The sequence below is a fragment of the Gossypium raimondii genome, chromosome 7 (assembly GCF_025698545.1).
Source record: "Gossypium raimondii isolate GPD5lz chromosome 7, ASM2569854v1, whole genome shotgun sequence".
In the NCBI taxonomy this organism is placed as follows: domain Eukaryota; kingdom Viridiplantae; phylum Streptophyta; class Magnoliopsida; order Malvales; family Malvaceae; genus Gossypium; species Gossypium raimondii.
The window spans coordinates 9,880,924-9,953,012 of NC_068571.1; the positions used below are offsets into that span (position 1 = coordinate 9,880,924).

Sequence of the window (72,089 nt, forward strand, 5' to 3'; positions counted from 1 at the left end):
AACCATAGATACAAGCTAGTGCATTTAAACATATACCTTTTTCGAATTAATCACATGATAACTCATTTTATAAGAAATTGCATAACTTAAAACTTACCACTCTTTCATGAGCACAAGTATATTTTCATTTGAGCACTTACCCTTTCAACACATCATATAATAAACATATTACCATTTAACCAGTAACTTGGCACTCGTCTAAGCGTTAACAACAACACTTGTTAGCATACTTGAACATATTTCATATAAATTCAACATTGATAAACTTATTTTATCAACATATCACACTTGAGTTTATTACTCATCACAACTTACATAATTTTCATATATCAACATATCAAGATATTGATATATATACATATTATGACACATATTATTCTCTTACTGTTTCTTCATATACATATATCATCTAAAAACAAGTCTTGTTATTTTACTATTCGAAGAACGACTTACGGATATGAGTACATTATTTTCAGAAGCCCGAAGGCTAAATAGAAGCTCATGAAAGCTAAAAAAAAAATAAACACGAAAGTTCGCAACAAATGATGAACCTCAGTTTACTTGGGTAATTTGCCGTCAATTTATCCTTTACATTTTCCTTCAATTCATCATTTACATTCGTAGTTCCATAACCCAGTTATGGTCTTATCATCAGAATGCCATAGCCCAGTTATGGTCTTACATATAAACACTGCCATGGTCCAACCATGGTCTTACGTTCATAGTGCCATAACCATAACTCAGTTATGGTCTTATCATCAAAATGCCATAGCCCAGCTATGGTCTTACATATAAAAACTGCCATGGTCCAACCATGGTCTTACGTTCATAGTGTCATAACCCAGTTATGGTCTTATTCGTCAATTCATCCTTTGCCACAGAATTTAAATATAAAACTGTTTTGTATAACAACAGTTGGGCAAATTTGAAAAAATCACCATAGATGGTGGAAAATGAATTAGAGGCTGAATAATATATGAAATTGAATCTGAGTGAGTCTATTTTCATATGAAAGAAACAGAACAAGCAAAGGAATTTTATATTTGGGGATATTTAAATTTTATTAAGACAGGGTTGGATTGATTTCGAAATCCCCTGTTCTAACTTTGTAAAATCACAAAAAATTGTACAAAAATAATTATGGCTTGAAATTTACATTATTGAAATCCATATTGAGTCTATTTTTAAGAGAAATAAACGAGAACATTGTTTTAATTTTTTACAGGGAGATAAGTAAATTTTAGTAAGGAGAGGTCAGGACTGTTGGGCAGTGAAATAGAGGAAAGTTTAATGAATAAACTGTACTAATTTGCTGAACTAAAAATTCTAAAACATTTATGGTGGAAAGGTATATGAGTCTATTTTCGGGGAAAATTTACGGAATTCAATTTGGAGACCTATAACTCCAGATAAAAATAAATTAGTGATCATGACACAGAAAATCAGCTTGCTGGAAAATTGAATTGGAAGATTAAATTGAGTAGAACGCAGGAATGAGTACTTTCGGTAAGTGATATGTGATTACATGTAAGACCATAGTTATGATTACATGTAAGACCATAGTTCGACTATGGCATTGAGAAAACGAGGTACTCAATTCCGTAAGACGTTCTCTAATTTGACAAATTGTGGTAAGTGTTAAGCAAATTTTATGTGATAAACCATATTGAACTGTGAAATTGAGCTCAATTATGTGATCTCATCATCCAGAGGTTGTGTTTGACCGGTTATGTTAATAAATTATGTGTATGTGAATTTAAGTAACAGAAATTAAATAGCTAATGATTTTGAGCTCATTTACATGAATCTGTCATTTAAAATTGTGACAGGAAGAATAGTGAATTGCATGTTTATGTTTAGATATATGTATTTATCTTAAATACAAGAAAATGATGGTTATTGGTATGGCTATGAAATGAACAAATGGTGAAAACTATAAGGCTTAGTTGAATATCTCAAATTGGTACTTGAATGTATTAAAATATTGGTGAAGGTAAAAGATCAAATAAGTGAGGAATAAGGCTTGAGGAAAAAAATTTAATTAAAATAGCCTGATTTTTATCCACACGAGTATGCACACGGGTGTGTGACCCCTATATGTGATAAAATATATGAATGAACTATGTGGTTTTGATGGAATTACATTGATGGTGAAAGTTAAGTTATATATATATATATGTATTTATGAGAGTAAGTTAGAGGCTTTACGACCTCACCATCACCCCCTTATCAGTATTGTTTTATGATGAAATTTAGTAAGGCAAACAGAGTTGAGCCTAGTGCAATAAATGAACTCAGTTTTTAAAGAAATATCAGATTGTTAGTGAAAGTATTTCATGAAGTTGGAAGTAACTTCTTCTGGTAAGATTTTCGAGGACGAAAATCCCTAAAGGGGGAGAGTTGTAACAGCCCGATTTTGGGGCTAGATGGAACAGTGGTTTCGGGACCACAAATCTGACAAGGAAAAAATTATTTTAAAATTATGACATGGGTTGCATTATGATAGGAAGGTTGCATGGAAATACTGATATGGTAAAATAAGGAAATAAAGTGATAAAAAGGGTAATTGAGTTATGTCAACATTGGAAAGTATATTATGACATATTAATTCAAGAAAAGGATTAAATTGCAAAAGTGAGAAAAATTTTGTTACCCAAGAGTAAATACTCAAAAATTAAGGGGTTAAAGTGTAAATATGAAAAAGTTGAAGGACCAATAGTGTAAATATTTTAAGGGTGGAATAATCTAGAAACTAAGGAAGATGGATGAATTGGGACCAAATTGAATAGATGAAGGAATTATGAGGGACTAAATTATAATTTTACCAAATTAAGTGATGACTCAATGATGGAATTTTAAAAGAACATAAAGGGCAAAATGGTCAATTAGAAGAGAGAGAAATCTAGAAGGCAATGATGATGTTGGCGATATTTTAGATTAATTAATTAAATAAATATTAGTTTATTAATATTTTAATTTGATTCCACTTGTTTTGAACATTTAATTCAATTTCATAATTTAACAATAATTTTGTAACAACCCTATACCTGGTCTAATCGTACTGACCCAGTATAAGGCTATTACATTTGGTGCCAAAACGGTTATAGCTAGATATTGTTTAATTAAAACATTTATACATAGCATTTTAAGTTACCAACCATATTTGCAAACATACATATAGTTTTACTAATTCATTTCATATATATATATACCAAAATACGTAAAGTACCTAAAAATAGATAGAAGTTCAAGAGTTTACATTTTAGTTCCTAACACATGGAAGCATAACTGACTGTCTATGTACATGCCATTTTAATTCAAAATATGGTACCTACTTTTGAAGCTCTTGAGGATATGATGAGATGAGAGATCTTCTATCCTGACTTTACCTCCTCGAGTCAAACTGTACCTACGCGTTAAAATTAAACGCGTTAAGCCAGTGAAGGCTTAGTAAGCACTACAAGAATAAACAGATAAATAAATCAAAACAAAATATTTCAAACTCATTCTGTTATTACATATTTACGTACGTATAAGCTTCATAAAACTTACCTTAGCATTTTAATGATTCGCTTTTATCCACAAATCATAATCTTAGCCCAAAGTAGATTTTATAGAACACACCGGATATACGGAACAAATGCAGAGGTGCATTATTACGTGCTAAATATCAGAGAGCACCAACGTGCTAATAGTCAGAGAGCACTAACGTGCTAAAACTCAGAGAGCGCGCTAAAGTTCCTTAATGGCATGCCACTAATATCTTGGTAGTTCTAAAATAGTTCTAAAATCCATCTACTTGGGCATTAGAACTGAATCTCATTCATTTAAATACTTTATAGAATTATTTCGAAAAAGACTTCTCATTTCTCCATCATAACAATTTAGTGCTTATTTCACAATTCACAATTATCACACCATTTTCACATATTTATACTTTTGTCACAACATTAACTTAATGTTCAAACAATATACCACCCTATATTTTCCATCTATAATTTTCTTTACTGAATTTCTTAATTCCATAATCTTTTATTTTACTTTATTTTATTTTATTTCTAAATAATTCTATACTATAATATAAGCATTTAAATAAAAAATTTAAAGTAAAATAATCTTGTAGTACTTACAACAAAAAGGTTGAGATGATGTCTTCCTTCACTCCTTAGCCTTCATTTTCCTTTTCTTCAATTAGATCCTTTCCTTTCTTTCTCTTCAATTTCATATAAAACACATAACATTTATATATTAGAAAAAAAATCAAATTACTTTCCCATATTATTTAATAAAAATAAACATATATGATATAATAATTTCATAATTTCTTACCTTAGCTAACATTTTAATTTAATTCATAACTAAAATTATTTCTATTTCTATCACAATCTATACCTTATTTTTACTTAAATTCTACTTACAACTTAACTCTCAAATTTTCACTAATAAACCTAAATTTCAATTTCTTATAATTTTACATTAAACTTATAATTTATTCCTCAATTTAATCCTTTTCCCAATCCTAGTTTGAATTTCCATCAATTCAATCTAATTCATCCACTAATTCAATATAAACTACATAAAAAAATTCTACTAACTTTCAAAATTTCAACATATACCTACTAGTATTTTAATCTAGAATCATAAAACTCAAAATTTCAAGAAAAGACTTAATTTGACTTACCAATTTGAAATTCAACCTTAAAACTCTAATTTTCTTTTCTTTACTTTTCTTTCTTTCTCCCTATTCCGTTTCAAATTCATTCTGTTTCTTTCTTTTCATTTCTCTTCTTTTGTTTTATATATAATAATATAATATAATATAATATAATATTATAATAATATAATATAACAACTTACTTATTAATTAAATAATATAATATATAATATATATTTTAAATAAAAATATCTTAGATATTTCATTTGTTATGTCCTCAATTTTAGAAAAAGGCATAATTGCCTATTTGGTCCTTTTAACTTTCTTTAATTTATAATTAAACTTTCACACTTATTTCAATCTAATCCCTTTTCCTAATTTCTTCTAATTACATCAAATTATCCTAGTCAAAACATAATTAGACACACAACTAACTTAGTAAATATTTATAATAAATATTTACGAATCGATTTACTGAACAAAGTCCCTAAATGTATTTTTTATTTAATCTATTTAAATAAATTTTACCATATAATCAATAAAATTTTATTATCAAAATTTTCATGCAACCTTCCTATCATAATATAGACCATACCACAATATTAAAATAAATTTTCTTTCTAGCTCGGTTTGTGGTTACGAAACCACTATTCGATTCTTCAAGATGGGTCATTACAAATTTTGTTTTCAGTAATAGGTATGAATAAATACATAATACCATTCATCAATTTAATGAATAAAATTAAATTTTAATCATACAAACTTACGAGTTGAATTGTAATAATTGCAAGAGTTCAAGCACTATTCGCTATTTTTCCTTTTTCACGAGTATCTCGAAATCTTGATCTAAACTATAAAATTACTCATTCATTAGCATATATTTCAGTTCCAATTCATTTCACTATTCATACCCTTCAATTTTTTCAAATTTACATAATTACCCCCAACATTTACAACTTTTACAATTTAGTCCCTTAACTAATTAATCTATCAAATCAACTAATTTTCCTCAATTATTAATTCATCCAAATATTCTAGGCTATCAAAAGCCCTTAATAAAATAGAAATTTAATACCAAACACTAATATTTTAACCATTTTCACAATTTGATCCTAACATCAATATTTAACAAAATCACTTTATAATATCATCATACAACAAAATTAAAGCTCTAAACCCACTTGATATTAATAATTTCTTTCAATATATTAATTTAGACAATAAAAATTCATTTCATGCAATTTGATCATTTTTGACATTTTACAAAATTACCCTTAAAAGTTTACTTTTATTCAATTTAGTCCCTAGTCTAAAACATGCAAATTGGCCATTTTAATGAAAACCCATGCTAGTTGAACATTCATATATTTTCCTCCTCCTCTCCATTCCACATCCTTAATGTATATAACATGCTTATATGTAATATTATCTATAATTCTACTATTTACTTATGTTCATATCAAAGTCATCCACTTGAGTCATAATCAATAAATTATTTATATATTGAGCTATAGAATTCTAAATTAAGATTCACTTGATGTTTTTAAGACTCAAATATATTTTTACCATGAAATTTTCAGAATTTATAGTTTAGCCAATAAGTACAGTAAAATCTTCAAATTTATCCATGTTCTGCTATTTGACAACTTTGACCTTTGCTTACTAACAATTAACTATCTCTTAGTACAGGGTTTGGATGATGTTTTCGTTTGTTTCTCTTGAAAATAGACTCATCAATAATTTAAAATATAAATTTAATCCCCTAATTATTTTTTTAAAATGTTTTATGATTTTGCAAAGTCAGAATAGGGGAACCCGAAATCAATTTGATATTGTCTCACAAAATTCATATATCTCATAATATGAAATTCTTTTGCTTACACCATTTCTTCTATGTAAAACTAGACTTAATAGGCTTTAATTTAATACTTTAATTAACCTCTAATTCAATTTCTACAATTTTTGGTGAATTTTCAAAATCATAATACTACTCTTTGTTTAAAACTATTTTAGTGTAAAATGTTGATAACCAAATTTATAACACCCTCCTTTCCTTTCTCTACAATATTTCCCATCACTTTCTCTTATTTCGCTTCACTAACATATCAAGAACATAGAACCTTATATAATAAAACTCTACTTTAACATCATTTTCATACTTTTCAATAATATCAAACTCAAAATATATTGAAATCTTGATATTTTTACCTTGTCCTCTTGATTTCAATCTTTAACTTAATTTTCTCTCCTCCAGCTTCTATTTCTTAAATCTAACTTGATATTCTAGCTCCCCATTGTCTCCTTATTATTTTTCTCTTTGTAGCTATGAAAATTCTTTTGATTTCTAAGTGAAAATAGTAAATTTTTTGTAAAGGACCCAATTGTAAAGAAAGGAAAATTTCTTTCTTCTTTTCTCTTCCCACGTGGGTGCATGGTAAGATAATGAAAATTCTTCATCTTTCTTTCCTTTTATACTAAATAAAATAATAATAAAATATCTCATTAAAATGTTAATAAAATAATATTTATCTAATTAAATAATTATAAAATATCATCAAAATATCCCTAATATCATTATTGCCTTCTAGAGTTCTCTCTCATTCTAATTGACCATTTTATCCTTTTATGATCTTTTAAAATTTCATCCTTGAGTCATCACTTAATTTGGTAAATTGCGATTTAGTCCCTCATAATTCTTCACCTATTCAATTTGGTCCTAATTCATCCATTTTCCTTAGTTTCTAGATCATTCCACCCTTAAAATATTTGCACTATTGGTCCTTCAAATTTTTCATTTACACTTTAACCCCTCAAATTTTGAGTATTTACTCTTGGGCAACAAAACTTCTCACTTTTGCGATTTAATCCTTTCTTGAATTAATATGTCATAATATACTTCCCAATGTAGACATAACTCAAAATTTCCTTTTTTGTCACTTTATTTCCTTATTTTACTATATCGAGGATACTATCTTACTTTCTTACTGTAGTAATTTTCGGGGTATTACATGCTTTATGATATATATATCATAATAATAATTTTTTCCTAAAATATACCTATGCTTTGAGCAAGATGGATCCTTATCATTCTCGGCTTTTAACCAAACGGTCTTCTCCACTATTCTCATATCATGAACTGCTTCCAGTATGGGCTTCACTAATTCCAAATCAAACACAAAACCAAAAATATTTTTTGTTACTTTCAATAATAAAGTAAATCTCTCTCTTATAAAAATCGGTAGAATTGTTATTCCAGGAAATAGAATTTATACTTAGAAATAAATTCTCACTATTTTCGGGAAGAATAACAATATCTCAAAAGTTGTGTGTAACTTATTATATTTTTAGCCCTATTAGTGTCAGCTATTTATAGAGAGAGAAAGTAAAACCCTATTTGAATTAGTAGAATGCATTTAATGCCTATTTAATAGAAAAAATCAATCCCCTAATTGAACAAGGAGAGAAGGGTAGCTAATAGGGTGTGTTTCCTCTCATATGTATTATGATGTGGATTCAGACATTTCTTATATTGGGTCTAATTATAAGTGTTTCCTAAACTTTTAACCCAACACTTTGTAACTCAATCCAACCTAATACATGTTTTTCCATTTTCCAAAACAAACATCATAAATTAATTTTATTTATTTATTTATTTTTCCAATTAAATAATTTTCTCAACCTGATTCTTATGCCGTTAAATTCATGGCAATTTTACCACAAAAGAATTCATGAGAAACTATATTTAATTTTCTATATTCAACGGATTCACAATGACCGGTTAATTTAATTCCATTTTCGAACTTCAATTATTTTATTTAATTAATGAAATATTAATTCAAAAACTATAAATTAATTTTCAGGTTATTTCCATCCTTCATGAGAAAACCAAATTCATTTCCAAATTTTTCTCATTTCTCTAACTTTATCATTTCTATCCATTTCTGATCATTTAATTCAACATGTAATTCATTTATGGTTTTAATGAGCTAGTAGAAGGCTCAAATGATTTATACTTAAGTTCTAGCTTTTCACATATTAATTATAAACTCATTTAATCACAAAGTCATTCCACTATAGTATCGTGACTAAGCTCTCCCTAATGGCATACCATTACGAAATCTACTCGATCAGTACTCGTCTATTGACCTTGTCATAAGTGTGTTACCCTTATAAGACATCCTTAATTTCTTTGGGAAAAATCTGTTCTCCCAATATGGTCCTATTTTATCTCATGGTAACAATTACATCTTCCTTCATGAAAAGTCAATTACTATCATATATTAATTAAATCATTCATCACAAAGACAAACGACTCGTGACCACATTTACTTTTCATCTATCATGTAATGTCAATGAGAGATATCATTTAACCATGTATTGGGCTATGAATTTCACTATTGTGAATGATGCTACATGCTACAGAAGTCGTATACTCAATGCACCAGCTTTCGATTCCTTATCTATTTGAACTTAGGTTTTTACTTACATCAAAGTATACGAGTCATGCATACATAATCCATCATCCACTCAGGATTAATGTATGTCACACTATGAACGTCACAAGTGAATAGTTCCATAAACAAATTCAGGATCTAGTCTACTTGTGTCCTGTTCAATGTACTGTAAGTCCAGTCTGTCACATCTATGTCTCTATTTTCTGGGAGTCATTTGCTCTGATGCCCAAGACAAAGAATCTCCCTAATTGGACTTGATAGACGACATATTAGTCTTCAATCGGTTTGCTCATTTTCTATTAGACTAAGGACATGTTTAGGTTCGTTTACTAATATAAGTTGTCTTTCCGTATTACGATCCTACCACGTAATACCTATTAGTATTAGTTAAATATTAGACAACTAGTGAGCTAATATTTTCTTCCATTTTTCTTTGCATGCAAAAACCATTAGGACAATATAAAAAGGTTATTAATGTAATTAATGAATAATTTATTAACCAATCTATTTGAAAAAAATTACAAGTATACAAACAAATATATTACACTTAGGGTACCAAATCCAACAGTTAAGAGGGTTCAGTTTAATCAATTGAGCTCTTTAGGCTACTTTATGTACATTGTTCATGAGCTTTGATGTGTGGTCCGTGACAATTGCAAGTTGTAATTCTTGAATGGTTGCTACGTGCAAGTTTGTACAATTTGAGCTCGTCCAGGTACTAATGATTCACTGTGATGTCCCTGCAAAAAAAACTAAAGTTAGATGTGTACCCTAATTTTCAAAATTTTTTATACAACCTCAATTTTGACCCTTAATTAGGTTTACAATCCCAAGGGTACATGTACGAAGTAATTCTAAATAGGTGCAATTTCTAAAATGAACTAATGCACAACTAGAAAGGGTTGTCAACATGATGCACAAATGGCAAAGGCAATGGGACACAAAAAGTATAATAGGCTTAACCAAAAAGAAATTTCACTTAAAGGTTTCAAACGTGATTAAACAATATGGTTATTTTAGATATTCAGATACAAACCCAAGGCTATCATTATATAAATGGTCTTTTTCACAAACTTGTATAATCAATACATTTGATGTCTTCCATGGTAGATAGGGATAAAAAATTTCTCATGCCATTTAAGAGATAGTTTTATTCTACAGAAGACGTATTAAATCTATAATGCCCAAGTGTGTTGGGGTCTAGTGCCCTTAGTGTAGGAATATTGTCAATGTACTTGTAATTTTTTAAACAAATTGATTTAATAAAATTCCATAATTCTCATTAATATCTTTTGTATAATGTCCTCAACAGTTTTTTGCACGCAAAGCAAATAGAAAGAAAATATTAGTTCAATGTTTATCTAACATTTAACTAATATTAAGTTGTATTATGAGATTGGATCATAATGCAAGAATACAGACAACTTATATTAGTAGTTAATCTAAATGATCCATGATCTAATTAAAATTGAGCAAGTCTATTAAAATACTATTATGTCATCTATCAAATCCAATTAGGGATATACCTTGTCTTGGGTATTAGAGCGGATGACTCCCAAAAGATAGAAACATAGACTTGACTATCTAGACTGACAATCCATCAGGCAGGACTCAAGTAGAATAAATCCTTGCTCTGCTTATGAATTATTGACTTGTAACATTCATAGTGCAACTTACCTCAATCTTGAGTAAATGTCTGACTATATGTGCATGACTCGTATACTCTGATGTATTAAAAGCCTAAGGTCAATTGGTAATAGAACCGAAAGCTGGTACATTAGGTGTATGACTTTTGCATGACATAGTTTTACTTACAATAATGAAATTCATAGTCAAATAAAGGGTAAATGATGTCCTCTCATCGGCATTACATGATAGATGAAAAAGTAATGTCGCCATGGGTCATTTATCTAAAGATGAATGATTTAATTATCATGTATTAGTAACTAACTTTTTTCATAAATGATGATGTAATGGTAACCATGAGATAAAATAGAATCAATTTTGCAGAATAACTCCAAGACTAAATAATGTTGTAATTAGTATACGAGTAACCATAACTTAATTATAAATTATTTGAGTCCTAATTATATATGTCCAGTCAATCCCTCCGCTAGCTCGATATATCTTTGATGGTTTGCAGTTTTGAGTTGATTATGTAGAAATATGAAACAGCGAAATAAAAAAATTGATCACATGAATCACTATTCGTAATGAATGCATTTTCTCGCCATGAACAAGAGATGACCTAGAGATTAAATTAATTTGTTCAAATTATTATTTAATTGTTGGTAATTAAATAATTGAAGTTTGAAGTTGAAATTAAATTAACTGGTCATTACAATTTCATAAGAACAAGTTAATTAAATTTATTTACTCATAGATTCTAATACAAGATGACTTTAATAGAATCAAAATTGGATTGAGAAAATAATTTAATTAAGTTAATTAAACAATTTAATAATTGAATAGATAATATTTGGGGTATAGCAAAAAAAATTATTGAGTTGGATAAATTATGTGAGTTAGTTAAAGATTGGATGACACATATAATTGTACGCAATACATGAAAAGTTCTAACTAGGCCCGATACATATAAGTGGGGAGCAAACCCTATCTCAAAAGAGGGTATTATTGCCACCCATCTATATTACTCCTAGTATGAGTGCATTTTTCCTATTAAAATATTAGTATTCGATTAACACCTTATTCAATTGAGACTCTTGTTATTTACTCTATAAATAGAGATTATGGGCTAGGACAAATTACACTATTCACCTATAAGACCACTCTGTTAGAAAACCACGAAATTATTCCACGCGAAATGAATCTATTTTAATTGAGTAATCAGTTTCTAGTCCTAGAAAGTTTTCATTTCTTCAAGAATAAAGTTCATACTCTAGCAAAGTGAGGTCAAAATTAGCGAATAAGATCAAGAGGTTGAAAGTCGGGAATGACCTAATATGCCTATTTAGAAAACATGAGTATAATTTGGGTAAGAAGGTTAATTTCCATAAATAACACAATGACTCGGTTTTTAGAAAAATTTTAAATTTTCACTGTGCTTCAAACATGATTTCTAAGCTGTATTTTTCCAACTAAGTGTCCCTTTAACATATGGATCAGCAAATCTTGAAATTTTTATATCCAATCAATTACCATAAAAACAAATTACATGGTGAAAATGTAAGAAACCAAATTTAAAGCTGACCATTTAAATTTGAAGGTTTCATATCAAACCCTTGAATGACTTCAACTTGGGCATGAACAATAAGTTGCTTCTCATTTACAAAACTAGTTTTCTCATCTGGGGTACATAATCAATGAAAAAGTGAATTAGAAAAACTGAACTCACAATGGGGGTGTTTGGTAAATAGAGTTTTGGGTCTTTTTTAGCTTATTTGGGCACAAATGGATCAAACCCTCTAATTGTAGTGTTTGGTGAATAGAAGTTTATAAGATTCTGTTAAGCTAAAACCTCCAAGATAAAAAAACACAAGGATGAGCAATGTTTTTCACAGCTGATTGAGAATGAGATATGTGAAATGACATATCTTACCATACATGCTAAAAAATTACTCTCTTTGTCACATGCTCTCAAACCTAATAGGGGTGCCAAGATATCATTAGTCTCCATTCACTCATTTTCACTTTCACCTCCAAAGTCCAAAATAAATCTAAAAAAAAAAACTTCACCATTAATCTACAAAATTCAACTATGGAGATTCATTTGGAAGATGATTTCATCCATTAAGGTTAGTTCTTTATATGTTTTTAAGTTGATGTACTTTTTTTTACCTTTATTTGTCGAAATTGTTGCCCTATAAATTGATTTTTTTCTCCCTGTTAGTCCATTTTTTCCATGTATTTCATCTTTTTTTTGTCCATGTAATTTAAATTTTTGGTCCCTATAATTCTAATTTTTTTTGTCATTTTTTTACGTGTATGTCATTTTTTTTCCTCCATGTAAGTCAAATTTTCTTCTCCCTGTAATTCAACTTTCTTTTTCGTCCCTATAATCCAAAATTTTTAGTTTATGTAGTTTTTTTCCCCTGTAAGTCGAACTTTTTTGTTTTTCCCATCAATTATGGTTCATTTTGTTTCCTACCAAAATCTTATTTTTACATCAAAAATAGTTTGCATTATATTTTCTATTTTTGCATCATACTTGTTTTGAAAACCTTTTTTTTTTCCCATCCATCTCTACCTCTTATCATTAATATTTTCCTTTTTTTCTTTATTTTGTTAAGTGATTTTTCATAGGAAATATTTGCATGATAAGGGAAGAGAAGCCCCTCCAAACTGAGATTACAGTTGAGAATTTAAGGTTAGTTTACAATGTCTCTATTTCATTAGCTACCTACTTGTTCAAATGTTTGTTTTTGATGTCATAAGTTTCACTGTATTGTCATTTGTGTCTAATATCTACACAAAATTACATCCTCTAAAATGCTTTGTTGTCTCACAGAAGCTAACCAAATTACATTATGTGCTACTTGGTATTTATTATTATTAGTTGTATTGGATTGTCTTGTTATTAGATTATAATGGTTATTGGACATGCTAAATGTTTTTGCTTCAAATTTTTTAGAGGTATATAATAAAAATAAGTGAATTTAATTATATTATATAATACTTAGATGGCACCAAAAAAGAAAATGGACAATGAAGAAAGTGAATGTGGGGGGAAAGATGTAAGTCGAGCTAGTTGGTTGAAGGTAAATGTATACATATTTTGTGATTTGTGTATCCAATATGTTGAAATAAGTAAGGGAAAATGTGGTACAACAATCTCACAAAGAATGCTATGGAAGACCATAGAAGTACAGTTTCAAAAAAAGACGAGCTTGGTATATGACAAGGCTAAGCTTAAAAACAAGTGGGGTTGGATGAGAAATAGATGGAGCCTTTGGAAAGCCTTGAAAAGAAAGGAAACGGGATTAGGTTGGGATCATGAAAAGGGAACAATAACCGTTAGTGAGGAGTGGTAGATAAAAAAAATTGAGGTTAGATTGTTTATCTACATTTGTTTTACTACTTTATTGTCAAAAAATTTACACAAACTAAGTTGATTTAAATTCTTAGAATTGATTTAATTTATCTTGCTATATAGGAAAATATGCATTTTAAAGCATTTCAAGGTGAAGGAATTGAACCTGAACTAAAATATCAAATGGAACAATTGTTTGGAGTTTTAGTTGCACAAGAGGTTCTTCAGTTTACCCTTGGTGAGCATGACAAGGAAACAAGTTATATCTCTTCTCCCCTAAATTATAATGTTGGTAATGCACCTTATGATTATGATGATGTAATAAGTGAGAATAATGTTTTTAACCATAACCAAGCTAATATGGGATGGCAAGAAGTTCGGAATAATTGTAGCCTAATTCCTTCCCCCTCTCATTCTCCACAGTTTAATAAACAAGGAGTTGGAAGAAGATGAAGCAAACAAGGCTTTGAGAATGATGCTTCTAGGAGTAATAAGAGTTCTAAGACTGAATCCTTTGGAAGGGTTGGAGGATCGACAATGTTGATAGAGAAACTTGATGCTATGGTTTAAGTTGCTACTGAGAGTAGCATTAAAGATATGGAGTTAATGAATCTTGAAGCACGCACACTTGTTGATTCTCTAGCGAAGTTAGTATCGTTGCCTGGCTTAATACCTAGTACTCCAAAATTTTGTTTTGCTTACACCTTGATTGAGGATCCCCAAAAAAGGACAATTCTTAATAGTCTACCAAATGATGATGCTAGACTTCATTGGATTAAATACTTGTATGAGAAGGGAAAATGAACATCATACTAACATTAATGTAGTTTTTATCTTCTAGTTAGTTCTATTATCGAATTGTAAACATATTTTGAAGCCAACTTTCAGTTAGTATTTAGCAAATGTATACTTGCTTAGATTTTATTGTTTGATGCAATATGTGATGACATTTTAAAGTGAAAGTTGGTGCTACATATACATTTTGTAATGGGTCTTATTTGTAATGTGAAAGTGGTTTATCTAAAGTTTGGTTGTTACTTTTGATTTTTTTTTTTTTGATAACAATGTTTATTCTCCTAATTTTTTTGATGGTGGAGGCATTTGAAGCAATTATAGTTTGTTTATATAAATATATATATATATATATATATATATATATATTTGTAGGCATGGATTTGCATGTAATACGCAATAGAATACGTAAGAGGCGCATAAATAGTGAATTTTAGGACTTGGTAGCTTTTGCATTTGGTTATGTATCTCCTTAGTATGTAAAGTACATGCACAATGAGCTATGCATGACTTCTTTTCAAACGGAAGAAAAATGGATGTAAATTGTTAAATGGTCATGAAAAGCGTTGTTTTAACTAGGGGTGAGCAAAATTCGATTCGACTCGAAAAAATCGAAAAAAAAATCGAATTTCGAGTTAAACGAATCGAGTTATTCGAGTTATTCGAATCAACTCGAATTTTTTTTTCAAATTTCGAGTTCGAATCGAGTTGGGTTTTCGAATTCAAATAACTCGAATAATTCGAATATCAAACTATAATATTTTACATTTTTACCCCAAACTCCCAAACCTTTTTACTTTTCCCTCAAAACTTTTACTCTTTCCCACTTTTCCCCCAAAGCTTTTACTTCCCTCCCCTCCCAACCCCCCAATCTACCCAAAATTCATTTCCCACCAAAATTTTACTCTCCCATTTACTTTTTCTCAAAATTTTACTCCCCAAACCCCTCAAAACATTTTATTTTTCCCCAAAATTTTTACTCCCTCCCACTTTTTCCCTAAATCTTTTATTCCCTTCCCATCTACCCCAAACCTTCCCCCCTCCAATTTTTTTTTTAATATTTTCCCTCCAAAATTTTACTCCTCCTATTTACATTCCCTCAAACTTTTATTCCCCAAAACTTTTTAATTTTCCCCCTAAACTTTTACTTCTCACTCTTTACTCTCAAATAAAAAATCAAATTTATCCAAAAAAAAATCACTAAACATAAATAGTAATAATTTTATTTATATCTACTATTTATATTATTAAATTAAATTTCACATTTTATATTATTTATATTATTGATTTGTTTAGTCATATTGAATATTTATATTAAAATTGAATTATTAATTATGCCATAAAATATTCGTGTTAAAATTTTATATTTGTATCAATTTCACATTTTATTTTTAAAATAACTTTTATTAAAAATCATATTTTTACATTTAATATATTTTTAATTCCAAAATACATAGTTACAAGAATCAAGATAATTGAAACAACTAAGCAAGCAAAAAGCTAACCAAGTATATAAAAATTAATAAATAAATTATGATGTGATGAAAGTTAATAAAAAATTTGATTAAGGTGGACAAATTTTATTACGATGGGTGATAGTGGTTATAAGGACCAAAAATTAATTTTTAAAATTTAACTCGAACAAATATATTCGATTCGATTCGATTCGAATTCCATCTTACTCGATTCGATTCGAGAAAACTTGAAATAAAGTTAGGATGATAAAATGAGATTCGAAAACTCGATTAACTCGAAAATTTTCGATTCGATTCGATCGAATGCTCACCCCTAGTTTTAACATGTTTAGAATGACACAAAGCACATTTCGCTAATTGTGCATGGAATTAGAATGTAAGTATGGGTTGTTTCCTTCATATAGAATATCAACTTTGGAGAATGTGGGTTTATTTGTCTTTATGATTAGTTAGAGAGCTTCCAATCGGGATGTCCAAGAGCAATTTCAACATTCTGGTGAAACTCTAAGTAGATTTTTTAAAGAGGTTTTAGATGTCATGGATGGCTTGTCAAGAGACATAATACGACCAAGAAATCCTGAATTCAAGGAAATTCCTTCACAATTTGCCAAGATACCAAATATATACCATATTTTAAGGTAATTATTTATGGATATTGTTGTTCCTTATATTCTATTCTATAGTAATAATTTGCAATCTTATCAATATCTCATATCATAATAAATTCTTTCATTTTAGGATTGCATTTGAGCAATTGCTGATACTCATATAGATGTTATAATTTGTGAGGAAAATTAATTGTGTTATAGAGGAAGGAAGGGACACCCACCGTTAATGTATTGGCAGCATGCGATTTTGATTTGCTTTTTACATATGTGCTAAATGGTGGGAGGGATCAGCTCATTGTTCTCATATTTTCCTAGATACAATTAGGAATCCAAGTCTAAATTTTCCAAAACCTCCTCTGAGTAAATTTCTCCATTTTAGTTAATATTTTATTCTTATTTGTTTGTGCATAGTCATTTTAATTTTAAAATAAAGGCTTTTTAATTTTGTGGCTCTTTTTGGTCAAGCTTAGGCAAATATTACTTAGTAGACAAAGAGTACCTTAAAAGACAGTGCTACTTGACACCTTATCATAAGATAAGGTATCACCCATCAGAGTTTCATGGTGCAAATTTAAGAGGGTTGCAAGAAATTTTTAATCGAATTCATTCATCATTAAAAAGTAGTATTGAGAGGGCATTTGGCATTTTAAAGGCGCAGTGGAGGATTTTAGCGAAAATGCCAATATATTCGTCTTAAGATCAAAATATAAAAATTTGTGTTGCATTTGCATTGCATAACTACACAGATTAAGTAAAGTTCTTGACCCAGCATTTAGAGTCATAGATGCAAATCCAAATTTTATTCTTCCCAAAGCATTTTCGGATGCCGAATGCATTTCCACTCAAGAAGTTAAGCCTATGAGTACTAATTAAATGACAAAAGTTCGTAATGACTTCACTACTAGTTTGATGGCAGCTAGACAACAACGTCGTGTTTCTTAAATATTTGTTTTTACTTGTTTGGATATGTATTTATTTCTTGAATATTTATGTACTCTTAATTTATTTTCAATTTACTTGTGTAAAATGGTTTCTTATGCAACTTTATATTAATTGAAATATGCTACTCGGCAAATTTATTCAGAGCGTGACATAATTATCACTAATTTACATACTAAGAGAATGACATAATTATCACTAAGAATATAGTTTACAATTATGTTGATATACTATTAATATCTATCAATTTCCACAAGGTTAATATTTGCAAATAAATAACTTAAGAAAATTGTTTATTTAAATTTTCAAAAATATTCACTAATTAATATCTATAACCGATGTTTTAATTCTTTGGTAATAGTATTTTATTTCAATAATTTTACCCAATAAAATGAAAGTATTATAAACAAATAAATACTTAACAATAAAATGTGGCATGCCCTTATTTGTCATTTACACATATCAGCTTTAAGCTAAGTTTTAACAAATACTTTTAAAATAAACGGTTAATAGAATCAGTTGGTCAAATTAGCCACTGCAATCAGCTATTAGCCAATAATAATATTAACTCGTGCAAATTGTTGAACTGGTAATAAGTTATGACCCTGAAATGAGCTATAAGTAAAATGTGGTAGCAAACAAGTTATAACCCTTAAAGTAAAATATGAGAGCAAACAAGGAAATTGACGTGAATTCGGTTACAAGTTGATTCACGATTTTATGTGCCTGATCATCCAAATAGGTACTTGCTTGGATATTGGTAGAATTATGAAGAAAATAGTGCTAAAGTAAATTTGGATATAAATCTCAAATGTAAACGAACCAGAAAAGAATTGGTGTTATATAACAACACGACTCGAATTCTATAAGGTTGTTTAAAGTCGAAAAGTTTAGGGATGAAAAGAACCTTGACTCGCTATCTATAATTAGATAGGAACCAAATGTAAAAGGTTGATCGCCACACTTTAGGATGGTGAACAAAATAATAAGATCGGTTTGGTAAATGCCACAAGAAAGGAATTCTTGATAAGTTCAGTAAGTTCTTAAAGAACAAAGAGATCAACTCAAATGTAGTTTATAATCAGAAAAGTCTATATTGTCTAACCTTTACATGTTTACAAGCCAACTATTTATATTAAAACTAGGACATGAATAGCCAATTTTGGCCATTAATAAGTAACATGAATCAGCCCATGAACCGATTTTAATGATATATGTTTATCCATTGAATGACATTTAAGTCACATTCTTCCCCCTTGCCATCCATACATGCATCCTTAGTCATGAAGCAAATGTTTGTTCATCTTGGGTAATAAATTTGACTTCTAGAATCTGCCATTCATCCCTTCAATTTGGATAGTACATTTAAGGCTCCTTTGTGTTGACCGAATGGTCGCTTTCTAGCCCACATGAACAACCATCTTTACAAGTGAACATAATTGATGCTTTTGCAAAACTGAATAGCCACATGGTCTGAAAACTCTTGATTCCTTTTGACAAAAACTAGCAGCCCTTTGAAACTTTAAATAGGTCGGTCATTAGACTCTCCTAGGAACATTAAATCACACATTAAACATGATATTAGGACACCTTAAAATGAAACAATAAAGCTATAATGAAATAGACATATTAGATAGCTAGTTTTAAGACACATTTAAATTGCAATAAAACTAACTAATTAAACTATCAACCAATTTAACTAAAAACTACCATATTTAAAAAACATGCTTTTAAGACACATTAAAAATGTAACAACATAAATTTAAACTAGGATTAAAAAGGTTGTGTAATAAAAATAATGTGGACAAAATTTTAGGCCTTAATAGCCCACCTGCACACGTTGCATGGATTTGAACGTTCTTGTCTTACATTTAGGCCCTTCAAACTTGGCCCAATCTCGGGTCCGTTTAATCGAATCACATGACGTGACCGATATCACGTCAAAAATAAGAGAAAATAATGAACAAATTACCTGGAATAGAAAATAATGAACAAATTACCTGGAATAGGTGATGCAAACTTCTCAACATCCACAACCAACATATTTTGCTGTAAAACTAACAAATATTTAGAGCTAAAGTTTGACATAGAAGCAAATTGCTAGTAACTTAAAACCTGTAAATGAATCTTAAAACTACAATATGCATTTGTAGAATATAAGATGGGGTTTTTGCCATGGTAGAGCAACAGAGTTGGTGTCTACTCAAATGCCACCGGGAGAAGCTTGTCCTACCCAAGCAAAAGAGGATGCACGACAAGATTAAGAAGGTAGAGAAGATAAATAGAAGTTGAAGATTTATTCCGAAAAAAAAGAGTTAGTTCAAATAGTTAATATCATTAATTTTTTTGATTAAAATATTATATGGTTTTATATAATTTGATGTCATAAGAATCTTAGAAACAAATACCTAGTTTTTTTTATTTCATTTAGGTTTGCCTTGCTTCTTTTATATATATATATATATATATATATATATATATATATAATAAGCAATGATCAAACATTTACTTTTTTATATCTATCACTACACTAAAACAGATTTTTAGCGGCGTTTTTTTAGGCCTTTAGCGGCGCTTTTTAGCGCTACTAAAGGTATTTGCGGCGCTTGTGGAAGCGCCGCAAAAAATGTCGCTATCGACAACGTCACTAACGTTTGTAGCATTTACAGAAATAAATACCGCTAAAGGTCTTGTTCTTTAGCGGCGCTTAAAAAAAACGCCGCTAAAGATCATGTTCTTTAGCGGCGCATAAAAAAAACGCCGCTAAAGGTCATGTTCTTTAGCGGCACTTTCTCGAAAACGCCGCTAAAGGTCATGTTCTTTAGCGGTGCTTTTGTAACAAACGCCGCTAAAGAACATGACCTATAGCGGCACCTACCAACAAACGCCGCTAAAGCTCATGTTCTTTAGCGGCACTTTTATAAAAACACCACTAATTTTAGGACTTTTGTAAAGGGTCTGTTTGATTGAAGGAATTGATTTTCCGGAAAATCATTTCCAACTTTTCCAGCGTTTGATTGGCGGAAAACATTTTCCATTTGGAAAATGAACTCCAAAACAAAGGAAAATGGGTTACATTTTAGGGAAAATGTCTTACCCTTTCAATTTCCGTAAGACATTTTCCGTGCTCTCCTCTCTATCGCCTCCTTCATTCCTTCCTTCATTTCCGGTGAAAAGCGCTTACATTTATCGATTTTCCAAGAACTTGTTTTTTAATTATTCAATACTTGTTTTTTAACACAATTACAAATAATTTATTTGATATTAATTTTTCAATTTATAACGATTAATATTGTAGCTTAATAATTGAGTATTATTATAAATAAATCATTGCAATATATGTAAAAATAATTTAAAATATAAAATTTATTAATATATAACAATATATGTAAAAACAATTTTTTGAAAAATATTTCCAAGAAATCACCAAACAAATAGAAAATATTTTACAGATTCAATCAAACACCGAAAATATTTTCCAAGAAATCATTTTACAGAAAAGTAAAACATTTTCCCGAAATCATTTTACGGAAAATATTTTACTGGCAATCAAACAGACCCAAAATAAAATTTTCCATTTTTTCAGCCCTCCTGTAGCAACAAATCAAAAGCAACCAAATCTAAACCAGCCAAAAGCAATAAATTTATATAATATTTCAAATTAAACGAATAAAATAATATTAATATCAATAAATAAAATAGAATTCATATTATTTTTACAAAAATGTTAAAAGTTAAAATGATAAAAATATTTATGCAATACACTATGACAGCGGAAGTTGCGACTGCTGAAACATCTTCATCATACTCTGAAGCTGCTGTTGGAGTTTGCGTACTTTCTGCTTTGTTCTACTTCTCTCGATGCCGTATCTACTTTAAGTTGTAGCTGGAGTTCTTCATATTTCTTTTGAACCTCTGCTTCTCTCGCTACAGCCTCTGCTTCCCTCGCTGCTACCTCTGCTTTAAGTTGTAGCTGGAGTTCTTCATATTTCCTTTGAACTTCAATTGTGGTCACTTGCATCTGAGCCATCTGGTCTTTTAACCTCTGAACTTCAGCTTGAGCCTGACTCCCCGAAGGCATGTATTGCTGCGAGATGGATCCAAAATATTGGGTTGGGATAACAAAAGATCCTTGAAATCGAACCCAATCATACCTTTCAGGACCCAAAACTTCAATAATAATCCAATTATCAATGTCTTCAAGATGAACAGAACTATCATTAGAAGCAATCGCTTCGTATTTCGCCTTTTTATCCTTTAGTTTTTCCTAATAAATAAGTCACATAGTTAGGAACGCAATGTATATTAAAAAAACAAATGCAACATAACAATAGTCGCATTACAAGAAATGAATTAAACCATTAGAAAATAAACACTATAAATAACTAAAACAAGTCAAATATTATTAAGTAAACATACCATAATTTCACTAGCTTCAAGAGTAATAGGAGATCCATCTTTCTTCCTATGTGTAATTTCAAAAAGTTGAAGGCGTCCAACTTTTTGACCGGATGACAGTTCCTACAATATAGTAGTAAAAATATTATTTAATGGAAAGTTATACATATTTGACAGTATTAAAAAATTAAAATACCTCGTCTCAGCTACACATGCAAAATGTTTCGACCCGGCTGTGTGAGTGAATTTTTGTTTCTGCCTGCTGCTTTTTCCAACTCGTTCACGATCCTACCTTATGAAATTTTTAGTACGTAAATACTATAAACCAAAATAATTACAAGAGTTTAGAAGTACGCCATACCTCGCCTTTCTTCGAATGCCAAAATCTAACCGCATCTTCTCATTGGTACCTCAGCATACCCAGCGGGACATTTTGCAATTTCTCATCAAGGGTTGTTTTTGTCTTATAATAATATTTCTTCAAAGTACTTTTATGGTCTCTCCATCTTTTTTCCAATGCCTTCTTTACATAAGTATCCGAGACCTCTAAAGCAAACCTCGCCTACAAAAAACACAAGTTAAGAAAGTAAATATAAATGAAACTAATTCCCAAGTATTACAGATGACATTAACATTTTGTTACCTTAATATTATCGAGGGCTTGGTTTTTGTTACTATCGGGCATTTGATGCCATGACTCGTAGTTGATAGGCAACATATTCGCATTTCATGCTAAAATGCCCATGTATCCTGCTAAAAGTCGAGCTTCTGATCCAACAGGCTGACCAAAACTATTTTTGCATACCTTGACATGCTCGACTGGATCTAACTCGTATAAATCTCTATGTAGCGTACGTCCTCGACCTCTACGCGTCCCACCATTTTTAGCTGAAAAATGGTATATTATAATATAAGAATTTGAAAAATAAATCAATTATAAGTCAACACGCATGTAATTAAATGTAAAATTACTTTGAACTTCTGTAGGATCCTCAGGTGTAATCGGAACATTCGAAGATCCAATTACTGTCTATTGTTCACTATTTGTTTCTGCAGAGTTTGGAGCATCTTGAACAATGCTTAGAACTCGCATTTTTCTTCTAGGCATTTTATCTGCAATACACATAAAATAGTTGAAAACTTAATAACTAATTACAACAATAATAGCACATATAAAATAGTTGAAATATATAATAAGACCAAGATTTAAATTATGATATTACATATAATTAAAAAATCGTAAAATCTTACTACATCATTAATCGTAAATATCTTCATCCGTATCCTGACGAACCCATTGAAATTGTGTACTAGTACTAGGGATATTATCGTTTAAGTTTTGTTCTGGAAAGGGAAAAGTTTCTGATCTGTCGTCGATGTTATCTCTACTTCCACTGCCCATGCCAAACAAGTCTCTAGGGATGTTACGGAGTACAACGTACCAACCCTCATCAATTGGATCTTTTGAGTAAAAAACTTGTTTGACTTAAATGAGAATACATACGGCTCATCTATCAGTTGTTGTCCTGTGTGAATCAATCGAGCGAAGTTCAACATTGTAAAACCAAATTGATCTTGCTTAATTCCACGAGCAGTATTAACATCGGCCCAATCACCTCGAAATAAGACAAGTAATCGAACTCAATTATGTCAGTAAGAAGTCCGAAATATTCCACATTTCCCTCGACAGGATTATTGTCCCTAGCACTAGCATAACTTGTAATTGAGGAATTAACAAGTATTCCACAATTTTGCGTTCTCCTCAACCGCTCGCGATATTTTGTATGAAATCTGAATCCACTGATGAAGAATGCACTATATCTTTTAACCACTCGATTTGGACCTTGGGAGAGCCATTTAACTTCGTCGTTTACATTCTTCCCACTCCAAACCTATTGAATGGAAAGTAAACTGAGTAATTAAAAATGTTATGAGAAAACATTATTATTTGTCGATGAAAGCTCCAACTGCATACCGTTTGGCTTAACCATTCATGAAAAGATTCTGTGAAGAACTTATTGATATCTCGATGTTGTGTTCTTCGGGAGCGCGAACGAGATCTCAATATTTGTTTGTACTCACTATGTTAAAAAAATGTTCACTTTGTTAGAAGATAAACAATTTTTAATTTGATAAATATTTATCAAATTTGTAGAACTTACTTCCGTAAAGGTTCCATTGATTCGTAGTGAAACAGAACATATCGATGTGCTTGTACCCACGATAAATGATCTAATTCTGCAATTTCAACTTTGTTGATTGGTTCTCCAAAACTTTGGAACAAATAAGTATCGGCGAAGTTATGGTTCTTGAGTCCAGCATTTCTATTTGGTCTGTTCAACCTTGTTTCAACATCTTCTAAATATCTTGAACAGAAGGTCATACATTCCTCTGCCAAGTAGCCTTCAGCAACCGATCCTTCTGGATAACGCTTGTTGCGGCAGTAAGACTTTAATTTGGATAGGAACCTAAACACGATATACAACATTATCAAAAGTTGTAACTAAAGGCATAGAGGTGAATGAAGGAAAATTTTAAAAATTTTAATTTACACCTTTCTATGAGATACATCCATCGATAGAAAACGGGTCCGCCAAGAATTGCTTCATGCGGGAGATGGATTATCAAGTGAACCATAATGGTGAAAAATGAAGGTGGGAAGATTTTCTCCATGTTGCATAAAGTCAAAGCGGCTCGATCCTGTACCTTCTGAAGTTCTTGAACATCCAAAACTTTACCACAAATGGCTTTCATTATATTGGATAGTTCAATTATACAAGACGTCACATTCTTGGACATACAACATCGTAGAGCAACTGGCAGTAAATCTTGCATCAAGATGTGATAGTCATGTGATTTTAGCAAATATAATCTTCGATCTTTAACACTAACACATCGAGATATATTTGATGCATACGAATCTGGAACCTTTATATCCTTCAACACTGTGCAGAACACTTCTTTCTCCGTCTTCGACATTGAAAAATAGAAGGCGGCAACCGATATTTCCCATTCGAAAGTGCATTGGGATGAAGATCAGGCCTAATTCCCATGTGGACTAAATCAAGTCGACTCTGAAGATTGTCTTTTGATTTTTCGTTGACATTCAAAATTGTACCGACAATATTCTCGCAAACATTTTTCTCAATGTGCATAACATCAAGATTGTGTCGTAAAAGGTGATGCCCCCAATAAGGTGATTTAATCGCCCATAATTTATTCAATTATTCAAATATAAAAGGTGATTTAAGAATTATAATCTGATTTTTAATAATAAGAAGTGTTGTCATTGCATGTGCTTCCAACATAGAGCAAAGTTATATATTGCAACGTATACTAGACAAAAGTAGCTTTGATTTAAATGCATTTTGAACAATTGGCTATGAAGTCAAAAGTTTAAAGCAAAGTCAATTTTAAACCCCCAAATCAGTAACTTACCCTTGCAGAAGATCAACAACTCCCCAAGCCTTAATCCTCCAATAGATTAGTTGCTCTTTGACATTCACCAAAATAATCCATAAGATTAATGCAAAAAATAAACATTGCAGGGTTCATTCAGCAGAACTGCTAAAAAAACTTCATTCAGAAAATTCATTCAGCAATTTGCATGTTCAAGTATTCACTGTATATTACAAAAATCCCTCATACAGTATGTCGTTTAACATTGCAGGGTTAGGACAATACAACTGCTAAATAAACTTAAAATCTCAAAGCTAGCACATAAACTGAAGTTATGTAAAATGCATTGTAGTCATGCTAATTACTGTTTTTAAGTCCCGTCAGTATATTAACTTGTAATCCCGTCAGTTTCATTTTTTCATTATTTGCCCCTAGTAATCGACAGAGGCAACGTAATCGATAGAGGCAAACCCTAGAAATTATAAAAATTCCCAAATTCCCAAACAAAGTGATTCAAGCTTGGTGATTGAACCTAAACCATAAACCCCAAAATCCCAAATTTGGTTTCTAGACCCCAAATTCCCAAATTACACTAAAGACAAAAAACCCTAAATTAAGATATAGTGTTTCGAACAAAACATTAAACGCTTACCTTTTAACCACAAATTCCGCAGCTTTGATAGAATCCTGTCAAGATTGACGCAATCCTTGCTTCCTCTGTGATGATTTCTGAGTCCTCTCTCTTTTTTTGTTTGATTTTTTTATTGCGTTTTTTTCCCTTCTGATTCGCGGCACACAAGTTAAATTGCTTCTATTTCTGTTTTTGACTTTAGATATAGAGTAAATGATAAGTTAAAAATCGTATGGAAAAACGGCATCGTTCAGCCAAAATTTTAAGACACGTTTGCGACGTTTCTTGAACAAACGCCGCTATTGCTCCTACAATTGCGGTGTTTTCCAACAAAACGCCACTAAAATTTAAAGTTCTAATGAAAAACGGTGCCGTTTTATTAAGCAAAATTTGCATAGTACAAAAACGCCACTAAAATTTAATTTACTTAAACCAAACAGTGACGTTTTAAATAAATTTTGTCTTAAAATTTTTATAAGTTAAAAATCGTGTAGAGAAACGGCGTCGGTTAGCCATTATTTTAAGACCCTTTTGCGGCGTTTGTTCAAAAAACGCCGCTAATATTTACAATTTCTTTTAAATTAGAGAGAAAATATTAACTAATAAAAAAGGAGAGTGATGCATTTTTAAAAAATAATTACACATTTTAAAAAAATAAATACATCAATATATTTTTATATTGAATAAATTTAAATATTAATGTATGCAATATAAATAAAAGATTATTTTAATTATATCAATAATTATGTTACTATTTTACAATATCTGGATCAAACTAATTAAAAGTTAATGTATACAATTGAACAATAAAACATTGTTCATGTGTGCTTTTGGGATTTAACCCATTTTGATATATTTTTTTAAATCTTAATTTATATTTATATTATTTACATTTATATTCTTTTAAATATCCAAGATTAAACACAAAGCCCCAAACCCCAAAGTAGAAACCCTAAAACCATCAACCATATAAAATACCAAACCATCAAACCCCAAAATCCAGTCCCCACTATACTGTAAGCCTTAACCGTAAATTATAAACCCCAAACTATAAACCCTAAATGACAAATCCCAAACTGTAAACCTTAAACCCTAAACCCTAAATAATTAACCATAAAACACCAAACCGCCAAACCCCAAAATCTAATCCACACTATATCATAAACATTAATTGTAAATCTTAAACCCTAAACCATAAACATTAAACCCTTAAACCACAAACAACAAACACCAAATCATAAACTCTAAACCTTAAAACTAGCCAAACCCTAAAGTCCAAACCGTAAATCATAAACCATAATACTAAACCATATCTTTGGGAATTCGGGTGGCCAATGTTAGTTTAGTACAAAACATATATTTTATATTCTTAGTTATATTAAATAATATAAGTGTGCTACAAAGTGGCATGAATCCCAATAAAATTCAAATGTTATTCTTTAATTAGTTTTCAAATAGTATCTTTAAACCTTGAACATCAAACCTTCAATCCCTAGCACAAAATAAAAAATAGTATACCATAAACCCTAAAACTCTATACCATTAACATTAATTCTTAAATTCTACAGCCTAAAATGGAAAAATAAATTAATTTTATTGCGGCGTTTTTACCTAAAACACCACTGAAGTACTAAAAACTGCACCGTTTTGGTTAACAATTTTGCGGCGCTTTCTCTAAAGCGCCACTAAAAGTTGCTATATAGCGATGTTTTCAAATAAACGCCGCTAATGCATCTATAGGTCAAGCCGGAACGATGCGTTTTGGTCAAAATTTTTGCGGCACTTCAGTAGAAGCGCCACTAAAAGCTGATATATAGCAGCGTTTTCTAGTAAGCGCCAGTAACGACGCTACAGCTCAAGATGAAAACGTTGCGTTTCGATTTAAAATTTTTCGGCGTTTTGTAGTTAAGCACCGCTAATTGCGGGAAATAGCGGTGTTTTTTAAAACTGCCGCTATTGGCTCTGTACCTGAAAACCAAACGCTGCGTTTCAGTTAAGATATTTTGCGACGCTTTTTTTATTACGCCGCTAATATTGTGCTTTAGCGGTGATTTTCATAAGCGCCACTAATTCTAATATGCCTGAAGACCAAACGCTGCGTTCTGGTTAAGAAATTTTGCGGCGCTTTTTTACATAGTGCCGCTAATACTGTGCTTTAGCGGCGTTTTCTATAAGCGCCACTAATTCTGATTTACCTCAATACCAAAACGTTGCGTTTTTGGTTAAGATATTTGGCGGTGCTTCTTATATTGCACCGCAAATACTGTGTCTAGCGGCGTTTTTTCATAAGCGCCACTAATTCTAATACACCTCAAGACCAAACGCTACGTTTTGGTTAAGATAGTTTGCGGCGGTCTGTATGATGCGCCGCTAATACTATGCTTTAGCAGCGTTTTTGCATAAGCGCCACTAATCCTAATATACCTCAAGCTCGTATGCTGCGTTTTGTTTAACATTTTCTGCGGCGCTTACGGATAAACGCCGCTAATTGTACTCTTTAACGACGTTTTATGCTAAGCGCCGCTAATGCTAGATTTGTAGCGGCGTTTGTTGTCCAAACGCCACAAATGATGCCGCTAAAAGCCTGTTTTGGTGTAGTGTATATATCTAATTTTTGACATACTTTGATTATTTTACTTTTATAATGTCATTACTTAGCCTAAATATTAATATTGTTAACTATTTTAATCAAAATATTAACGTCATTTTTTCTTAGAAACATTATTTCAACCAAAAAAAAATATTTTATCATGACACATTCAAATGAATATTTTTTTTAAATCTATATAAACATTTTCAATGTTATTTTTATTTTAGATGACTACCAAGTGATTTTTTAAAATTTTCAGCACAAGTGAATTTAATATAAGAATTTTAATTGTGATAACAATAAAATCTAAATTTTTAAATGTAAAGGATTTGAATTTCTAAAATAAAAATATAATTAAAATATATTTTAACCTTCAAATTTATACTTTATAATTTAACATAAATTAATAATTTAACACAAATAAATAATTAATCCATTTATTAAAAAATTGCAAAACTAATGATGACTTGGTATAGTGAAGTAGAACGGTGAACAACTAATTACCATTGCAAATATATAACAATAAATGCAGAAATGAGAGGAATAACAGAGTGAAGACAAGGTGGAAAAACTAATCTGCTAAAGCACAAAAGATACTAATGGATTAAAGTTCCTAGTAAGTGCATGAATTATAGGGATTAAATTAAATAAATTAAAATTGTAAATATTTATCATATAAAGAATATTTTAAAATATTTTTAATTGTAGTTCAATTATAAACAAAAATTTTATTTACAAAATTATAAAAATTTAAATATATTAACCCTATTAAACAGTTAATAATAAATATATTAACCCAATTCCTAAATTTTTTGTAAAATTTAAATTACTTAAAAACAATAAATTTACTTAAAAGCTAAATATCAAAATATAATTAAATATGATACCAGTTTAATTAAATATGTATTTTATTTTCACAAAATAAAGTATTATTAATCGTAAAAAATTAAAATCTATATTATTTTGACATAAATAATTTAACAAAATAATATTTGATAAATTCAAATAACCAACGATTAATCTTATTCAAATCTTCAAATAATCGAATAAAAAAAAATACTGACTCTGAAAACAGAGATAGTTGAGAAAATAGGAGAAAGAAAAGCAAATCGCTGCCTTCCCCACCCCGATCTCACATCATGCTCTCATAATTCTCCGAACCTCTTAATTTCTCCTCAATTTCACTCTCAAACCATAAAATGGCCAATGTTTCAGTAGCTGCAGAATGGCAGCTCCTCTATAACCGCTACTACCGTAAGCCCGAGCTCTACCCTTTGAGATGGAAAAACATTGACTTATCCCGCAACAAGGTCGCCTGTGCTCCCTTCGGTGGCCCGATCGCCGTCATCCGCGACGATTCCAAGATCGTCCAGCTCTATTCCGAATCAGCTCTCCGGAAGCTTCGCATCTTCACTTCCTCCGGCGTCCTGATCTCCGATACCGTATGGAAAAACCCCGGCGGTCGTCTCATCGGCATGTCCTGGACCGAAGACCAAACCCTAATCTGCATCGTCCAAGACGGCACCGTTTACCGCTACAACATCCACGCCGAGCTGATCGAACCCAACGTAACGCTCGGAAAAGAGTGTTTCGAGCAAAACGTCGTGGAATGCATCTTTTGGGGAAACGGCGTTGTGTGCTTGACCGAAGGAGGGTTGTTGTTTTGCATCCCCGATTTTAAGGTGATGCGTCCCTGCCAGCTGGCGGAGACGGGGGCGGAGGATTTGCCCAATTGCATGGCGGTTATCGAGCCAAAATACACGGTTTCGGGGAATGTGGAAGTGTTGGTCGGCGTTGGTGATGGTATTTTGATTGTGGATGAAGATGGAGTACAGAGAGTGGATGGGGAAGCGGTTCAGGGTCCGGTTCAGAAAATGGTTGTTTCTTGGGATGGCAAATATTTGGCCATTTTTACGCATGATGGGCGGATTTTGGTGACGGATATTAATTTCAAGGGAGTTTTGTTGGAGTATAATTGTGAGGTTAGTTCGATATGTTTCTTTCCTCGCTTTTTTGTTTTTTAATTGGGTCATGTAATTACTTATGGTTATATCTTGATTGTAGAGAACAACTTATAAAAACACAATTTTCTAGAAGTTTTTTGATTTGTTGAAATGATGAAAGTAGAAATGTTCAAGATGGTAGTATTAATGTTGCTTAAAACTTCAATAACATTCATAAAAATGTTTGTGAAATCATTAAAATTCTATAGGGACAATAAATCTGATTGCGTTTGATCAGTTTTATTTGGTTTGGTGCCACTTGCTGTGGCTTTTGCTGATTGCCTTCATACATAGAACAAAATATATGAATAGTTTTGAATTCTTTCAGAGAACAAAATATATGATCATAGTTTTATGTAGAACAATTTTGTTAGAATTTGAAGTTATACTATTCATTTGATCATTTTTAATTAATTGCTAGCTGCTTTTGCTTTAAATGAAGTTTTTAAGAGATAAAAACAAGAACAGAAGTAAGAGATAAATGGAGCTTTAGAAATTCATATTTTAATGCGTGGAAAATGAGTGATGCTATAGATATTATAGATGTTTCATAACTTTGTGAACTTTAGTGCTTTGATGGAAATGTTGTGAATCCATTTAATTTCTGTGGAGGAATCTGAATGCTACTAATTGTTTCCTTCATTCAGAATTTTAACCTCTGTTTTTCAGTTTTTACTTTTGCTTGTTATTGATTAATTGTGCATATACAGTCAGCTCTTCCTCCAGAGCAGTTAGCTTGGTGTGGACTGGATAGTGTACTTCTATATTGGGATGATACACCATTGTTGATGGTGGGCCCTCGGGGAGATCCAGTGCATTACTTTTATGATGAGCCACTGCTTTTGATCCCAGAGTGCGATGGAGTGAGGATTTTATCGAACACAAGTTTGGAGTTTCTGCAACGGGTTCCAGATTCTACTGTATCTATATTCAAAATTGGTAGCACATCACCAGCTGCATTGCTTTATGATGCCTTGGATCATTTTGACAGGAGAAGTGCCAAGGTACCAATGCCTTCTTTTACTGAGAGAAATATTTGATTTCGAGTTTAGTTTGGTAAATGTTGTCAACTTCGCTGATTTCTTTGCTGCAAGATAAAGCTAGCTGTATTGCTACTTGATATATGTTTAAATTTTGCTGATGTATGTTGGTGTATATGCACAGAATATGTTAAGTGCTATTGGCGGGCTTCTTATCCTTACTATCCTAATAATCATGATTTTACCCCTTCTCATTCTCCTCTAAAATAACCACAGTTCAGGGAAGAAACGATAAAGAAATGAGTTTGTTGTTGAGACGGAATGATTTTTTCTTGGCATAATTTCTTAAAGATATTTTTGTTGCCTATTTATTATCAGGCAGATGAAAATTTGAGATTGATTCAGTCATCCTTGCCTGAGGCTGTTGAAGCCTGCATTGATGCTGCTGGTCATGAATTTGATGTTTCACGTCAAAGAACTCTATTACGAGCTGCAAGCTATGGACAAGCCTTCTGCAGGTTAGTTGGAATTCTTGTTTGATTGATATGATGCTAGAACAAGCTGCTTGTTTTGAAAATGAAAGCATCTTGAAATTTGATTTGAGTTGCTTTGATTGCATGTTTAGCACTAAACTAGACACTTGTCATTGTTCTGTGACTGATAATCTCCAGATGTAAAACCATGGATTCAGTGCATTTAAATAGAATGGTTATGCTTTTGTTGAAGTATTGGGATGCATATAGAACATAAAGTTTTAGGAATCTAACATTTTATGCTGGTGGTGTTACTAAAAAAAAATGAGAATGGAGGTTAAGATAAGATGATGCTGGAAACTTATTTAGATGTAATTCATATGCGTACCTTTTGTAGTTGTATGGAGTTCTGATGAATATCATCAAACTGATTGCAACTACCGAGTTCAGTTTTCTTTGCTTATATAGATTTAAATATCATAAGCAGACAATGCATTGCAGGTATCCGTTAATTCCTTAACTGAAACCTATGAAAATGCAAAAATTTAATCGTAAGACATCAAATATGTTTCGTGGTTATATGCTGTGTTATAAAAGTGAACTTTTTGTATTTGAAATCAAAATTTGAATTATTACTGTTAGTTTTAAATGCTTTTAAGATTGAAGTCACACAAATGAATCTACACCTTATGTATTTAAAAGTGAAGAACTGAACTTGGTTAATTTGTTTGGGAACTGCATATATTGAATTTTGGAAACCCATTTATCCAAAGCTATCCTTAATAACTTTCAATTTGCACATAAAAAATTGTATAGTGCAGTGACAGGTAATAAAGTAACACGGTAGGGAACATTGGACAGTATCAAGCGCTGTATGGTGTATGAGAAACAAACTTTGAAACATGTTTGGGGTGATGTGTTCTACGTTCAGCAATAATTAGGTTTTCTTTGCTGACTGTTTTAGTTGTTTATATGGTTGTCAAACAAGATTGAAATTTGCTTAGTTTAAGTCTGTAATTTTACCAATTTATGTTGTTATTGAGCAACACCTATCTGAAAATGAGCCTTACTGTTCTTATTTTGATTTGGAATCTTTAGTTGAAAGATCATCAAGCTGTTGCCCACACATTTATTATTCTTTGTCCAGTTTTCATAGTTCTAAAGTTCTCCATGTGCCTCTTTACATTCCCTGCATTTTGGAAGGCATGTGGTAAGCCAACTACGCCTTGTAGGCTGTATTTACAAGAAGTGTAAATGGCTTTAGGAAGCCAGCATAGTTTTCTTCACTTTTAGGTTTTCTTTGGCTACTGCAATCTCCAGTTTTCCTATACTAGCTATGGTGCATTTTTTTTATTATCGTGATGATAATTTACTAATTCTGTAGCTACCTTCTACTGTGGATATTTTGTTTCCCTTATGATTTATGCCCCTGATAATGATATCCAGTTGGCTTTGGCAGCACTTTTCAACGTGATCGCATTCAGGAGATGTGTAAAACCTTGCGGGTCTTAAATGCTGTGCGTGATCCTGAGATTGGCATCCCTCTCAGTATTAATCAATATAAGGTCTTAAAGATTTAATGATTTGCATTTTAAATTTGATTCTGAATTTTTATTTTTATTTTTTAACTTTCCCTACTGAATAATGTGCTTCTCTTAGTTGCTTACACCATCTGTGCTGATTGCTCGTTTGATTAATGCCCATCGCCACCTTCTTGCACTACGGATATCAGAGTATGTTGGAATGAATCAAGTAAGTTTGAATCATTGATTTTGCCTATATTAAATTTCCACAAATTTTGCCTTATACATAGAAGTAGAGTTAAACCATAAGACTGCACCCAAACTTCATTTGTTTGATGGGAATTAGGTTAGACCTTCATTAATTATTATGTATTCATAACTTGAACTAATTGCTGCATTTTATTGGGCAAGTAGAAAGTATAAAATGATATACATAAGATTTGATTTTCCACTGATTGGTTTCATTCAGGAGGTGGTGATAATGCATTGGGCATGCTCGAAGATAACAGCTTCATTAGCAATTCCAGATGCCACTCTCTTAGAAATTCTCCTTGATAAGGTAGCCAAAGAATGTTGGTTTATTTTTTAATTTGATTTCGTGCAAATTCATTACCTGAATTAATGTGCTTTTTGAGTTTCAGCTAAAATTATGCAGAGGCATATCATATGCAGCAGTTGCTGCTCATGCAGATAAGAATGGCCGGCGAAAGTTAGCTGCTATGCTTGTTGAGCATGAACCTCGCTCCTCTAAACAGGTTAAATTACTTATATGATTACATTTTGTTTACAAGGTACTGTTTGGGATCTTACCATATTATGCATGTTGATTATGATCATTTCACTTCAGGTGCCACTTCTGTTAAGCATAGGAGAAGAAGATACTGCTTTGATGAAGGCAACAGAAAGCGGTGACAGTGACCTTGTCTATCTTGTTCTCTTCCATATCTGGCAAAAGGTACTGCTTTGATAGAACAAGGAACTTTGTTACACAAACCATAAAATTAAGTTAATATATGTTGAGGTTAGAGATGGTTTCACTTTCCTTGTTGAATGTCTTTTGCTAATTACCTGTCATGAGTAGCCTGGTGGTACTTGAAATTTGAAGGGTTTCCACCATCTATGTAAAAGGACTTGGTTTGACTTTCCTCACTGAATTCTTTCTAATTAGTCATGAGGAGCCTGGGGATACTAGACATGGAGTTGCCAATAATTTTTTTTTGAACTGGTTACATTTCTGTTCATGCAGAGGCCACCTTTGGAGTTCTTTGGAATGATTCAGGCTAGACCCCTACCACGTGATTTGTTTATATCTTATGCAAGGTAGGTACTCAAGGAATACTATTATTACTATTATTCCTAAATATTTTATTTTTAATAGCACTTGAGTTTGCAAATAAATGTCCAAATTAAAATTATGAAAGGCTACATGTAATCATGATCTAGTTAGACGTGATACGTTATCTGAGAGGCTGAAGAGATCATACAAGGGGCAAGACATGGTGCATCACTTAGATGTTTGTTATACTTTTATAGTATTAAGTAGTGGAAGTTATTGAATAATGATAAAATTGTATTTATATCATTTTAGGAGGTATGCTTTTATCGTCAATTTTGGATTGTTTCCTTGAGTATGTGTTTGCTCTGGTTCTGCTGGCCATTGAGCTATTAGTGGTCATTTATTTGATAATGGTGGTCAAAATGAAGCTTTTATCAAGTATTTTGTAATTTTCAGATTCTTTGATTGTATGGGTCAATGTTTATTGTTGATTATTTTTGTGTTTCAGGTGCTATAAACATGAATTTTTGAAAGATTTCTTTCTTTCGACTGGACAACTTCAAGTAAGTTTTAGCTTTGGGTGCTTTTGTTGCTATACTAATCATTCTTAGAATTATTGTTGATGTTATTGGTGTTATTATCATTATTGTTATTTCTATTCTTGCTGATTCTTATTATGGTTTATAAGAAATAGATTCAACTGCCGAAAGGGATATTGTCTGTTGTTGAATGATATCTGGCATTGGAAAGGTATCCAGCTTTGAAGTCATTAGATTGCTTGGGTTTCTGATAATAAGAGTATCGAGTATGCTAATTTTTCAGATGATATAATATACAAGGTTTACTGATTATCAAAGACTTGTGGATTATTTCAATCAGTTATCAGTTTTATGAGTTCTTAATTTTCAGCTATGGCTGAACTTGTTGACCTCTATTACTCTGTCAACTACCCATTTCATGGATCAAAGAAGTTTACTGGTGTAGGCTCTCCTTACGGATCAAATATTTTAATTCGTATTTGTTATCAAATGCTGCTTGACGTGACCACTAACAACCCTGCAATATTTGAATTTGCCAATCTAATTGATCTATGAGGCACCTTCAGGGAATTTTTCAAGGAGATAAGTAGGTAACTATGCATAAAATTTAGGCATGAAACCAGGTGCCTCTTGTCCTATGTAAATGATCAAGTGCTATGATGAATGAATAAATAATTAAATATCTAATATTAAGCAATGAAGATGTCCTAGGCATTGCTTGCCATCAGAACAGTAGATAAGAGATGGGGAAGTTAAAGGTTGAGGGTAAATTCATAAATGGCTAGGAAAACAAAAGGATGAATTTCTTTCTCTTCCTTGCTCATTCAGTCTATCATTCTGTTGTAAGTTGAAACTTTGTTGATCTTTAAGCTTTTGACTGGTCAAAGCTTAAATATGCATCAAAGACCTACCAAGTTACAATTCTATAGTTGGTTGGATATGTGATAAATGATTGTCCATTTTGTTTTGATGTGAAGTTTGTTGTATTTTAGGAAGTTGCATTTCTTTTGTGGAAGGAGTCATGGGAACTTGGAAAAAATCCAATGGCAAGCAAAGGATCCCCGCTTCATGGTCCCCGCATAAAACTAATCGACAAGGCCCAGCATCTTTTTGCAGAAACCAAGGAACATACCTTTGAGTCCAAGGCTGCTGAGGAGCATGCAAAGTTGTTGAGGTGAGGGATATCAATTTATTGTTTTTTGTTTTTCAAGGCATCAAACTCCAAACTAAATTGCAATTGGAGTGGCCTAAACTAATTAGCAAATAACTACAAATGCCTAACATAGTTGATGAGATGCATAAACTACATGATAATGTCTATGTAAAAGCCAAAACTTAGGTTAGTGGCAAAGTATTTTTGAAGTTTCCCATCTGTGCTTGATGCTAATTTGGTTTTATGTTGGATGCTTAATATTGTATTATTAAAGAAAAGCTACAAGACTGTCACCTCATTTTTGTAGTCCAGTTGGTGGTTTGTTCTCAGCTCTCTTAAAGATAAGCCCGTGGTCTATGCTTCCCACTTTCAGAGTCGACATTATAGGTTCATACGTTTCTGTTGGTCTATTATGCTTAATATGTGGGAAGAATGAAGTGATGGTGTATCTATATATCAGTTTAAGTTTGACCTCCAACAAAAAAAAAAAAAAAAAACCTCCAATATGGGAAAAGTGGGATTATAAAGCCAAGGATGGATTCTCCATGCTCATAAGCAAGATGTAGACTATATTAGAAAAAGGAAATGTTATGTCATAATTGAAGATTATAGTTTGTCAATTGTCCGTCCTAGTTTCCAACCATTATAAGCAAATCGCACGTTTTTTTTCTTTCAATATTCTTTTTATTTTTATTCTAAAATGAGTTGCCTACTAATATGGTTACCTATTTGTGTACTTTTTCAAATACTTCCAAATGTTACAGAATACAACATGAGTTAGAAGTAAGTACAAAGCAGGCCATATTTGTTGATTCAAGTATCAGTGATACTATACGTACATGTATTGTTCTGGGGAATCATCGTGCTGCAATGAAAGTGAAGACCGAGTTCAAGGTTCATAAAGTGCCCCTACTTTCCATTTAGCCACACATAAAAATCTTCCCCTATATTCTATCTTGCTGAAAGAATTTCCCTTGGTGGCACACAAGATATAACATTTATTCTTCAGCATCTTTGACAATTTAGGCATCATCCTTTTAGATTGCTCAAATTACTTATTGAATCATAACTGTTGCTTTCTTGCTTTCTTGTCTCAGGTTTCTGAGAAGAGGTGGTATTGGCTTAAAGTTTTTGCTTTGGCTACAATTAGAGATTGGGAGGCTCTTGAGAAGTTCTCAAAAGAGAAGAGACCACCAATTGGTAAGCTATCAACATTCTTGTTCAATTACAGGGTGCAAGATAGGTGACATAAGCAAGCATTATCTGCAGGTGATCTAGGCTACCTGCTATTATGAAAAATATTATAATTGCATTGTCTGCAAGTGATCTTTGTTACTTGATATTACCTGATCTTGGATTCTAAATTAACATCACAAGATGAAGTGATACAGGCTGGATTTTCTTAAGGTTTACGTTCTTCCCAATTTTTGTACCTTATTGTTGATTTGGCTGGGATAAAAGAATTATACAAAAGGAAGAAACAAAGTAAAATTGGAAAAGTAAAGAAATTTGTTTACATTAAAATTTAACTTGATGATTTATTAGAAAGAAGAATTCAGTTAGTTGTTTCTTAAGTAGGTTTAGCCTAAATTATTTTTGTGAAGTAAACATATGGTACTTTTGTGTATTAGCTAATTCATATGCGAAATGCTTGTCTCCCTTTGACTTCTTTATTGTTTCAGAAGAGTATGTATGCAGAAATAGTTCATGCTGTAAAATATGTTGAGTTTGTTTGAATACATGAATTAAATTAGCTTTTTCACAACAATAAGTGTTTCTGCGCCTACTTTTCTGCAAGGCCTGTTAGTTTTTTACAGTATCTCTTTTTTTTTTTTTTTTGTACGTGTCTGCATCAAACAGGTTATAGGCCATTTGTTGAGGCATGCGTTGATGCTGATGAGAAAGGTGAAGCTCTAAAATATATACCCAAGCTTGCTGATCTCCGTGAAAGGGCAGAGGTAACAATACATGTCTAATTTGATCTTTTAGTTCTCTCACTTTCATGGGAATTATCATTGGTTTTGACTTTTCTATTTAATCGATCTGCAAGTGATACTGTTTCTGATTAGAGTAGATGTAATAAAATTTTATCATTATATCCTTGCTCAAGATCTGTCTATGGTTATGACTGACAGGCATATGCTCGGATTGGCATGGCCAAAGAAGCTGCTGATGCAGCTTCTCAAGCAAAAGATGGTGAATTGCTGGGTAGATTGAAATTAACATTTGCACAAAATGCAGCAGCTTCCTCACTTTTTGACACTCTTCGGGATCGATTGTCATTCCAAGGTGTTTCATAGTTTATATATATATATATATAGATGATCCCATTAACGTTCTCATCATTATAAATGCAAATGATTTTGCAGTTTCAGGTATTGTTGTGTGTATATTCTTTTGCTTATTTTATGGGAGAAAAGCTAGTGTTGTGGGAACATTTATGAAGAGAAATAGAGATTGCAGATTGAGTGTAACAGACAATAAATTTGTGAGTGTTGCCTTGGTGCAAGTAGCCTAAATCTTTTCCAGTGAGATTGCTTCAATGTTATAGAAGTATTGGATGGGATGCTATGATGCGAGGCTCGCTGGTCTTGAGTTTATCTTTTGCCTATAGGTGATATTGTGTTGCAGTTAATCGTCTAGGGAAAATATCATGTCACCCTCGACAACGGAGTAGCGGTCAGTTGTGGCACCGTTCATAGTTTGCTGTCAAAAAGGATCTCATTTCAGCTCCAATGACACCTCAGGTACCAGTCTTTCCTTGGACTACAACCCCTGTCCAAGCTCATAAAAGAACTTGTGAATTTGGTCATCTTCTAAACCCGAATCAGTGATTGAACTGATGGTTTACAAGGTGTGAATTAGGATTCAGCCCTACTCTTATGGTTTAAGGTGTTGAAAGGCTCGGTCTATCATGAGAAAATTGAAATATTAAAATTGATTCTTTTAATTTGTTTATTATATTTAGCAGAACACTCTCGATATATGGAGAAGATAAAATTATTTGGAAACTCGATTTCAACGTCGCTTCTCCGTTAAAAATGTTTATGCCCTCCTTTTATTAATTAGTTCAACCACTCACGACGTTATGCTTATCATTTTTATCTGGAAAAACACGCACAATTTGTCTCCCGACTAAGGATCTGCTCTCCAATGCTGATAATCTCTGCCCTTTTTGCAAGCTTAATAGAGAATCTACGAAACACCTGTTCCTTGAATGATGTTTTGCTGGGTCTCCTTTTGTCCTCTGATCTGATGCCCTCCAAATTCCTCCTTTCATCTTCATAGTTTCGTCAATGGCTAAACTCAAACAACATTGACTCCGATTCTCTTTAACTCGAGGCAACTTTACACTTTTGTACCCTTTGGATAATTTGGAATCAAGGAATGAATTCATCTTTTGGATGGCTGAACCCTCACCAATAGGGCAATTCCCAAGATTCAAAGCCTGCACGATTCTCTCGACATTTTGCAAAATCATAGGTCAAGGAATCAAGCTCCTGAGACGGGTGCAAATTCCCTCTCCACATTGCAATATCAATTGCAGGCGAAATAACATGACTGGTGGAGCTACTATCGTTCAGGATTACAGAGGTTTTCAGATTTTGTCCATTGGAAGCTTCAATTTTGTCAACAAAATTCAGGCCAAGCTTCTCACTCTCCATTCTATTCTTACTCTAAAAATCATAATATTTCTTCACGTAAGTTTCTGGAAGTGACAAAGATGGTTGAATATCATTCGTGAACGCACTAAAGTAGGATGAAATCTCCAACCAACACTTGATAATATCAAGCACCTCCTCCACTCTATCCACATTCATAACGAGCTAATGGGTAATAGGTGTCTATGCTAGGAAACGATGAGCTACATATGCTTCCAAAGCATATATTAGTTTTTCGTGGTGTTAACCAGATTTGTAAAAAAAAAAAAAAATTTGTCTATTATATTAAAAAAAAGAAAAAAAAAACCGAAGCCTAGAACTTCCTCGTTTACGTTCATTGGTTCTTTTTTTCTCGTCCAATACAACCACAATTTTCGAGTATCTATCATTCTCCATTTTTGTTCACCCTTCACTGGTTCTCGTGAGGTCAAGAAGCACTACCGGTTGCAGATCCACCATACGTAGAGATGAACCAACTTGATGCTTTTTGGCCGAACTGACACATCAGTTTTTTCAAGCTTTTCCGCATAAACCAGTTCTCGATTTTAGACTAATTATTGGTTCTCTCAAATTCCCACATTTTCTGGTTTTGATGCAATAGTTCTCTTAAATCCTTCAAATGCTAGGATCCACACTAATGCAGATATTTAAAGAAAATAAAAAATTGGAAGAAAATAAAAAAGATAAATATCAAAATTATACATTAATTTTAATTTAATATGTAACTACATATATAAATTTTAACTCGTACAATTTCATACATGAATTAAATTTGATACAGTTATTGGTATTGCATCATTTTATATTTGTATATTGCACACAAAAATATTTGTATTTATCCCATTTAAAAATAAATTGATGTATTTCTTTGTTTAAATGTACTTGATTAAATTAAAATTAAAGTTTTATGTACATATTTAAATTACAATCAAAATTTTATATAAGTTCACTAAATTAAAATTCATATATCAAATTGCACATTGAATCAAAGTTTAATGTATAATTGTGATATTTATCCCAAAATAAAATGTAACCGCACCATGCATTGCAGATGCATCATACAGATCATTCACCAACTAGAAATTAGCAAATTCACCATGTTCATTAAATTAAAAAGTAAAGTCATCAAAACACAATCTTCGAAACATAAAAGAACTATAAAAGTAAACATAGAGTGTTCAAAATTTGATAACCCCTCTCAATCTAACAAGTGAAGTAATCAAACTATAAGGCATTAGACCTACCACCACCAGCCATGAAAAACAACTACATAAACAAGTTGGGTTTGGTTGCCTTGTATGTCGTCTTGAGCTTCCTAGTTGGTGGCCTGACCTTCTTGAATACCAGTGGGAATTTGATTTTGGAGTTGTGGAACTGCTTGGTGCTGTCCCTCTTGCAAAGTTTTGCTGGGATGGTAGCTGTCTTGATGATTTGAATACAAGGAAACCTCACCCTATGACGAGACGCCATCTCGGTGTACATCTGTTCTACAGCACCATTGAGGGTTGTGTCTCGGTATTCCTTGTACATATTGTGATAACCAGTTCGACTTTGATATCGCAGCCAAATGCCATAGTTCTTGATCTTGGTAGGGCTTTTCTCAAAGATCTGCAATCAAAAACATTTATTGCGAGAAAAATATTGGTTTCATGGTAATTTAGGAACAATGCATCATTCTCTTTAAAATAACAAAGGAACACAAGTGAGCCAGCATCAAAGCACAAATGCATTGCTACAAGGTTTGACACTAATGTAAGGTATAAAGCACAGGTAAATATGTAAGCATGTTGTCTACTCTACTCAACTGCCCTGTTACCCGGACTCGGCAGTTAGGGGTGTTGTACCGGTGTCGACACGATCCAACAAGGATTCCAACACTGGAAACAGATCAGATCCAGCAAAAATCAACGGACACAATGCAGGGAGAACTGAGGGAAAAAAAACGGGAAGAAAGGAAAAGAAAGGTGTATACACAGCATAGGCGATGAGGCTATGACGTTGACCATCGACGACTTCTGACAAAGAAATTGCCGGTGGAGGAAAAGGAAAAAAAAATCTGCTAATTAAAGCCCCAACAGCAGGCGGCATAGAGAAGAAGAGTAATGTTGTGACTTTTCACTTTTAGTTTCTAGGGATTTTTTATAAAATTTTTAACGCTGGTCCAGACTCCAGACCAGCCCATTATTTTATAATTCACAATGGGCCAAAAGTTAAAGCTTAAAAAAAACACCTTTCAAAAGAAGAGCAAAGGCTGGAAATAAATTAGGTTATGAGAGGCAGAAAAAAAAATTATATTTTTTAAATGGGAGACTACGTGTCCAACTGTTGGATAGCGTCCCCGAGTCCCCTGTCTGAGATTTCAAGAATTACCGTGTCCGAAACTTGGATCCTTACCCGTGTCCCTAGTCTCATTCACATAGCTCAACTGTCCCAACTCCGAAACATCCAAACTCCCAATACAAAAGAGTTTAAGAAAGTATTTTCTTTTCTCACAATCTAAGGTTTTATCTTCACTCACAGTGGTACTTCATTCTGGTGCATCAAATGACCTGATATACCAGGCTCAGAAGAATAACTAAATAACATCCAGATTAGATCTAAGGCTAATCATTTAGCATGATGCTTCTTTTAAATCCAATCAAACCGATTGATCAAAACATGTTTCTAGATGAAGACCACTTCAAGCTCAAGTATGAGAAGATCATTTTTCAAAAAAAATAGAACATTTCTTATCCAATATGCAACACTTAAACACACACAAAAATTAACTCGGGTGGCTTAAAATGTCTAATTCCATATACATGGAAATGGTGAAACATCATTCCCTCTTGAGAAACGAGATCTGGCTAAACTAAACGGTAAGGATAGAACATAAGCCTACCATGTTTAGCAGTGACAACTCTACATCTAGTATATGGTAAACAAAGCAATCAAATTAAGAAAGATATTAATGCTTAAAAGACTTTCTCTTCTAAAATAAACAATGAACACAAAACCAATATGCTTTATTTACAACACCTTTTCTCTTAAAATATAGGCATAAGAGAACCTCCAAGTTAAAATTATGTGATTAGGCCAACTTTTTTTGTTTTTCCCCCTCTTTTCTTAAACACCTTATATGTCACTCATAATGCAGTAACTCCCAATTATGAATGAACAGAGTAACTGTAATCTTTCATCATTAATCGACACAACTAAATAGTAGAAGTTAATGAACAATATAATATAAGGTTCCTATATGATAAAATGCAATGCAATTAGCTTGCTTAAGCCATACACTAATGGGGGGTTCAAAATTGAAGAACAGGTAAGGTTGAATACCTCATTGATAGCCAAAACTTGTCCATTGCTTTTCTTCACCTTCTTCAGCTTCCTCAAAAAATACCTAAACATGGAAAACAAAACACATCCAGAAAACCAAAATTAAAATCCCAATCCCCTATCTCATCAAGGAAATCAAAACAAACGAAATCAGGAATTATCAGCAAATTGCAAATTTACAGACCAAAACTTGGATTTGGCACGGACTTCGTTAGTGGCCCAAAGCTTCATACGGTAAATCTTGGGATGCTCATCTGCTTCTGTAGGAAGACCTCTGCCCACCACTTGGTATTGATGAAACTGTTTTTTTTTTTTTTTCAAAGAAAAATCAAAACCCAAAATCCCATCACCATTGTCTCAATAACAAAAAAATGGAAAAAGAAAAGAAAATAGAAATCTGAACTTACCCTAAAAGCAACCATTTTGGGATACAGAAGAAGAGAAGCAGCGGCTCACTAGTTTGGTTTGGTTTCCTTTCTCCCTTTGCTTCTCTCTCTGAATAAAAAAACCCTAATAAAACTTTCATTTTAAGTTGTTGGGGCTTAACTGGGCCTTAGTACCTCAGATCCACCCAAATTCTAACTTTTTATAGAAAGCCCATCTTCCAATATTTTTCCTGTGCTCCGGTAGAAAGGTGAGATCGGCTCCCGCCTTCTTTAAAATACTGAACCAATGGGAATTACCGAACCATACTAAATTGGTATAGATTTCGAGTTTTTGGACTTTATTTAGATAAGATTATCTTTATTTTATGTTTCTTAAATACTATTTAACAATTTTTTTAATTATACATAAAATCTTAATTAATATATTTATCTGAAAAATAAATTGTAAAATTTATAATTATAAATGTTTGTTAAAATCTAATTAAACCTTGATTAATTATTCTCAATCTTCATTGAACATAATCAAATATTAAATCATTTATATTTTAGAACTCTCAACGCGTAATGATAGCAAAAAGCACTCAACTTGGAAATGTTAATAATGATGACCAAAATTTTAAAAGTTTTAACAATAATAATAATTGAAAAAGAATACAATACATAATAAGTATAAATCAGATAAACACTTGAATTCTTATAAGTTTTAATAAAATAATAAATAAACAATGAATTTGTGAGAGATTGACACTCAAATTAGATTTAGGGTTTTATTTTTATTTAATTATAGGATATGTGAAAGCATAATAAAAGTTATATTTAGAATTTAGAAGCAATGGATTTTTTAGGTTCTAAATGGGTTTATGTATTGTGCTTATATTGGCTTTTTTAAAAAAAAAAAATTTTAAACTTTTTTCTTTTGGATTTTTCAGTGTCCAATAAAATAAACTGAAATAGAATAAAATTGATGTGGTTCAATGACATTATCTAACCGAAACCGAACTATGTGACAAAATCTCAACTTGAAAAAAATTGAATTGTCAATTCAACTCGATTTGGTTGATTTTTTGCTCAACCCTCCTAGGTAGTGGAAAATTTTAACTTGAGATTATGTAATGTGTCATTAAGTTGTATTTTAAAAAAATTAAAAAAAATATGTGACAAAATCTCAACCTCGCTTGTGGAATAAGAATTTTTCACTGTCTGTATACCACATAATTACCCTTATTTTTTATATAAAATAATAACGATAATTTTATTTGAAAAATTTTACTATTACAAATATAATACGGTGTATAAATAAATATTTGAACAATTAGTATGTAAAATCAAATTAGTACAAAGTCAACGGACGAGAAATTGAGAAGAAATGGACAAAATTTATCCATGGCATATGGACGTGTTTGGTGCAATTGTAAAAACAAATATATTGTATTAATTTTAAAAATACATATTACATTAAAGTTCATACTAATTAACCAATAAGTGTTGTGTATAATGATAAGACATATTGTTGTCTTAGTGAGAGGACTCGAGTTCAAACACTAAAGATAACATTGTTGGAAAACCAATCACAAATCCCCAAAAGATTAGTTTTCATAAACCATAAAACAAACATGAATGATACTTTGATCAAATCCAAAAAAAAATCAAACTAACTAAAATTTAGTTTATGTTTTGGCTTAAATACTTGTTTGGTATTTGAACTTGACACTAATTTTAACTTGATACTTATTGTTTTTTTTTCTTTTATTCCAGCTTAGTATCTGATTTTTTTTAGCCAATGATTATAATGTGATAACAAAAAATGACGTGATAGTTTAAGATTATTACATGTGACAAGGTCACATCATTTACCTTGAAAAAATTAAAAAACTTAAAAAATTATTAATTTATAAATAATTTTAATAATTGTAATAGGCCCAATTTGCCCGGGCCCAAAAGCATAAATAAATAAACCAAATCAAAAATTAAAAGTCCAAATGTCCAGATTACAAACCAAAATAAACACAGCCCAGTAAACTAAACCCTATTAGCCTAAACCAAATTAGCCTAAGCTCAAACCCCCAGCCCAACCATAATGCAGCCCAAAATAAAAAATAAAAAACAGAAAACAGAAAACCCTAGGCATGCGGTTCTAGCACGAGCGCCGCAACAGCAACCTCCAGCGTTGTTCTCCCCAGCCACGCGCACCTCCGTACGGCCACATCCGTACCGCCACGTCGGTCTCTGCACATTGTACCTACAGGAAGGACGAGCAAACAAAAAAGAAGCAGAAATTGACAGCAAAAAAAGAAAAATAACAAAAAGAGCAAAATACATTTTTTCTTTTGTAATTTTCATTTTAGTTTCGGCTATATAAAGCCATCATTTTAACGTCTGTAAGGGTTACACACAAAAAAAAAATCAATACAAAAAAATACAACAGCAGAAAATCAAAGAGTTTTGAAGGTGATCTTTTCTTTTCTTTCTTATTCGATTTTTCATTACCGTTTTCTTCTTTTTTTTATTTTTTAACCGTGTATAAAAAAGGGTAAAAAGGAAGTCTTACCTGGTAACGCCTTCGGATCCGCGTGAGGAGGAGCTAAAAAGCCCCTAGGGGTGCAGCTCCGACCACCGTTGACGGTGTAATTGCGGCGAGGATCGACGGAGTCCCTGACGGTGCTGAAGGCTAGGGTCGAAACCCTAGCAGAGGAAACAAGAAGAATTTTTTTTTAAAACAAGGCTGCTAATGTTTTTCTTAGAAAATTTTGTTTAAATAATAATACCATACGATGCCGTTCTGGGCTAGGGTTCCTAGAATCCAAACGACGCCGTTTAGGCAACAACTCGAGGACCCGACCCAACTGCGGCTAGATTCGCGCGTCCTGGTATGGAAAGGGATATCTGCGCTATCGGTCCATATATTTTTGATGTTTTTTTAAATCGTTTTTATTCTTTTCAATTGAGCGCCATATTTTGCTTTTGTTTCATTTTGGTCCAATGTTGCGTCCTGTTTCATTTAATTATTTAATATTCCATTATTTTTAATACCATTATTTTAAATCTAATGTTATTTTACAATTAAATTTTTATCTAATATTGTTTCATGTTTTATATATATTAATGTTTTAATTTTTTTAAATTTTAGGTATTATTACTTTGTTTAAAATTCTATAATATATCATTATTAATAGTATAAATTTATCACATATCTTTTTTTAATTTATCATGTATCCTTATTTTGAAACTCAATATATATTGGTATTATTTAAATTTATCACTTTTTATATATTTTAGGTTTTATATATTTTTGATGTTTCTATTTCGCAAGATAGTTTGAAATTCACTTTATTTATATTTATTTGATTTAAAGATTCATGCAAAAAAATGCTTTTATACAATATTATTATTTTTATATATACATATATAATTTATATTAAATTATCTTAATCCTATTTATATCATTAATTTTATATTACTCTAGTTATTACCTTTAAATTCCCTTTAAATATACTGTCGAAACCATTTTTTCATGTTTAAAAAAACGGGGATCGACTTTAAGATGAAGATTGGAGTCGCCACCGATCCTTTATTGAGGTGTGATCGGTTCACCTTTAAAAACAATTTCGGTCTGCGAATTTTGAGAAAATAGGTTTGGGAGTCGGTTACGCACGAGGAAGGGTTAGCACCCTCGTAACGCCCAAAATTGGTACCGAATCGGTTGTTTAATGTCTTAATGTCGAAATTTTGAAAAGATTTTAAAATACGATCCTTTTATTTTGAATAAAATGAATTAGACGATGAGATTCACTTATTTCAAAGAAATAAATCGTTACACTCAGTAAGTTAGAGTGCAACATTTTAAATCCTCGAAATTAAATTTATCTCTTGACTTTTAAAACCTATGCATTTTGAGAAAGATATCTGATTATTTGGGTTAAAAGAGAAAATCAAGACCCAGTAAGTTAGGGCTCGATTTCAATATTCCTAAATATCGAATATTGCCTTTATTTTTATTTGTTAGAAAAATCATCGCCTCGAGAAAACAACATGTCATATCCAATGCGTTAGGACACAACGTGTAGAATTCCCGAGAATGCGCTCTTTATTTATGTTTTAATTTAAAGAGATATTCTCGATTATTTAGATTCGACGAGGAAAATTGGAACCCAATACGTTAGGGCTCAATTTTTCGAAGATTCCAAATACCGAACTTTGCGTTATCTTGAAAGACTTTCGTATAAAATGATTTTGATATTTAAACGATATGCAACTTTTGAATGAAATAAAGGCGGATGAATAATGACATACAACATAAAAGAATAATTTAAAAAATAAAATAAATATTAATGAATAATCGATAATCAACATTCAAAAATCAAAAGAATTAGCGATCAATTTCAAAAGACACACCAAGATGAAGATACTAAAAAGATACTCATATAAAAGTTTCATAAATAATAGTATACATGAGTTTGAGACTAAATTCAAAATAAAGTCAAGAATAATGCTATATAAAATAATATTATTTGAATGAACCTTGAAACAAATATTATAAAATATATAAATATTGATTTAAAATAAATAATTCCTAAGAAATAAAACATATTGTAAACAATAATATACAATAATATATTAAAATAAGCGTAGTATATTGCAATATTTTGAAGAAATAAAACCTCTAAATATAAAAATAGGTATAAACATATATAGCTTAAAATTATTGGAAGATTATATATAATAAGTTATAATACAGATTATATAATAAGAATGCATAATGGCATATCATAATAAAACAACACTTTTAGTAATAATTTATAACAAATCTAAAACAGATATTTGAAATTAAATTAAAATAAAATATTTGAAGGGCTAAATTTGCAATTGATTCAATACTAAGGGACTAAAACAACAAATAAACGCAAAGCCAGGAATTCAAATCCTAATAATGAAAACGACACCGCATAACTGTGGATCGAATTGAAATCAGAATCAAATATAAGGTAACAATTAAAAAAATCGAGGAAAAACTAAATTGAAACAAAAACAAAATGCGGAGGGGTTCAGTGCGCAAATAGCTCAGCAGACCCAAAGCGTGCGGATCCTTCCCTCGGGTCGGGTCACCGCTCGGGTCGAGGGCTATCAAACGGCGCCGTTTAACAATGTACCAAATTAAGACCAGAGTAAACTATACAGTATGAATCGAAAAACTGCAGAAAATCAAATTGGAACAATACAAAACAAAGGAGGACTGATTGCGCAAATAGACCATCGAGTAAAAAGGCGCGGATCCTTCCCTCGGGTCGGGTCACTGCACGAATACCAGCCCCTCACGACGTCGTTTTGAGACCATCAAACTCGGTCTCAAACGACGTCGTTTTTCACCATAAAAAACCTAAAATAAACCCTAGCCTAAGCAGACTCCTCCCTAATCAAAAAAGCTAAGGAAAAAGAGAGAAAAACTCTCTCTGCGCTGCATTAAGGATCGAAAGCCCCCCTCTCCCCCATCCATTCAACTCCAATCCGAATAGAGGAGGGATTCGGCGACGCCAAACCCAGGTAAGGGTTCCCTTCTCTTTTCTACTTTTCGTATATAAGAAAAAAAGAAAAAAATAAAAAGGTGCAGTGCAAGATGCAAAAGAAATGGTGAATCCCCCCCTTTTCTTTGTACTCAGTATGTGTGTATATGAAAAAAGAGCAAGAACAGAACGAGAAAAAAACTCGAAAATCACCTTCGAAACCCAGTCTTTTTTTTTGTATATTGATATTGCGTATGTAAAAAAAAGGAAAAAACCCCCTTTACCAATTCAAGAACGGCTTTATATAGCCGAAAATAAATAAAAAAACTTTACAGGAAATTCTTTTTACTATTTCTCTGCTATTTCTCTTTCTCTATTTCTTTTTGCTACCTCTGTTGCGTTGCTCGTTTGTTTGTCCTTTGCAGGTGTCGTACGAAGCAGTGGTCGTGTGCGTACGGAGGCTAGCTGGGGCGTGCGTGGCGTGGAGGCTTGACGCGTGCTGAAGGCAGGAGCGGCATACCAACCATTAGGGCTTCCGACTTTTGCTTGCGTTGAGGCTGGGCTAGGGTTATTGGGCTTATTGTTTGGGTAAGATTGGGTATTGGGCTGATGTAATTTGGACTTTTGGACATTTTTTTGCTTTTATATTGGTTTTTAATATCTGTATCGGGCCCGGGCAAATTGGGCCTATTACATATACTTATATTTTTCTTAATACTACTTTATTATATATTTTATTTATTTCAACTTATTATTATTATTATTATTATTATTATTATTATACTATTTATATCAAGTTATTAGCTCTATAGCTATTACTTATTTAAATTAATATGTGTACTAGTATGATTATAAATTTTGATTTTCTTCTAAAATGAATTTAAAACTATTACTTATATAGTGTCTGCTTTTATTAACTTTATTTTGAATCATTATGAATTCATACAATTTATTTTAAAATTTTGTGCTTGTAATTTGTTGATTATCATTCCTTCTCTTGTCTTTTAATATGTATTTTAGGGTTGATTGTTAATGCTTATGATTTTGAATGTTGATATTTGTGTTTGCATGATGTGTGTTGGATAATATGGCCCACATATGTATTATATTATTTATTCGTATTTATTGGTTATTGATGATTATTAGTACATACTTTAGCTTATTGCTTCGTATTGAACATTATTATTCCATCGCGCTCTATTCGTTCAAAAGATTGTGTTTGATATGGCTTAAGTTTAGAAATCAAAATTTCAAAATAATACAATACTCGAAATTTGGAATCCTCGAGAGAATGGAGCCCTAATGTATTGGGTTCGACTTTTCCTCGTTGAATCTAAATAATCGAAAATTTTCTTCAATCAAAACACATAAACCAAAAACTCATTCTCGGGAATTCGATACGTCGTGTCCTAATGTATTGGATGTGGCATGTCGTTTTATCAAAATGAAGATTTCAAAAAAAATAATAATAAGGGTAATATTCAATGCTCGGAATTTTAAGAAATTGTGCCCTAACGTATTGGGTTTCGATTTTTCATCTGACTTAAAGCAATTCAATATCGTTTTTAAACTTCACCACACAAGTTTTGAAAATCAAAAGACAAACTTATTCTCGAGGACTAAAAATGTTGTGCCCTAATGTATTGGGTGTGTCATTTTATTATTTTGAGACAAGGAGGTCTTTGGTATCCGCATCGATTTATCCACGTATCTTTTATAAAATTAACATTAATAAAAAGGGAAGGATCGTATTTTAAAATCTTTTCAAAGGATCGTATTTTAAAATCTTTTCAAATGCTCGACACTAAGACATTAAACAATCAACTCGGTACCAATTTTGGGTGTCATGAGGGTGCTAACCCTTCCTTGTGTGTAACCGACTCCCGAACCTATTTTCTCAAAACTTGCAGACCTAAAATTATTTTCAAGGTGATCTGATCACACCTCAATAAAAGATCGGTGGCGACTCCGAATTTTCATTTTTTTAGTCGACAACTAAATTTTTTTGTTTTCAAAAAAAGAGGTTTGGACAGCTTGGCGACTCTACTGGGGACATTTAGAGAGTCAGGTCGTAAAATTGATTATCTTTTGTCTTATTGTCAAAAATTCAAAATTTGATTTGAAAAATTACGATCCTCTTTGCATTTGTTTGTATGATTACTGTAAATTGAGTTTTAATATCTTCGCATCATATTGCATAAAGGCTATTCTGGTCTTACCCCTTTAAGTGGGAGTGAGAAGCTACTCCTTCGTGAGATTTTCACCTCCGTGCAGGATAGTGGATCGCTTCCGGGATACATCCGTACCTATGTCTTCATGAGATTTTCATCTCCGTGCAGCCATAGGGAAATGTATTCCCCTGAACCGAACTCGGTCCGTATGAGCCTATAATGGGTGAGGACCGAGGAATCTGCTGGTTCGGGTACCTCAACTTTAGAACCGAGCTGCATGTAGAAAAACCTAGGAGCCCATTCTTGATCGTACTGCGGAAACCCTAGCGATTGCCCCGATAGGTGTTTGATTCTTTTTTACTTACTTAAAGTTGCGTTTTTTGTTGCACTAACTTATGGTGTTTTTGTTATGTTTGCATGTAATTTCATATTCAAAAGAGTGTCGATTCAGGTTCGATAACTAAATTAGAAAGCTTGGCATGGAGAACGGATTTCTTGATAAAGTAGAGGACAATGTTGCTGTCTGTGTGTGGTCAGAGAAAACACAATCAGAGAAAGGAGATAGTCTAGCCGAGGGGTACACTTCGGAGTTATGGGACTACACCCGTATCAGTGTAACGCAAAATAGCCTTCAAGAATTAAACGTAATATGGGACCATTGGAATGACGAAACTAAACAATTGTTCAACTCTAGTTATGGGGATTTGCCGTATCTACTGACATTAAGGTAGACGTACATTTGTTCCGGGCCATCGCTCAGTTTTGAAACCCCGCATATGATTGTTTTACCTTTGGAAGGGTTGATTTGGTGCCTACTATAGAAGAATATACAGCTTTGCTACGTTGTCTAAAGATCCAAGTTGATAAAGTCTACTCTAGAGCCGTTAATGTTCCAACCTTTATAAAGAAGTTGATGAACATCACTGGAATGAGTGAGCAGTGGGTCACAGCACGGATCAAGCAGAAGGGGGAAAGCAAATGTATCCCATGGAAAAGCCTACAAGAGTTGATTTTGGGGCACCCTAATGCGAGGAAAAGGGTCGATGCCTTTGCTCTGAGCATTTATGGGCTAGTAATTTTCCCTAAGGCACTAGGGCACGTAGATGAGGCAACCTCAGATCTCTTAATCGACTACCTGTGGACAGTTCACATATGAAAGTCTGCCAGAATGTAGTAAGGGCATTTGATTGAATGGAAAGAGGGGTTATAGGAAGAATTGAAATACCATTAAGGATTGGCCCAACTACTTATGAGGTGGACTTTCTAGTAATGGATATTAAGCTTTCCTACAACTGTTTATTGGGAAGACCATGGATACATTCGGCAGGGGCAGTACCTTCATCATTACATCAGAAGGTGAACCTGATATCAGAGGGTCGATTGGTAACAATAAGTGTGGAGGAGGATATCATTGCGATGGTAACGGGTGATACACCTTATGTAGAGACCAATGATGAGGCAGTGGAATGCTCTTTCCAGTCTTTGGAATTTGTGAACGCAATGTTTATCGCTGAAGGAAACAGAATTCCGGTACCAAAGATATCCAAGACTACCGAGATGGGTCTACAGTTGATGGAAGGAAGAGGAGCTTCACCAAGGAAAGGATTGGGAAAATACCTTCAAGGAAGGATTAAAGCACCCATGCTGAATGGAAAGTTTGATCGCTTTGGCCTGGGTTACAAGCCAGATATGAAACAAAAGAGGAAAGAAGCAGAGAAAAGACAGGAGAGAAGAAGGGCGCGTTTGAGTGAAGAGAAAGTCAAGTGGGAGCCTTTGACCTTTCCCCACATATCTAAATCCTTTGTGTCGGGTGGATTTATTTACCCTAAGCAAGGGGTGTCCAGAAGGGAAAGCATTGAAGAAATGTTGGAAAATGTTCACATCAATGCTATAGAGACAATGGAAAGAAGGACCTTGTTGGAGATTTGCCTTTACGAACCTGGGAGTGAGCTAAACAATTGGACTGCGGAAGAAATACCTGTAGTCTTTAGAGTTTATTCAGAGTAATGTTCAAAACTTTCTTGTTGTTTTTAGCATAAGAATGATAAGAAATCCTTTGTGAAATAGGCTTAAGTCTGAATATCATTATTCTAATAAAATACATCTTTGCATTCATTTCGAGCAATTATTCTTTTACTCTTTCCAGGCAAGTAAATTTTTCCATTTGATTGATTGTCTTCCAAATGATTTTTTCATTATATTTATAACCTGATTGTACAAATAATTGTTCATAAATTTATATATTTTTGTATATTCTTTGGTGTATCCCCATAGGTCCTCAGATATCAATGACAACAGTGATGTTGTTTCAAACACGGAGTCTCTTTTTGAGCAAGACATGTGTTTGGAAGGATCTCATGACTTTGAAAATGACAAAGACTGTGGTGTATCTCCTGACTTGTTGAGAATGGTGGAACAAGAGGATAAACAAATCTTACCTTATAAGGAATCATTAGAAATTGTGAGCCTAGAGGAAGGAAAAGATGTGAAACTTGGAATTGATATCACCGCAAAGACAAAACATGACCTCATCGAGTTACTCCGAGAGTTCAAAGATGTTTTCGTATAGTCATACCAGGATATGCCAGGGCTAAATACTAGCATTGTGGTACATCGTTTACTTATAAAAGAAGATTGTAAACCAGTTCAGCAGAAGCTCAGAAGAATGAGACCTGATATTGTGTTGGAAATAAAAGAAGAAGTCAAAAAGCAGTTCGATGCTGGATTCTTACAAGAGGTCAAGTATTCAGAATGGGTAGCAAACATCGTCCCTATGCCCAAAAAGGATGGAAAGGTACGAATGTGCGTGGATTATAGGGACTTGAACAAGGCTAGTCCAAAAGACAATTTTCTGTTGCCACACATTGATACTTTGGTAGATAACACAGCTGGCTACTCATTATTTTCTTTCATGGACGGCTTTTCTGGATACAATCAAATAAAGATGCATCCTGAAGATATGGGGAAAACCACATTCATTACCCTATGGGGAACATTTTGTTACAAAGTAATGCCCTTTGGATTGAAGAATGCAGGAGCAACGTATCAAAGGGCAATAGTCACCCTGTTTCATGACATGATGCATAAAGAAATTGAAATCTATGTTGATGATATGATTGCAAAATCTAGAACTGAAGAAGATCATCTCCGAGTCTTGAGGAAATTATTCTTAAGATTGAGAAAATTTCAGCTTAAGCTCAACCCAGCAAAATGCATATTTAGAGCCAAATCAGGAAAGTTGTTGGGCTTCATAGTCAATAGGAAGGGGATTGAGATTGACCCGAATAAAGTTAAAGCAATACGAGATCTGCCTCCTCCAAGCACTCAGAAAGAGGTCCGAGGTTTCCTAAGAAGGTTGAACTACATTGCTCGGTTCATTCACAATTCACTGAGAAATGCGATCCAGTATTTCGTCTTCTGAAGAAACATAATCTGCGAGAATGGGATGAGGAATGTCAGAAAGGTTTTGACAAGATAAAGCAATACTTGGCTAATGCTCCAATATTATCACCGCCTAGTCCTGATAGGCCATTGATATTGTATCTAACGGGGTTTGACAATTCCATGGGATGCGTCTTGGGCCAACATGACAAAACAGGACAGAAAGAAAGAGCAATATACTATCTCAGCAAGAAATTCACTAATTGTGAAATGAGGTACTCGTCCATTGAAAAGTTGTGTTGTGCTTTAATTTGGACAACTCGAAGACTAAGGCAATACATGTTGTATCATTCGACTTGGCTGATTTGAAAGTTGGATCCTTTAAAGTACATGATGGAATCAACTGCTTTAAATGAGAGAATGGCTAGATGGCAAATTCTGCTATCTGAATTTGACATAGTATATGTAAGTCAGAAGGCTATAAAAGGAAGTGCAATAGCTGATTTTCTAGCCAGCAGAGCCTTGGAAGACTATGAGTCTTTGAACTTCGATTTTCCAAATGAAGACTTAATGTATGTGACAAACATTGAAGAAAACCCTCGAATAGACCACATCTGGAAGTTAAATTTCGATTGAGCTTCAAATGCTATAGGTAATGGAATTGGGGCAGTCTTGGTATCCCCAAGTGGAAATCATTATCCTGTCGCTAGCAAGTTGGACTTCGATTGCACAAATAATATGGTAGAATATGAAGCATGTATTATGGGTATTCGTGCGGCCATTGAACGTAAAATGAAAGTGCTAAAAGTGTATGGAGATTTAGCATTGGTGATATACCAACTCAAAGGAGAATGGGAAACCAGAGACCCTAAGTTGATCAGTTATAACGAGCTGGTTCTTGAATTGATTGACGAGTTTGATGACATCACTTTCTGTTATCTCCCAGGAGACGAAAACTAGATGGCTGACGCACTGGCTACTCTAGCCTCGATGATTAAGGTGAACAAATTAGAAATCATGAAGCCTATTCAGATGAGCATATATAAAGTTCCGACTCATTGCTACAATATTGAAGAGGAGGGAAAAGATGATCACCCTTGGTATCAGAGTATACTACAATATGTGAAAAATCGAAAATACCCTGATCAAGCGACAGAAATTGACAAGAGAACACTGAGAAGAATAGCCATTGAATTTGTCTTAGAGGGGGAAATGTTGTACAAGAGAGGGAAAGATCAAGTGCTGTTAAGATGTGTAGATGCTGTGGAGGCTAAAAAGATCCTAGAAGAAGTCCATGACGGGATTTGCGGAACCCATGCAAATGGCTTTACAATGGCCAGATAGATCATGAGATTTGGATACTATTGGTCTACTATGGAAGGGGATTGCATTAGCTATGCCAAAAAGTGTCATAAATGTCAAATTTATGGAGATAAGATACGTGTACCTCCCTCACCTCTACACGTTATGACTGCTCCGTGGCCGTTCTCCATGTGGGGCATGGATGTTATTGGGCCAATATCACCGAAGGCTTCAAATGAGCATCATTTCGATTACTTTACCAAATGGGTGGAAACTGCTTCATATGCAAATGTCACGAAATTGGCAGTTAGTAAATTCTTGGAAAAGGAGATCATTTGTCGATATAGAATGCCTAAAAGAATCATATCCGACAATGCGTTGAATTTGAATAATAGCATAATAGCGGAAGTTTGTAGTCAGTTCAAGATCAGTCACCATAACTCATCGCCATATCACCCAAAAATGAATGGTGCAATGGAGGCGGCCAATAAGAATAATAAGAGAATTGTGGGGAAAATGACTGAAACCTACAAGGATTGGCATGAAAAGCTATCATTTGCTCTCTTAACTTACCAAACATCTCTTAAGACCTCTACTGGGGCAACACCCTTTTCTCTAGTTTATGGGATGGAAGCTGTTTTAACCATTGAAGTGGAGATTCCTTCTCTTCGGGTATTAGCTAAATTGAAATTGGATGAAGCAGAATGGGTTCAATCTCGATATGACCAATTGAACTTAATCGAAGGGAAAAGGTTAAAAGCCATCCAACATGGTCATATGTATCAAAAACGGATGATGCGAGCCTATAACAAAAAGGTTCGTCCCAGAGAATTCCACGAAGAGGATCTGGTGTTGAAGAAAATTCTTCCTATACAAAAAGACTTTAGAGGAATATGGATGCCAAATTGGGATGATCCTTAGGTCGTAAAGAAGGCCTTTTCTGGTGGAGCTTTGATTCTAAGTGAGATGGATGGAAAACACTTGTCAAATCCTGTAAACTCAGACTTAGTCAAGAAATACTTCACTTGAAGGAAATGGACCAAAGTGAAAACCCGCAAAGGGCGCTTTGATTCCTAAGAAAAGAAATGATAATGAAAAAAGTAAAAATGGAGAGGCTAAGGAGAAAACCCGCAAAGGGCACCTTAGGCCAAAGGGGATTTGAGTTGAAAACCCGAAAAGGGCTGCTCAAATATTGATCAGAATGGGGCATGAAGCGATCAGAGCAACACGAATTTTGGGCATGTGGTAATCTTGTTATACCTGAATCAACAGGGAAGGGTAGGCGACATCTTGGGGCATCGACAAAGCACTGTAGATCTCCTAAACACATGTCAAACTCAAAATGGTCTTCAGAAATTTTGTTCAGAGAAGTTCAAATGGCGATAGCTGGGGCACCCAATTCTCCTATTATTTAAATTGAGTTTTTTATTCTTGGAATACTTTTTTCTTTCCCAAGATATACATTCCAAATCAATTTCTTTATTATCCTTCTTTACTATTTGTGATAATTTATTCATTTTGAGCTATGCCCAGAACCAACTTTATCCTTATCTATTGTTATGACCATTTTTGCAAGCATGTTGCATTGGAATAATGATTAATGGACTAATAAAAATTTCACAAAGAAAGTTTGCATTTTATTCTGAAAAGTTTCTAAATAATATAGGAACTGGAAACAGGACTATTGTTTAGAACACACCAAATTTAAAGGTTGGAAATTTGAGAAGGAAGAGTCTAAATTTGGACTTTCTCTTTGGATTTTGTTGTCAAATGCATTGATTGAACAAAATGATAGGATGTCAGGTTAATGACAAAGCTTAAATAAACAAGCAAATAATAATCATCAAGCAAGAGAAAGAGGTTACCTCGGAGAAGAGAGCCTTCATTTGCACATAAGTCTTTGGTACGCCACCCTGGGAATGGTGTAGGGAACCAAAACAATTTTAGATCCTATATCCTTGATTTGTGATAAGAGATGATTGTGATAAAAACCACATATATTTCTACCCTCGGGTTGTAGTGGGAGAATGATGGTACAATTTTTGCGCCCCAATGGATTAAACTTTGAGACTTACAGTGGAGGGGCAACCTGGCTAGATGTTTCTTCAAAAAAGCTAGTTAAGCAAGAAGGCGTTGTAAGCACGTCAGTGTTAAAGCCTTAATAAACTTCGAGTAATGACAAAGGAGAATCATTCTCAGAAAAATAAAATTTTGTATTCACGCAAACACCATTCACACATGTCTAGTTAGGAGCATTTGATTCATTTTGATCATGTCATCCTAATCATTAGGCATAATTAGGTTCATTATACAGGTCGTGTTCCCGGAGAATGAGATCGAGAATTACGATCTTATCTCCACGAGATTACAATGAGCGATTGAAGCCGAATCTTAATTCCCTGAGATTACAGTGGAACGGATTAAAATAAAAGATCTTATCTCTCTGAAGTTACAGTAGAGTAGATCGCATCAGGTCTTATCTCCCTGAGATTACAGTGGAATAGACCGAAGAATTACAGATCTTATCTCCCTGAGATTACAGCGAAGCAGATTAAAGCCAGTAATCCTATTTCCCTGAGATTACAGTGGAACGGATTAAAATAAAAGATCTTATCTCTTTGAAGTTACAGTAGAGTAGACTGCATCAGGTCTTATCTCCCTGAGATTACAGTGGAATAGACCGAAAAATTTCAGATCTTATCTCCCTGAGATTACAGTTGAGCAGATTGAAGCTAGTAATCCTATCTCCCTGAGATTACAATGGAGCGGATTAAAATAAAGGATCTTATCTCTGAAGTTACATTAGAGCAGATCGTATCAAGTCTTATCTCCCTGAGATTACAGTGGAATAGACCGAAAAAATTACAGACCTTATCTCCCAAGCGGTGTAGTGGAGCAGATTAAAGTCACAACGGCGGATCTTGCTTCCCCAACATTGCAGTTAGAAAGATTGAAGATGCAATAGTGAATCTTACTGCCCAGTCAGTGCAGTGGAACAGATTGAAGCTACAACAACGAATCTTGCTTCCCCGACATTGCAGTTAAACAGATTAAAGTTTCGAGTTACAAATCCTATCTCTCCGACGTTGCGTTGGAGTGGATCAAAACACCAATTCCTATACCTTTGAAGATGCAGTAGGTTGGAATGAAACTACCAAGGTTCAGCATGACCGAACAAATTGGCCATTCTTAGTCTTTGCTTCATTCCCATTACACGACATTGAGCAAAGAGGGGCAGTTGTAATAGGCCCAATTTACCCGGGCCCAAAAGCATAAATAAATAAATCAAATAAAAAATTAAAAGTCCAAATGTCCAGATTACAAACCAAAATAAATACAGTCCAGTAAACTAAACCCTATTAGCCTAAACCAAATTAGCTTAAGCCCAATACCCCTAGCCCAACCATAATGCAGCCCAAAATAAAAAATCAAAAACAGAAAACCCTAGGCATGTGGTTCTAGCACGAACGCCGCAACAGCAACCTCCAGTGCCATTCTCCCTAGCCAGGCACACCTCCGTACGGCCACATCCGTACCGCCACGTCAGTCTCTGCACACTGTACATGCAGGAAGGACAAGCAAATAAAAAAGAAGCAGAAATCAACAGCAAAAAAAGAAAAATAACAAAAAGAGCAAAATACATTTTTTCTTTTGTAATTTTCATTTTAGTTTCGGCTATATAAAGCCATCATTTTAACGTTTGTAAGGGTTACACACAAAAAAAAATCAAAACAAAAAAATACAACAACAGAAAATCAAAGAGTTTTGAAGGTGATTTTTTCTTTTCTTTCTTATTCGAGCTTTTTCATTCTTTTTTTTCTTCTTTTTTATTTTTAATCGTATAAAAAGTAAAAGGAAGTCTTACCTGGTAACACCTTCGGATCCGCGTGAGGAGGAGCTAAAAAGCCCCTAGGGGTGCAGCTCCGACCACCGTTGACGGTGTAATCGCGGCGAGGATCGACGGAGTCCCTGACGGCGCTGAAGGCTAGGGTCGAAACCCTAGCAGAGGAAACAAGAAGAATTTAAAAAAAAAACAAGGCTGCTAATGTTTTTCTTAGAAAATTTTGTTTAAATAATAATACCATACGACGCCGTTCTGGGCTAGGGTTCATAGCGTCCAAACGACGTCGTTTAGGCAACAACCTGAGGACCCGACCCAAATGCGGCTAGATCAGCGCGTCCTGGCATGGAAAGGGATATTTGCGCGATCGGTCCATATATTTTTGAAGTTTTTTTAAATCGTTTTTATTCTTTTCAATTGAGCGCCATATTTTGCTTTTGTTTCATTTTGGTCCAATGTTAAATCTGTTTCATTTAATTATTTAATATTCCATTATTTTTAATACCATTATTTTAAATCTAATGTTATTTTACAATTAAATTTTTATCTAATATTGTTTCATGTTTTATATATATTAATGTTTTAAGTTTTTAAATTTTAGGTATTATTACTTTGTTTAAAAATTCTATAATATATCATTATTAATAGTATAAATTTATCACATATCTTTTTTTAATTTATCATGTATCCTTATTTTGAAACTCAATATATATTGGTATTATTTAAATTTATCACTTTTTATATATTTTAGGTTTTATATATTTTTGATGTTTCTATTTCGCAAGATAGTTTCAAATTCACTTTATTTATATTTATTTGATTTAAAGATTCATGCAAAAAATGCTTTTATACAATATTATTATTTTTATATATACATATATAATTTATATTAAATTATCTTAATCCTATTTATATCATTGATTTTATATTACTCTAGTTATTTACCTTTAAATTCCTTTAAATATACTTATATTTTTTAATCCTACTTTATTATATATTTTATTTATTTCAACTTTTATTATTATTATATATATGTACTATTTATATCAAGTTGTTCGCTCTATAGCTATTACTTATTTAAATTAATATGTGTACTTGGTATGATTATAAATTTTATTTTCTTCTAAAATGTATTTAAAAACTATTACTTATATAGTGTCTGCTTTTATTAACTTTATTTTGAATCATTATGAATTCATACTAATTTATTTTAAAATTTTGTGCTTGTAATTTGTTGATTATCATTCCTTCTCTTGTCTTTTAATATGTATTTTAGGGTTGATTGTTAATGTTTATGATTTTTGAATGTTGATATTTGTGTTTGGATGATGTGTGTTGGATAATATGGCCCACATATGTATTATATTATTTATTCGTATTTATTGGTTATTGATGATTATTAGTACATACTTTAGCTTATTGCTTCGTATTGAACATTATTATTCCACCGTGCTCCATTCGTTCAAAAGATTGTGTTTGATATGGCTTAAGTTTAGAAATCAAATTTTCAAAATAATACAATACTCGAAATTTGGAATCCTCGAGAGAATGGAGCCCTAATGTATTGGGTTCGACTTTTCCTCATTGAATCTAAATAATCGAAAATTTTCTTCAATCAAAACACATAACCAAAAACTCATTCTCGGGAATTCGATACGTCGTGTCCTAATGTATTGGATGTGGCATGTCGTTTTCTCAAAATGAAGATTTTAAAAAAATAATAAGGGCAATATTCAATGCTCGGAATTTTGAGAAATTGTGCCCTAACGTATTGGGTTTCGATTTTTCATCTGACTTAAAGCAATTGAATATCCTTTTTAAACTTCCCCACACAAGTTTTGAAAATCAAAAGATAAACTTATTCTCGAGGACTAAAAATGTCGTGCCCTAATGTATTGGGTGTGCCATTTTATTACTCTAAGACAAGGAGGTCTTTGGTATCCGCATCGATTTATCCACGCATCTTTTATAAAATTAACATTAATAAAAAGGGAAGGATCGTATTTTAAAATCTTTTCAAATACTCGACACTAAGACATTAAACAATCAACTCGGTACCAATTTTGGGCGTCACGAGGGTGCTAACCCTTCCTTGTGCGTAACTTACTCCCGAACCTATTTTCTGAAAACTCGCAGACCTAAAATTATTTTCAAGGTGATCCGATCACACCTCAATAAAAGATCAGTGGCGACTCCGAATTTTCGTTTTTTTAGTCGACAACTAAATTTTTTTGTTTTCAAAACAAGAGGTTTCGACAATAATAAAATAATATATAGTCTCTAAGATTGTTTTTCACTTTTAACCTTTTCTTTTTTTTTTCTCTCCATTGAAAAAAAAACAAGAACAAAAAAAATCAAAAACATGGTGAAAGGAGTCAAACCTAAGACCTTAAGTGAGATTAAGACAACTCGAGGAAAATATAGGGCAAGAAGTTTATTGAGAAATTCAAGTGTCGGCAAAAAATTGATATTTGTGATTATTCCTAGTGCGCTAAGTTGATATTAGCTCTGGAATCGTGTTTATTTTACTTAAAAAGTTTTTTTTGGTAAAAAAAATAGTACAGAGCAGTTACATCAAGCAATTTATATTAAACTGATCTAGAACCATTATGATTAACAATCAACAAATTTTTGATTGAACTCGGTGGAACTTCAAACAACCAGAGCAAAGAATTTCTTGTTGCAACATATTTAATCATATGATCCGCAACTCTATTTTGAACCTTCAGAATATGGTGAACTCTTACTTCCCATCTCTTACGCAACAATTGATATAGTAACCTTAATTTCACCTAACTACTTATAATACTTTTTTAGGTTGAGGTTGACATCAACCTAATATTCTAAAACATAACTTATTTTTCGGGTAGAATTAGGATATTTTTAGGTAAGTTTTAAAGTTTTATGTTACTTAGAAATTTATTGTACATATTTTATATTTATTTATTCATTTAATTAGAGTTCCTGTAATATAAGACATGTAAAGTCAAATATTTAATTAGTTTTAAGAGTTTTAATTTATTATTTATTTATTAGATAGAATTCGACTATAAATTAAATTATTAGTGCCAATTTTTTAGCATTTATATTTATTTTAAACGTTATCATGTAAATATCTATGAAAGGAGGCTAGCTAGTTAAATTGGACAAAATTGAATAAATTTGAAGTTTTCGTTCTATTTTTGTGGGAAGAAAGTTTTTTGAGAGTTGAGTAATTTTCTTTTATTTCTTAGTTATCGATGTTTCTAGAAATCTTTCTAGGAGTTTCAGTAGATAGTTTAATCATTGATAATTTTAATCACAATTTTATTAAGATTTCACAAGATAAATCTATCTCTTATTATTGAAATTTTTACTATCGGTTTTAAGTCATTACCTTAGAATTTCTAAAAAATATACATTTTCTTTCTTTTGCTTTGAGTTGGATTGTATGAAAATCGCTCTTCTATTTAAAGGGAAATATTCTTTAATTAAACCGACTTTACTTAGCAATTCAATTACAATATTATCAATGTGAGGTTTTGAAAAAAGCGGTTAAAGTTGAAAAGACTTTTCAAAACTTAAAGTATTTGTGAAGCAATGGAAAACATTATTAAGAGTAATAGTTTTCTAAACCAAATAACATGCAATTATCATAGTATTGACTAAGTATCATGCTTAGAATTAATAAGCTAAACAATCCCAAACCTAAGATATAAAAGTAAGAAATAATTAATAATTACAACCCTAAAAGCAAATAAGGAAAACTTATAATGGAAACTTTAAAATAAGAATAAAAAACAAGTTGCTAGTCTGAGGTTCCTCCGATGTCATTCCGAGTCATAGTTTCTTGCATACCTGAAAGGTAAGAAAAAGGGAACGTGAGGTTATGACAGCTCCATGTGAGTCTAATTTTTAAACCACTACATATGGTCATACAAAAAAATAAAGCATTCAATTTATAACAACATAGCAATTAAGCATAATGTAAGGAACATTTAGTAAATCAATGCATGTACATGTTATGTTCATGATGCAATGCAATTTTAGTTTTAAGTTCACACCCATCCATCTTATCCGCCCTCGAGCATCGCTCGACACACTGAAACACATTTCAAAAATTGACCATCCCAGATTTCCCGGTGATGATGACGATGACTTTTACTACAATAACTTACCATCTCGGTTGCCCGATTTTGATGGCTTTTTAAACTATCATCCTGATTTACATAGTTTTGGTGACATCGTCGTCTACTTCGTGCAGTACTGACTTCCGGTGTGGACTTAAATTGCCACTTTCTCCTGCAGAACTCCTCTGTCCTCCACACCCGATTTCATGTAATCATGCACATAAAGTTAGCATGTCATGCTATTTATCAATCAATAATCTATTCCTATGCTTATCAAGCACATTTACCTTTCAATACGATGTATGAATTTTCAAACTAATAATCACTGGCATGCAATTAATTCATATAAATTTCACATATGCAATTATTTTATGTGAACAATTTCATATATACAGTTTTTTCATACGAATTAACATTGGGATATTAGCATGTTTAGTTCGGCTAACACATACATAACAGGTTCACATGTAGGGTTCATGCATATAGGGTTTGCATATTTAGGGTTTGCACGTATAGGGTTCGCATGTATAGGGTTCGCACATATAGGATCTACACGTATAGGGTTCACGTATATAGGTTCACATATAAAGGGTTCACACATATAGGGTTCGCATCTATGGGTTTACACATATAGGGTTCGTGTATCTAGGGTTCGCATATATAGGGTTCACATATCTAGGGTTTTGGATGAAGGAAACGAAAATCTACTTGGAGGAGAGGGACAGATTTGAAAACCTTTAAATCTTTGGTTGAAAATTGTTTCGACAATGGAGGAGAAAAGAAAGATTTTGGGAGTTTCGCTTAAAAATTTTTCTAAATAAAAATTCTTGTAACACCCCAAAATCTGGCCTAGAAGTTTAGATTGAACCTTGGAGGTTACATTGGCCACCAAAAGTGGCGGAGACAAAAACTTTAATTCAAACCAAGAAAACCTTTTTGTTCATTATGTTTGAAACAATATTAAACCGGCGTCAAACGTTTGAAGATAAAATCCACAATTTCTAAAGTTCAGTCCAAATAACACCTTAAGAAAGTCCAACATAAAAACTTGTACCACAGTTTATATAATCGTTTTACAAACTGACTTAAAATTAGCCGTATAAAACTTATGAGATTTTACTTAAACCAAATCAAACCATATCTTTCTGAGACCTCCAGTATACTGAGTCCAGCTTCAAAACACGGGATGTACCTGAAAGGAAAAACAGTATAGAGATGAGCTACGCGAGCTCAGTGTGAGTCCGAAACATGAACAGATGGCAAAAGACGAAGTGACACAATAAATACTTCAGACAAGCATATGTATAAAAATATCACTTACGAAAGTCTCAATCGGTATGTCAAATACAATATCAAACCACATAAATGATGTTCCAATCATACGCAAGAATCAGAACATATTACATGACATTAACTATATTGTCAATAACCAAAAGTTCATACAAACAGAACAAATGTTCTGACAAATAGACATTTATTCAAATGCGAATGGATGCACAAGTCAAAATCCCACCCCACCAACCAAACACCACTTCATTCATCCAGTACACCACATAAGGGCTATGGTAGGCCTGTCCACCATGAATACCATATAGAATCATAATAGGTTCATCCACCCTACACACCATAACGTTGAACTATGCCACTTGAGTAACTGTATATAGCTGAGCTGATATATGTATAGGATAGTGCGGTAAACCGCTATACAAAAGTATCGTAGTTAAAACTGCTAAGCCTATCTTCCTTCTCTTCATAGCCAGATCCAAAAATTCTCATGCTATGCAACAATGCACGCATTATGCAGACTTCATACAGAAACGGACATTAACATTTCCAGTTGAACAGATTCAGATTTGATTACACTTGTATTCTAATATTCAGTTACGACAACAATAATAAATTCATACTTATTTATCACATAAACGAACAATAAAGTTAAAGCCCATAAACGCATATATATACACAAACAAAACTAAATCGAGTACTAAACACACTTACCGAGGCTTTAACGAGGGTCAGATTACACAAAAACATAAAACAGATAGTTTATGACTTAAAACAAAAATTCTGCAAAATAGGGCCACAAGGCCGTAAGCCCCAACCGTGTGGAAGTGTCTAATTTGTGTGAAGGCCTACACGCCCATGTGGAGGAGACACACACCCATGTGACAAAGTTACACGGCCATGTAAGTAGCCCGTGGAACTCACTGTCCAAAAATGCCAAAAATTAAAAACCAGAGGAGACACGATCGTGTGGAGATCTCACACGCCCGTGTGGGTACACATGCCCGTATGGCCAGGCCATATGGTACCAAAAATCATCGAAAACCCTTGTGTGCAACAGACGTGTGGACCTCTTGTGTGCAACAGACGCCGTGTGGCCATCCGTGTGGTCACGAAACCACACCGAAACAGCCTAAAATTTGTGTTTTTGATGTCGAAATGATCCCCAACACTTGGTAACCCAGAATTATGCGAAAACATACAGAATTTCATGCAATTCAGTAACAATATGATACTTCAAATAATCAATTTCATAAACACACAAGACATTATCAAATTCCACTACAATTCGATACCGAAGTTAAACCATTTAAAACACACACCTTAGGACACAATATCAAGCAGCAAGGATCAATCGATTTGCTCTCATCAAACTGTTCGAAAACCTCAATTTCACACAAAAACTTGAACTATAAGAAATTCAATTAACAAATAATAGAGACATAAGCAATTCTATCATAAACCCTCATGAACAAAACTCACCCGCTTCACTTCCGATAAAACGAAACACGCACGGACGATCAATTTTGACAGACAACACGTAACGTGTGTTAATGGAAGAAACAAGAAATCAAAAGAACTGAAATTTGGGGAAAGAATCGACAAATAAAAGAGGGAACAAAAAGAAAAAATAGGAAAAAAGAAATAGGAAAAGAATGTCAAACTAAAAAAAAACTCCTCTTTCAAATTTTAAAAGTAATTCTTTAAAAAACAAAAAGCAAAACCAAAATAAATTAATTCCTTAAAACACACATAAGGACTCAAACCCGAAACCCAAAGGTAAACTAACACACTCACCACCACCGAACCAGCAGGCTCATTCTGACATTAAAACGCAAAAACCCACTCAATTGCCAGACCTATTCAATGACCCTAACCATAACCTCAAAACGTCTAACCCTAAATTCTGGGGTATTACAATTCTAGGGTTTGAAAAGATAGGCTATTTATAAACTTTCTTTCCCTAATTGTAATATGTTTAGGAATTCGTTTAGAATTATGTTTGATTTAAGTTAATGATTAAATTTTAAAAAAAATAGTTTTTGGTTTAGGCTAGTTTGAATTTTTGGTACTTTATGGGTAAAAATAAGAAAATAAAATGTTTTGGTAGAAAGATGCATAATGGTTTTGAACTTAGGACTTAAGTATAAGTTAAAGCTTTAGCACTAAACTAACAAGCTTATTCTTGTTAATTTCTTAACAAAATTAATTTTTCAGGCATTCTAAATTCTCTCACCCTATGCTTTAAAAATAAAATATAAATTTTATCCCTATTTCTTCTAGCTCTACTTTTGGGATGTGACAGGAGAACCTAGGTTCGAATATTAGAGACAACATTGTTGGGAGGGGCAGCCACGAACCTCGAACATGGATCGTAAAACACGAACATGAAGTATATCAAAAAAAAGAGGGAAAAAACTCTTGGCCAAATTCCCATCTAAGGCCATAAATTCTATTTCCGTCTCAATTTCATCTTTTTTCCCATTTTCTTTAATCTTTTTAATTATTTTTACAAGTTATTCAATTTGAACTCTTTAATTCTATTTCCATTTCAATTGATCTTGGATTTTCATATCATGTAGTATCAAATTCAAGGTTTCATTTTGAAACATTAAACTCAAAGCGATTTGCAGATTTTTTTACGATGTTTATTAGTGTGATGGAAAAAAAATTTCTTAAGAACATTTGTGAAAATTATTACAGAATGAAGATAAGACATGAAGAACAAAACCCAAACTTTGAAATATAGTTTGATATTGATGAGACCAATGATAAAACGAATAACAAGGTGGAAGCTATCACTTTTTTGCCAACCAATTGGATCACAAATTATGAATGTTGATATTACGGTGAAAAAGCCCATTTAGGATATGATTGTCTAAAGAAGGATTATCATGAAGAGAAATTTTTGAGGGAGCTTTGGTTTAATTTTCCAGTCATTTCTTGATATTAAGTTTGTTTAACAGAAATACCTTGTGAGAAGGAGAATCGTAATAATAATGATAGTGAATTGTAAATTGCGATGAATCCAAAAGTTATATACTAGTGTCATGGGCCAAGCCCGTAACTATGACACAAGATGCACTTCATGGAGGTCTATCGATAAGATATGGATCATTTAGCTCACGAGAACTGACCCGATTCAAAGAACTATTGGAAAATCCTGTCAGATTGAAACCTAGTAGGTCCAATAATGAAGATATGGCAACATAGGCTATTTTTAGTAAATATGGGAATCATATCTTTAGATTTAATTTGATATGGTATATCTTGTAAATCCCATAATTTGACGGATAAGGCTAATTTTATCCGTCAATGTAACTTAATCCGGACTGTAGGTTTTGGCGGAGCTTAAGTATAAATAGAGAGCTTCCCCCTCACTTGTACTTCAATCCATTGTAACTTGAATTCTTAAGAGTAATAGAATTCTTGGAGAGCATTTACTCAAACACCTCTCGGGCATTCTTTTCTGTGGCTTTCTGTTGTTCCTTTGTGGCTTCTTTTGGCATAAATTGCTTTCGCTATACAAATTCTAAAGGAATCCTCACTTGTGGTGTTAAGGCTGACTTAGGCAAGTTTGGAATGAACGGATCGCCTAAGGCCGCACGGATTGCGAGACAAAAGATCAAGCCCCTTGACGTTAGAGTCTAGTTTTGAAGAGTTAGATGCACCATTATTTCCCTTAGAATGTTACTTTGATTTGATGAAAATTCAAATTTATGAGGGGTTTTAGGTGGTGAGATTACCTCTTGTAAAGAGGCCGAGAGTAATCGAAGTCATATTCTCAACCCACAATAGTAAGAGAAGATACATATGAAGCTTTTGTGGATCTAATGGGAGTAGCACAATTTACCATTCCTCACATAATGTTTGGATTCCAGGGTGAATCCTTTTTGAAGAGGGGAGAATGATACGAACTTAGGAAGGGATGAAACATCCACCAACCTGTGGCCTATTTTTGGATGGGATATGAGTATTTTTTAGGCTTAAGTTTTAGAGATTTATATTACTTAGAAATTTATTTAATATATTTTATTTATTCGTATAATTAAAGTTTGAATTACATATGACTTGTAAAATTGAATATTTAATTAGTTTTAAAAGTTTTTAATTTATTGATTATTGATTAGATATAGTTTGGCTATAGATTAAATTATTAGTGTGAAACTCTTTTATATTTTTTTTAGAGTTTATATTTATTTTAAACATTATTATGTAAGTACCTATATAAAAAAAAAAGATTTGGCTAGTTAAATTGGGCAAAATTGAATAAAGTTGAGTGATTCTTCTCTTCTTTTTTGACTATTAATGTAACACCCCTAACTCGTATCCGTCGCCGGAATGGGTTACGGAGCATTACGGAAGTTTACAATTCAAAGCTATGAAAAAAATTCAAAACATTTAATTCATAACATCATTCATAGCAAAATCAATCCATGACATACATATTGTCCCTTATACGAGCCTTCGAGACCCTAAAAACACATTAGAAACGAGTCGAGACTAAATCGAAAACATATAGGATTTTTATGGAAAAATTGAAAATTTTCATACTACAGGGGTCATACGACTAAGACACACGCCTGTGTCTCAGGCCGTGTGGGCATTCGAAGTAGGGACATACGGCCGTGTCCCAGCCCATGTTTGTGCCCGTGTAACACATTGACTTGGGTCACACGGCCAAGCCACATGCCCGTGTGCCAGGTCGTGTACCCTTCGAAATGGCCTCACACGCCCGTGTGCCAAGCCGTGTCGCACGGCCGTGTGTCACACACGGCTGAGACACACACCCATATCTTTGGCCGTGTGGATGAAAAATAGGCCATTTCCAAGCCATTTTTCTCACCCAAAGCATGCACACACCTACAACTCTTTTTCACATATAACCAAGCATTCAAGGTATACATAAACCACACATAAACAAGCTAAAAAAATATGATATATGTTCATATGACTAATATGCCCAAAAGGCACCTCAATCACAACAACCAACATGTATTATACAATTTCATAATTTAGACATAAATCAACCAACTTGTAACCAACTTCATGCCAAAACTTACCGCTAATTTCACATATCAAAGTCACACTCAAAATACCAAATTGGTCATTTAACATCTATCATCACTAAACACTAACACCATTAGCCATACATGTCAACTACATCCCATATACCAAAATGACCATATCCAAACATATCAAATAACAACTTATAGTATGCATTTTAATTACCATTCCAAACTCTCATCATTTAAGTACCATAAAAACTATAATAACAACCATTACAAGGCCAAATATATTCATGCCAACATAACACCATTCCATCACCCAAAAGACCAGAATTACAAGCCAACACAAATGACTATATCATCAAACAAAAACACCTATACATGCCATTATCACCATGACTTAGAAACATCAAAATTTACCGATTTAGTCGATGGATAGTGTGATAGATCTCCGATAGCTACCAACCTGAAAGAGCTTCCGGTTCACTATAAAACATGAAAAATAACACAAAGTAAGCATGAATGCTTAGTAAGTTCGTATAATGTAAAAGTTAACTTACCATTTCATTACATAACATTTAAATTTAGCATGGCATAATCGAACCAAAGCTTGGCCAAAGCCTAAGCATCCGCACCAAACATGTTAGCATACATAATATAAGTCATAGGCACAATAACATGGATAACCATTAATCTTAACATGCATCATTTGAGTTTGTCACCTAGTTTAACTTACATAATTTCCATGTATCACTATATCAAAGAAATTCATATATGTACATGTCTTAATTCATATCATTCTCTTACCATTTCCTTTCGAATAATACCCGTTGAACCGTTTAGAATACCGTTGGATACCCGAGATAGCTCACATGAAGTGTGCTAATACATATAACCGTAACTCGTCAATTCTTGTACATATATGCTCACACGAGCTGTGAATCAGTATGCTCACACGAGCTGTGAAAATGGGCCTGCTCACACGAGTTCTAGGTCGGAACGTAGTTGCACGATGCTCACATGAGTTGTCGAATATTCGCAACACATGCCGGACCTCAGCAATCGGTAGGACATTCAAGACCAGCACCTGAAACATGTAAACCCTAATGACATGTCATTTGTATCCTACAAATTCCTAAGGTTCAAACGGGGCTCGGTAGTCGACGCAACATCATTGGATATATGACAATTAATTTCATGGTAGCCCACAACACATAATTTTTCAAATAAAAGCATATAAACCCTATT

At 32.7% G+C, this 72,089-nt stretch overlaps 3 protein-coding genes across 3 annotated transcripts; 2 read left to right on the plus strand and 1 right to left on the minus strand.

The window, feature by feature from the left end:
- The first annotated feature begins 29,971 nt into the window (after positions 1-29,971).
- On the plus strand, positions 29,972-39,420 carry LOC105801979 (protein VACUOLELESS1). Its single transcript, XM_052633408.1, has 16 exons — positions 29,972-30,912; positions 31,644-31,937; positions 32,292-32,431; positions 33,846-33,951; positions 34,046-34,138; positions 34,379-34,468; positions 34,551-34,664; positions 34,757-34,864; positions 35,156-35,229; positions 35,694-35,748; positions 36,717-36,898; positions 37,642-37,771; positions 37,975-38,077; positions 38,738-38,835; positions 39,013-39,166; positions 39,247-39,420. Exons 1-16 carry the CDS (start codon positions 30,130-30,132, stop codon positions 39,393-39,395), a joined length of 2,673 nt encoding a protein of 890 aa, XP_052489368.1. The 5' UTR covers positions 29,972-30,129; the 3' UTR covers positions 39,396-39,420.
- Positions 39,421-41,622: 2,202 nt separating this feature from the next.
- Positions 41,623-44,425, minus strand: LOC105801972 (60S ribosomal protein L18a). The gene is made up of 4 exons (XM_012633348.2): positions 44,268-44,425; positions 44,045-44,160; positions 43,861-43,924; positions 41,623-42,147 (listed from the first exon to the last, which is right to left on the minus strand). Exons 1-4 carry the CDS (start codon positions 44,280-44,282, stop codon positions 41,806-41,808), a joined length of 537 nt encoding a protein of 178 aa, XP_012488802.1. The 5' UTR covers positions 44,283-44,425; the 3' UTR covers positions 41,623-41,805.
- An 11,831-nt stretch (positions 44,426-56,256) lies between these two features.
- LOC128042490 (uncharacterized) lies at positions 56,257-56,640 on the plus strand. The gene has a single exon (XM_052633837.1). The coding sequence runs from the start codon at positions 56,257-56,259 to the stop codon at positions 56,638-56,640; it is 384 nt and encodes a 127-aa protein (XP_052489797.1).
- The last annotated feature ends 15,449 nt before the right edge of the window (positions 56,641-72,089 follow it).

Bases quoted from the DNA above. Each gene is read 5' to 3' on its own strand.
- LOC105801979 (XM_052633408.1), top strand. From the start codon at position 30,130: ATGGCCAATGTTTCAGTAGCTGCAGAATGGCAGCTCCTCTATAACCGC. The intron at 34,139-34,378 runs GTAAGTTTGAAT...GGTTTCATTCAG, and splicing joins AGTATGTTGGAATGAATCAA to GAGGTGGTGATAATGCATTG. The intron at 36,899-37,641 runs GTGAGGGATATC...CAAATGTTACAG, and splicing joins GAGCATGCAAAGTTGTTGAG to AATACAACATGAGTTAGAAG.
- LOC105801972 (XM_012633348.2), bottom strand. The intron at 43,925-44,044 runs GTCTGTAAATTT...TTCCATGTTTAG, and splicing joins CGTGCCAAATCCAAGTTTTG to GTATTTTTTGAGGAAGCTGA. The intron at 42,148-43,860 runs GTATTCAACCTT...TTTTGATTGCAG, and splicing joins AAGTTTTGGCTATCAATGAG to ATCTTTGAGAAAAGCCCTAC.
- LOC128042490 (XM_052633837.1), top strand. From the start codon at position 56,257: ATGGCTGACGCACTGGCTACTCTAGCCTCGATGATTAAGGTGAACAAA.